We start from the raw sequence: 72,089 nt of genomic DNA on the forward strand, positions 1-72,089 counted from the left end.
TCTCGGCCTTGGTCTAAAAAAGACTTCAGGTGGTGATATGCGGACCACGAGCTTTCACCAGTCCCATAGGGTAGACGTCAACTGGTGGACGCGATGGGGTGCTGCCGCTTGGGTATTGTTGTTTTGGGTTTGTTCGTCCCGGGGCCTGCCCTCATGAGACCGAAAGTTTTTTGTTTTTTTTAGAGGCCTCTTCCATATCCTTTACTTTTTTTCGTGAGGTCTTTGCCAAAGAGCAGTGTGTCTGGCTCAGTGGCTGGGGTTTTGCACAACTCCGCGAATTTTGGATTTAGGGCAGGTCCTATAATTTCTTTATGGAGGTTATTTAATAATAATAATAATAATAATAAATTTTATTTATGGGCGCCTTTCAAGAGTCTCAAGGACACCTTACAAAAATTGAGCATGTAGAGGAAAAACATGTAAGGGGAATTAAATAAATAGTAGAGACATGACTAGTACACAAGTAGTGTACAAGTACACACTAGTACACATTTATCTCGAACTGCGTGTTGCACAACAGCGCGAGAGTTGGTTTGTGGTCATCTCCGTATTGTCCACAGAACGAGCAAATGATGTGATGGCTGACGTCAGGAGCCTGAGGAACCGCTGCAGTTTCAGCTCCTAGTTCCGAATATTTGTCCCGACGTGCCCCCAGATTTGGCTGTTGACAGCCGGCACTTTGAGAGACTCACAATTTTCTGGAGCTGTGTACAATTCTGAGGCCTCATTAACCACCTGCTCCTGTAGGGGCCTGTTGGAGAGGTGGTTAATGCTGGCCGCTAGTTTAGGCTCTAATGGCCTTCCTGCACGTGGGGTTGCCACGTAGCGGTCCACCACACCCAGCAGCTCTTCCTGGTCCTGCACCCCTTGCATACTCCCGACTTCTTCAGCCAGCGTCCCCTCTTCCTGACCAGCCCAGTCCTGGTCGCCAAAGCTGCCCTCGGGTGAGGAGGAAATGATGGCCAGTGCACAAGGCACTGTGGAGGGAGTGCCTGAACTCCCCCTGCGAGACTGCCCCTCACGCAGCGAGTCTCGCTGGAGCACCTGCTCCAGGAGCCGCTCCATGCGGCTCAGGTGGCTGTCTCTCCCCCGAACGGGTGGTGAGACGTCCCCATCCGACGAGTCGGAAACCACCGGCCGGATGCTCTTCCTGGTGGCTATACAACCAGCCCGCTGCTCAGGCGCTAGCGGGACTGGGCTCGGCCCGGTGTCGGGGATGGCGGAGCGCCGGGTAAGCAGTCCTACCGCCTGCTGCCTCCCCACAGATGGAACGCTCCTCCGTCGGAGTCGAGCGGGGGGACAGATTTCTTCGAGAGCCTTTTCTTCATGTCTGAAAAACAAATCAAAAGGCTCTCCTTGCAAAAGAAAAACCGACCTCAGAGTAACTTACCTGACGGTCCATCTTTTAAACTGCAGCGGGAGCGCCTGACTCCCGCTGCGGCCGCTGTTGCACTGCTGAACGCAATGCCGCGCATGCGTGCTGAGCGGGCTCTTCACGTAGTCACTCACGTGACTCCGAAGTAAAATGTATTATTCTTTCACTGAAATATTCTGGTAGCATCGTGAATACATTTAAAAGGCAGAGATAGATTCTTGATTAATACGGGTGTCAGAGTTTTTTTATTTGTACGGGTGACAGGGGTAATGGGGAGAAGGCAGGAGATTGGGTTTAGAGGGAGAGATAGATCAGCCATGAATGAATGGTAGAGTAGAATCGATGGGCCGAATGTCCTAATTCTACTCCTATCACTTATGTTCTTATGATTTGCACTCTGTATCTTCTCCCTTCACCTTACTCCATCTATTGTTTTTGTGTTTGACTTGATGGTATATCTGAGCTGTTTGGATAGCATGCAAAACAAAGCTTTTCACTGCACCTCGGTACACATGACAATATGAAACCTAAACCTAAAGTGTAAGTAGTAATGATGACTCTAGGTTAGTCCATCTACCACCTGTGCTGGATATGGAGTTAGTCGCTCCCCAGCCTTGAGCACTGGCATCTGTTTGGATAACTAAAGTAGGGTTAATGATGATGATAGGGCTGAAACTATGCCAAACGTTTTCTGCCCACCACTGTAGTTCTGATATTGCTTCAGTGGGTAATTTCATGATACGATCATAATGACCTGCATGTCGTTTTATTGCCTGTACCTTTGCTCTTTGTAAGTTTTGATAGTGCAAAGGTCCAAATTGTGTAGCCGGAAATGCTGCTACCATTTCCCCAATTACTCTTGCTACTTGTCGAATAGTTGGTCGCTCGTTGACCATTAAATTGTTGCATGATTGTGCCAATTCAGTTGTTTTGTCTTTTGGCAAAGTTACAGACATGTGGGCTGAGTTAATTGTGAAGCCCAAGTAGTCCATGGTTGTGGATGGCTTCAACAGATTTATCTGGATGTAAGACAAATCCCAAGGTTTCGAACAACCGTTTGGTAGCTGACACAGCTGATATGCCAATTCCATGGTCTTGCCTACTATTAAGATATCATCAAGATATGCCATGACCATATGCTTTTGTCTTGTTAATATTGCCAGGGCTGGTTTTAGTATCTTGGTGAATAACCTTGGGGCTGATGTTAAACATTGGGTAATGCTTTAAACTGCCATTGCTGCCCCATCCAGGTAAATTTCAGGTATCTGCGATGATCCTTGTGAATGGGTACTGAATAGTAAGCATCTTTGAGGTCAATGCTTGCCATGAAGTATCCTTTGGAAATCAGTTGTTTGGCAGTAACAAACGTTTCCATTTTGAAATGTACTTACTTAACAAACATATTTAGTGAAGTTAAGTCAATGATGATGCGACACCCACCATCTTTTTTAGTTTTAGTGAATATATTTGACACAAATTCCAAGGGTTAATGTTTTGTTTTTTCCCATGATACCCTTAGTGATTAGTCTCACCAGTTCAGCTTGTCCCTCTCGTTTCTCTTTAACTGAGAGGGAAAAGATCCTCTGGGGTGAATGTTGAGCTGGTGGCAATTTTTCTAGTATAAATTGTATTTTGTATCCACTAATGCTATTGAGTATATACTTGTCACTCGTGATAGACTCCCATGCTTCCTTAAACAGGTGTAATCTCCCACCCCTGTTAGTATTGCGCCCCTACTTTCTATATGCTGGTAGGAACCAGAACCACCTACAGTGGCTTGCAAAAGTATTCATACCCCTTGAAATTTTCCACATTTTGTCACGTTACAACCACAAACTTAAATGTATTTTATTGGGATTTTAGTGGTGTATAATTGTGAAGTGGAAGGAAAATGATACATGGTTTTCTAATTTTTTTACAAATAAAAAACTGAAAAGTGTGGCGTGCAAAAGTATTCAGCCCCCCTGAGTCAATACTTTGTAGAACCACCATTCGCTGCAATTACAGCTGCACGTCTTTTGGGGTATGTCTCTACCAGCTTTGCACATCTAGAGACTGACATTTTTGCCCATTTTCTTTGCAAAATAGCTCAAGCTCAGTCAGATTGGATGGAGAGCGTATGTGAACAGCAATTTTCAAGTCTTGCCAGAGATTCTCAATTGGATTTAAGTCTGGACTTTGACTGGGCCATTGTAACACATGAATATGCTTTGATCTAAACCATTCCATTGTAGCTCTGGCTGTATGTTTAGGGTCGTTGTCCTGCTGGAAGGTGAACCTCCGCCCCAGTCTCAAGTCTTTTGCAGACTCTTAACAGGTTTTCTTCCAAGATTGCCCTGTATTTGGCTCCATCCATCTTCCCATCAACTCTGACCAGCTTCCCTGTCCCTGCTGAAGAAAAGCATCCCCACAGCATGATGCTGCCACCACCATGTTTCACAGTGGGGATGGTGTGTTCAGGGTGATGTGCAGTTAGTTTTCCGCCACACATAGCGTTTTGCATTTAGGCCAAAAACTTCAATTTTGGTCTCATCTGACCAGAGCACCTTCCTCCACATGTTTGCTGTGTCCCCCACATGGCTTGTGGCAAACTGCAAACGGGACTTCTTATGGCTTTTTTTCAACAATGGCTTTCTTCTTGCCACTCTTCCATAAAGGCCCGATTTGTGGAGTGCACGACTAATAGTTGTCCTGTGGACAGATTCTCCCACCTGAGCTGTGGATCTCTGCAGCTCCTCCAGAGTTACCATGGGCCTCTTGGCTGCTTCTCTGATCAATGCTCTCATTGCCCGGCCTGTCAGTTTAGGTGGACGGCCATGTCTTGGTAGGTTTGCAGTTGTGCCATACTCTTTCCATTTTCGGATGATGGATTGAACAGTGCTCCGTGAGATGTTCAAAGCTTGGGATATTTTATTATAACCTAACCCTGCTTTAAACTTCTCCACAACTTTATCCCTGACCTGTCTGGCGTGTTCCTTGGGCTTCATGATGCTGTTTGTTCACTAATGTTCTCTAACAAACCTCTGAGGCCTTCACAGAACAGCTGTATTTATACTGAGATTAGATTACACACAAGTGGACTCTACTTAATCATTAGGTGACTTCTGAAGGCAATTGATTGCACTGGATTTAATTTAGGGGTATCAGAGTAAAGGGGGCTGAATACTTTTGCATGCCACACTTTTCAGTTTTATATTTGTAAAAAAATTTGAAAACCATGTATCATTTTCCTTCCACTTCACAATTATGCGCCACTTTGTGTTGGTCTATCACATAAAATCCCAATAAAATACATTTATGTTTGTGGTTGTAACGTGACAAAATGTGGAAAGGTTCAAGGGGTATGAATACTTTTGCAAGCCACTGTACCTCCATGGTTATGGGTGTTTCTTCTGTCTCTTCCCAGACCAGCGAGTCTTGCGCGTTGTCTGACGTGGCGGTGATGTTTGGGGGTGGCGCATTTTCCATGGGGTCCGCTCTGGGCCTTGGTCTAAAAAATACTTCAGGTGGTGATTTGCGGACCCCGAGCTTTCACCAGTCCCATAGGGTAGACGTCGACTGGTGGACGCGATGGGGTGCTGCCGCTTGGGTATTGTTGTTTTGGGTTTGCTCATCCCGGGGCCTGCCCTCATGAGACCGAAAGTTTTTGATTTTTTTTAGAGGCCTCTTCCATATCCTTTACTTTTTTTCATGAGGTCTTTGCCAAAGAGCAGTGTGTCTGGCTCAGTGGCTGGGGTTTTGCATAACTCCGCGAATTTTGGATTTAGGGCAGGTCCTATAATTTCTTTACGGAGGTTATTTATCTCGAACTGCGTGTTGCACAACAGCGCGAGAGTTGGTTTGTGGTCATCTCCGTATTGTCCACAGAACGAGCAAATGATGTGATGGCTGACGTCAGGAGCCTGAGGATCCGCTGCAGTTTCAGCTCCTAGTTCCGAATATTTATCCCGACGTGCCCCCAGATTTGGCTGTTGACAGCGGCACTTTGAGAGACTCACAATTTTCTGGAGCTGTGTACAATTCTAAGGCCTCATTAACCACCTGCTCCTTTAGGGGCCTGTTGGAGAGGTGGTTAATGCTGGCCGCTAGTTTAGGCTCTAATGGCCTTCCTGCACGTGGGGTTGCCACGTAGCGATCCACCACACCCAGCAGCTCTTCCTGGTCCTGCACCCCTTGCATACTCACGACTTCTTCAGCCAGCGTCCCCTCTTCCTGACCAGCCCAGTCCTGGTCGCCAAAGCTGCCCTCGGGTGAGGAGGAAGCGATGGCCAGTGCACAAGGCACTGTGGAGGGAGTGCCTGAACTCCCCCTGCGAGACTGCCCCTCACGCAGCGAGTCTCGCTGGAGCACCTGCTCCAGGAGCCGCTCCATGCGGCTCAGGCGGCTGTCTCTCCCCCGAACGGGTGGTGAGACGTCCCTGTCCGACGAGTCGGAAACCACCGGCCGGATGCTCTTCCTGGTGGCTATACAACCAGCCCGCTGCTCAGGCGCTAGCGGGACTGGGCTCGGCCCGGTGTCGGGGATGGCGGAGCGCTGGGTAAGCAGTCCTACCGCCTGCTGCCCCCCACAGATGGAACGCTCCTCCGTCGGAGTCGAGCGGGGGACAGATTTCTTCGAGAGCCTTTTCTTCATGTCTGAAAAACAAATCAGAAGGCTCTCCTTGCAAAAGAAAAACCGACCTCAGAGTAACTTACCTGACGGTCAATCTTTTAAACTGCAGCGGGAGCGCCTGACTCCCGCTGCGGCCGCTGTTGCACTGCTGAACGCAATGCCGCGCATGCGTGCTGAGCGGGCTCTTCACGTAGTCACTCACTTGACTCCGAAGTAAAATGTATTATTCTTTCACTGAAATATTCTGGTAGCATCGTGAATACATTTAAAAAGCAGAGATAGATAGATTCTTGATTAATACAGGTGTCAGAGTTTTTTTATTTGTACGGGTGACAGGGGTTATGGGGAGAAGGCAGGAGATTGGGTTTAGGAGGGAGAGATAGATCAGCCATGAATGAATAGTAGAGTAGAATCGATGGGCCGAATGTCCTAATTCTACTCCTATCACTTATGTTTTTATGATTTGCACTCAGTATCTTCTCCCTTCACCTTACTCCATCTATTGTTTTTGTGTTTGACTTGATGGTATATCTGAGCTGTTTGGATAGCATGCAAAACAAAGCTTTTCACTGCACCTCGGTACACATGACAATAAGAAACCTAAACCTAAAATCTGTACTGTAAATACATCTTGTCTGAAATTTCACAATTATATTTATGTTCGACATTATGCATGTAATGTTTGTCTCTTATGATGCAGAGACCAGATCGACCTCTTGAAACCACCTCCGACAAGATAGAAAATGAGCAAATGAATCAGTCTGGGCACCAGGTTGACAGAGTCATGAAAGACCTGAAACAACTGAAAAACAAAGTAAGTTTAGATAACATCATTAAAAATGGGATTTGGTGAGGTTCTTGAATAGTTTAGTTTAGTTTAGAGATACAACACGGAAACAGGCCCTTCAGCCCTGAACATTACCACTATCCTAAACACACAAGGGACAATTTTACATTTATACCAAGCCAATTAACTTACAAACCTATACGTCTTTGGAGTGTGGGAGGAAACTGGAGTTCCCGGAGAAAACCCATGCAGATCACGGGGAGAACGTACAAACTTCATACAGGCAGCATCCGTAGTCAGGATGGAACCCAGATCTCTGGCATTGTAAGGCAGCAATTCTACCGCTGCACCACCGTGCCTCTTGTGCTGCAAGTTACTTAGATCTTTTTTTCCATTTAACGTTTGACTGGAGAATAGTCCATTGCTGAAGCATGGTATAATATGCAGGTTGAACCTGAAGGAGCACCAAAGCGCAGAGGCACCTGAATGTTTACTGCATGACAGACAAAAGGATGATTATATAGACCTGTTGAAGACTAGAGAGCATGGATTTAAGGTGAGAGTGGCATAGACAAAAGATTTATTTGAGGTGATTTTATATATATATCTAATGAAGACTAGGTTTAAGGTGGGAGAGGCAAAGTATAAAGTACATGTGTGGGGCAAGTTATTGTTTAAACACAGGGTGGTGTGTACCCAGAACGTACTGCCAGGGGTGGTGGTGGAGGCAGACATGATAGTGGCATTTAAGAGGCTTTTAGATGGGGAATATGCTGGGAATGATGGGAGGAATGGATGAAGTGCAGGCAGATGAAATCAGTGACTCTTGGCATCAAGATAAACAAATGCGCAGACATATACATTGTGGGCCAAAGGGCCTGTCCCTGTGCTGTACTGGGCAAAAGATATAGAAGTGTGAAAGCGCACACCTCCAGATTCAGGGACAGTTTCATCCCAGCTGTTATCAGGCAACTGAACTATCCTACCACAACCAGAGAGCAGTCCTGAACTACTGTCTACCTCATCGGGGACCCTTCGACTATCTTTGATCGGACATTGCTGGCTTTATCTTGCACTGAACGTTATTCCCTTATCATGTATTTGTACCCTGCAAATGGCTTGATTGTAATAATTAGAGCTATGATGTTTAGGCACTAAAAAACTCTGAAATAGGCAGGCAAAAAGGCATAATAAAATCACAAAAAAGGTACGAAAAAGGCATTTATTGATTTAAAAAAGGCATAAAAAGGCATGTATTTCCACCACCAAAACATGGTTAAAAATGATAATATAAAGGAACACTACAGTAAATGACCAAAGTTGCCTGGTTGCACATAACTACCAGCATTTTTTTCAAATTATCTGGTGTTAAACTATGCCGTCTGTCAGACAGAATATGCTTCAGTTGTGAAAAACTTCTTTCTACCTCACTGAGGTCACTGGTGCATTCCAGAAACAAGCTACAGACTCTATATTCATGTTGATATCTTGTACATTACAACTACCTTTGAGAACTTTAGCTATATTTTGTATTTCTTCAAGATCTTTGTTCGCTAAAATCACTCTCTCACATTTTCCTTGTATGTCTTTGCCTACATCGCCAGGAACTTTACGAATATCGTCAGTTACTTTGTTGAAAACCTGCAAGTTATTCACTAATGTTTTGACACATTTCTCAAGGGAAGTGATAGGTTTGCAAAAATGGGAAGTGGGAAGTTTGCAAAATTGGAAGCAATAAATAGATTTTGGAGAAGACTGAACCACCGACGGTGGCGCCCCCGGTTTCGTCCCGGTGGTGGAAATTTTATTGTAATTTATCCTGTGTTAACACGTTTATAATAACATTAATATTAACTTGTTAACATAGAAAACATCATTGTAATCACAACTAAGAAAATAGCATGACCTTTTAGCAAAACGGCAAAAAAAGACCGATTTAGCCACTAGATCGTGAAAAAGGCATTATCTCAGTAAAATCATCAAAAAAGGCGTGAAAAGGCACATGGCATTTATAGCAAAATCCTGGCTCTAGTAATCATGTATTGTCTTTCCGCTGGCTGGTTAGCACGCCAGCAAAGCTTTTCACGCGACAATAATAAAAATTGCATAAATTACTCTGTTACCTCTAAAGCAAATTGTTTAAATTGTCCCCCAAAAGCTGAACACATCAGGTGAACAGTTTGCGGAAGATTTGATTGACTCGGCTAAATCAAAATGCCCGGACGAAGATCTTGAAGCTAAACAGTCGTGGGAACTTTCCAGAACAATCTATAGACATGGAGATATCTGGGAGAGCTTTGCAAAGCTACAGAAAGAACAGAATCTGAATCGGTAAGTATATTTGTTATCTGTGAGATAGTGCAAGTGTGAATGCTTAAAGACATTCATGTGAAATTAGGCCGTCTGATATTTAAACCAGTATTCCAATAATACACTTTTTTATTGAGAAATGTAAACTCCTCGGGACAAATGATCTATCGAGGGATAACCAAGGGCAATAAGGCTGGAATTAAATTGAAAGGAACTTTGAGAAGAAGCATAAAACAGAGAGTGGTACAGCACATAGACAGGCCCTTCGGCCCACTACCGCTCTGCCGGCCATGATGCTAAATTGAACTAATGCCAACTCCCTGTAAATGATGCATGTCATCCATACCTCATGTCTTGTTGTTAGAATCACAGAGTTCCACAGCATGGAAACAGGCCCCTTGGCCCCACTTGTCCAGGGCCAACCAAGTTGCGTAGCAACCTAGTCGCACATGTCTGTACCTGGCCCACATTCTTCCAAACCTTTCCGATCTATTTCTTATCTTTAGGTTCTTGATTCATAAGGCTGTCAAAGGTTGCGGGGAGAAGGCAGGAGAACGGGATTGAGAAGGAAAGATAGATCACCCATGATTAAATGGTGGAATAGACTCGATGGGCCAATTGGCCTAATTCTGCTCATATGACTTACGACTGGCACAGACAGGTTGGGCTGAAGAGATGTATCCTCACTATGTGACTTTATCCATGTACCTGCTCAAATTTCCTTTAAATGCCCAAATTGTACCAACCTCTACCACTTCCTCAAGCAGTTTGTTTCACGTACGCACAACCCACTGTGTGAAAAGGTTGCTCCTTTTAAAATCTTTTCCCTTTCATCTTAGACCTATGCCCTCTAGTTTTAGGCTCCCCTACCCCGAGACTATGGTTATTCACTTTATCTATGTCCCTCGTGATCTTCTAAATCTCTGTAGGGTCTCCCCTCAGCCTCCTGTACTGCAGTCAAAAAAGACCCAGCCTCTTCTTGTAACTCAAACTCTCCAGACCTAGTGGCATTTTGTAAATATTTTTGCAAGCTTTATACATCATTCCTCTGGCAAGGTGACCAGAACAGTGCACAACACTCCTAATGTGGTCTGACCAAATTCTTTCCTGATATTCCCTTTGTGAGATATATGGTTTGTGCTCACAATCACTACTCAGAGACTAAATCGTGGAAACAAGAAATGCTTTATTTGCGAGTCTGCAGAATCGGGTGCCTCTCCAAGTTGAGACACACCGAGCAAAGGAAAAACGTCTATTTTTATACAATTCAGTATACAGTCTTTATTGATCGGACGCCTCCCCTTCTGACCCCTTCCAATCAGGGTACCGAGGTTCACAATCTTCCAACCCTCCCCTCCGTGCGTCATCAATCATTCCCTCTCCTCCCACATCATACATCGCATGTACATTTAAATTAGGTTCTTTGTCATGAGGGGCGTAAAGTTAATATTCATTTATTTTATTAAGCATGCTCAGTAGCTGTTGCCCTAACCTACTTAATTGCCTTTGACCTAAAGAATAGCTTCTGTGTTGTCAGCTACATTCCTTACCTCATCTTGTAATTCTACAATGTTATCAACAGCTCTGAAGGTCTGACTGTTTGTTCGAATCACAAGGTTGGTGATTCCAACTACTCAGCCCATCACAAGGTCGGTGACTTCAATCACTCGGCCCCTCACAATGATGGTGGTTTAATCATCTTATCCCTCACAATGCTCCCTTTTTCTTTTGCTACGCATCCTGTATTAAACCCCATTCCTAGACTTCCTGCTGTTCCAAAGCTAATAACATTCTTTTTATCTCTCTTTCCTCTGGGTCCTCTCTCGGCCTCATTATCATTATCTTCTGGACGCCCCCTTTCTCCCCCATGGGGACTACAACTGCCTGCATTTGGCTTATACTTCTAGTTATAAGAACCCTGAGACATGGTATACAACAGGGGATAATGATCAATGCAGCTAATGCCCATAAAATCACCAGTCCCACCGCTTTCCACCAAGCTCCTCCTAAGATGTAATCCTACCATCCTGCTCCCATGATTGTGTTCCATCTCTGTACCGGGACATGTGCTATTTTTCTGATTCCTTCTGATATATCCATTACTGCTTGCCCGTTGTCATCTATATTTAGGCAGCAATTAGAGAGGTTGAATTTTCCGCATACTCCTCCCTCTTCGGCTAGTAAGTAGTCTAAGGCCAAACGGTTTTGGTATATCGCTGTTCTCATCTGTGTCTTCTGCTTCGCCAACATCTCTAGTGCAGATGCAGTCTGGTTAGTAATTACTTCCAGCACTGCCTGTAGTCTTATGATCCGATTTAACATATACACTGGGGTCCGGTAGCCCCAGGATCCGTCCTGTGCCCAAGTGGCTGGTCCATAATATGAGATGATTCTTGCAGGTGGCCACTCATCATTTTCCCATTTTCCGATGTCCATTCTTCTCTTCGTTCGGTGTAGATCGTCAAAGATGGGTGTTCCTAGCGACCGCCCCTCCTCAGTGGTCAACAAAAAAAACCCTGGTTGTACCAGTCCAATTAAACAAGTCCCACTCCATTTTTCTGGCAATAACGAGTATGCCTTGTGTCCGCATATCCATAGCAGTCCTTCAGGGGCCGGTCCACTAGAGGTAACATTGTCCCATATGTCCTGCAACACTGGGATTCCCTGGTAAGGGTTGTTCCCGGTGCAATTCCATAATCCAGTCGATTCGCTTCCATCAGTCTTCATCCAGATAGTACAGTTTCCTTCATCCTTTGCAGTGGGATACCATTGAGGTTCCTCTGGCCACCACACTCGGGATTGATTTGGCCACTGGGTGATGATGCGCTGGCAGGGGCTGCTGCCTACTAGGATGGCATCCTTTGCCCAGGGCCTGGCGATACACTCAGTTCCAACCGGGGTGTGTGTCAGGACCCATTCCTGGGGACTTCGATCTCTTCCCACCGTCAAATTCCACTTTATCAGGTCCCATACCTCAATGAGAGATCCTCTCCATGGCCAGCGTGAGCTCATCAGCGGTCCTCCACAAACCCAACAGTTAGTCACATTCAGGGTTCTGGCTATCCGGAGGGCCAAGTCCACAAACAAGTTTCTCCCCACTTCCGGGATCTCAATCTGCTGCTTTATTTCATCATACATAGTCTGGTGCAGTTGAGGCTGGGAAGGTGGGGGAGGTTTGTTGACTACTGCTTCTGCTAACTTCCCTATCACTACCTCCTTAATTTTGTCTAATGTTTCCTCCCTGGCTCGGGAAGGGATGCCTAACTGTCCTCTCTTGGTCATGCAGACCCATTTCTCCCCTTTTGGGCAGGTAATGTGCCCAAAACTTCCTACATGTCCCTTATTTTCAACTACATAATACCCCTCCTCCCGTCCTGACAAACAGCTCTAGTCCTTAGGTCGTAGCAATCATCACTTACATGGGAATGATAGGTAAATGCTCTGGTTGTTCGCCCTCCATATCTGATAGGATGGTAGCACTTATCACAGTTATTAACACTTCTTATAATGGTTACATACATAGTTAGTAATACTATAACTGCTCCTTTCATGCTTTTAGTTTCATACACTTATTTCTTACTGAAAGTTAATGCCAGGGGCTTATTCCCTGGTTTTACCGTCCACTGATCGTCTTTCTCAGGAACTGACGGCGGGTCAACGGGTCCTTTAACCCGGGTCGCATGTGTCCACCCTTTTTCTTTTGTTCGTACTGCTGTCTCCGTTGTCAGCAATGCCAGGTATGGGCCAGTCCACCAGGGCTGCAGTTTCTCCTCCTTCCAACTTTTAATCAGTACCCAGTCACCGGCCTTTATAGCGTGTATTGGAAAGTCGAGTGGTGGACTTTGTGCCAACAGTCCTTTTATTTTTAATTCTGCAAGGGAACGAGACACTGCCAGTAAATAGTTCCTCAGGAACACATCGCTGCCTTCGAAGGTCGGCGTGCCCTCTACCTTTCCAAGATAGGGCAGCCCAAACAACATTTCGTAGGGAGACACCGCAATATCTTTACGGGGTGCCGTTCGTATTCTTAATAATGCAATTGGTAAACACTTAGTCCAGGGTAGTCTGGTTTCCTCCATTAACTTAGTTATCTGTGTTTTAAGGGTTGCATTCATTCTTTCCACTCGCCCAGAACTCTGGGGGTGCCAGGGTGTATGCAATTTCCAATTTATTCCCAAGGTACTGCAAACCAACAGGTGAATCTTAGAGGCAAAATGTGTTCCTCGGTCGGAATCTATGGATTCGATGTCCCCGTATCGGGGAATGATTTGTTCTAATAATATCCGGGTTATTGCCTGAGCGGTGGCATTTATCGTGGGAAATGCTTCCACCCACCTGGTGAAATGGTCTACAACTACTAGGAGGTACTTCCACCTTTGTATTCTTGGAAGTTCTGTAAAATCTACCTGTATTCTCTGGAAGGGTCTTATAGCCAATTGTTGTCCTCCACCAGGGACAGCTCTCATTACCTTCTTGTTAACCCTCTGACATAACACACAACCGGAGACTGTCTGCTTAGCCAAAGTATAGATACCTCGGCAAGCGTAGGTCCGTAGTAGTGTGTCACACAGGGCCTGCGCTCCCCAATGTGACTGGGAGTGCAGTTGTGTCATCAAATCCCGAGTTAATCCTTTGGTTAACATTTGTTTCCCATCCGGCGTCCACCACCTCCCGTCAGTGGAACGCCGAGCCCCTAACTCATTCATTTTGTCCTCCTCCTCCTGTGAGAATACAGGTATCTTTCCTACTCCTTCCCTTAATGGTATTAAAGACAACATCCTCACTGTTCCTTCTGTCGCTACCTTTTTGGCGGCTCCGTCTGCCGCTTCATTTCCCCTTGCTTCTAATGAGTTCCCCTTTTGGTGTCCCGCCACATGGACCACCGCTATCCTTTCTGGCAAATGTAATGCTTCCAGCGCCTTCTCAATTAATTGCTCATGTGCCAACTCCTTTCCTCTTGCTGTAATCATCCCCCTTTCTTTCCATATTCTCCCAAACGTGTGCACTACTCCAAATGCATATTTGGAGTCGGTGTACACCGTTCCTTCCTTCCCCTCCAACAATTCTAACGCCCGTATTAAGGCATACAATTCACATGACTGAGCCGACCAACTACATGGCAACCTGCCCGCCTCCACTCCTTCAAATCCTTCTCCTCCTATTATGGCATACCCACTATATCTTTTTCCATTTATACAGCGGGAAGAACCGTCAAAAACCACCTTTCTCCCTCTACCAGAGGCTGCTCCTCCAAATCCTCCCTGCTCTTGGTCTGTAGTTCTATAACTTCGCTACAGTAGTGTTCTGGTCTCTGCCCTTCCTGCTCGTCATCCGCCGAGTATCAAAACTGGGAAGGGTTTAAATTCTTATCGGTCAGAATGGTCAAATCGTCTTTTTCCATAAGTATCACTTCGTACTTTAGGATCCTGGAGTCAGTCAACCACCGGTTGGACTTCTGAGTTAGTATTGTCCGGACCGTGTGGGGAGTAGATACTACCAGGTCACCTCCAAATGTCAATTTACTACTTTCTTCCACTAATATTGCTGTTGCTGCGACCGCTTGAATACATACAGGCCACCCTCGTGATACCGGATCCAAGAGTTTAGAAAGGAATGCGACTGGCTGTCGCTTCCCTCCTCACTTTTGTGTCAGTACCCCCAACGCAATTCCATTCTCCGCATTAACAAAGAGATGGAATGGTTGATCGATGGACGGGAGGGTCAGTACCGGTGCGGTGATCAGGCTATTCTTTATTTCTCCAAATCTCTGTTCGTCCTCAGAATCCCATTGTACTTTATCAGTATCCTCACACAATTTATCATACAAGAACTTGACTTGTCGGGTGTAATTGTCTATCCATAATCTACAGTATCCAATTAACCCGAGAAACGTCCTGATTTCTTTTTTGTTCCTTGGCATCAGCAGCCCGGTGATCCCAGCTATTCTTTCGGGGTTTATTCTCCTTTTCCCGTCACTAATCAGGTGTCCTAGATATTTAACCTCCTGTTTAGGAGATTGAGAGGGGATCTTATAGAAACTTACAACATTCTTAAGGGGTTGGACAGGCTAGATGCAGGAAGATTGCTCCCGATGTTGGGGAAGTCCAGGACAAGGGGTCACAGCTTAAGGATAAGGGGGAAATCCTTTAAAACCGAGATGAGAAGAACTTTTTTCACACAGAGAGTGGTGAATCTCTGGAACTCCCTGCCACAGAGGGTAGTCGAGGCCAGTAAGAAAGACTGACGGAACGTTCCGACTGGTCCAGGACCTAAGAGAATTGAATAGGGTAGTTAGGGCTCGACACCCGGTAGTCCCAAATCCTTATACCACATCACATTGGCTATATTTAAGAGGGAGTTAGATGTGGCCCTTGTGGCTAAGGGGATCAGAGGGTATGGAGAGAAGGCAGGTACGGGATATTGAGTTGGATGATCAGCCATGATCATATTGAATGGCGGTGCAGGCTCGAAGGGCCGAATGGCCTACTCCTGCACCTAATTTCTATGTTTCTATGTTCAACAAATTGTAGTTTATTTTTGGACACTCTCAATCCCTTTTCCCCTAAAATGTTTAAGAGGGTTATGGTTGCATCCCTTACTGGCTCTTCTTCTCCGCCTGAGAGTAACAAATCATCTACGTACTGCAATAATTGTGTCCCATAGGTCCTGGGAACATCCTCTAATACTTGTTCTAATATTTGCCCGAACAGGTTCAGGGATTCAGTAAATCCCTGAGGGAGCACAGTCCATCGATACTGTTGCTTCCTCGGTGTGTCTGGGTTTTCCCACTCGAATGCAAAGAGGTCTCTACTTTCCTCAGCCAGGGGGCAGCTCCAAAAGGCGTCTTTCAGATCTACCACACTGAACCACCTATGGTTAGGGGGTATACGTCCCATTATGGTATAAGGATTTGGGACTACCGGGTGTCGAGCCCTAACTACCCTATTCAATTCTCTTAGGTCCTGGACCAGTCGGAACGTTCCGTCAGTCTTTCTTACAGGGAGTATTGGCGTGTTGTAGGGGGACATACAACTCTCCAATACTCCATCCTTCAGTAAGTTTTCTATAATTGGCTGCAGCCCTTTCCTTCCTTCCATTGAAATCGGATACTGTCTTACTTGTACTACTTCACTTCCTTCTCGCAAGGCTATCCTCAGAGGTGGTATTCTTAGCCCTCCCCTATTTCCCTCTCTTGCCCACGCCTGTGAGACTATTCTTTCTTCATCTTCGGTCGTCAATTTATATAGTTGTACTATAATCTGTCCACCTATGGGAGCTGTGCCCATTCCTAATTGAATTTGAACGTCCCTTCCCATCAGATTTATTCCTGCCTGGGGCACCAGGATTAAGTCTTCCATGGCCTCTCGATTTTCAAAACTTACCATTACTCCTTCTATCTCGGGAGCTGTCATTACCTTTCCCCCTACTCCAGAGATTTTGACTTGCTTTTCCCCTAATCCCATTCCCTCCGGTATCCTGGTTACACTTGATCTTTCCGCCCCTGAGTCCACCATAAATACCGTGTCTTCTCCTTGGGGACCTACTTTAAGTTTACCAAGGGTTCCCGTGTACGTCCTACACACCCCAAGGAGGGGAACCCCTGACCTCCCTATTCCTCCATCAGTGTGTACGATTGTACTTCATGCCTTATCTTTGGACATTCTCTTTTAAAGTGTCCTTCTTTGTGACAATGATAACACCGGGATGGCCCGGTGCGCCATCCCCCTGATCCTTGTTCTTTATTTCCCGGGGGACCCCAACCTTGGTCCCTCCATTCACCCCTTTTATGGGTTCCTTTGGCCATTCAAAGTAACAATACTTTATCATGACTTTCTTACTTTTACCCTGAGTCCCCCCCTCACCCCATCCGTGCAACATCCGCCCCAATGGACTATCAGGCGGAATGTGCGGCTCTTCACCAGTTTGAGCCTTTTTCCCCGGGCCCTTACTTTGCCCGTTCCGGTTACCCATCCCTGTCAGACCTTTTCCCGTCCAACAGAACCCAATCGCCCGAGTAATATTTAATAGTCAATATTCTTACCCGAGTCCTGTGCACAGGAATTGCTCGATTGATTGATCCCTTTCACCGGATTCCCTCTTGTTTCCAGAGTCTCTTGTCCGAATATCACTCGCTCAAACTGTTGACGGCAAGCAAGGAGATCAGAGACTGCTGAAATCAGCAGGATGCACCTTCCCTTCCTTTCGTGCCTCCGTCAAGCGGCCGGAGTGGCGATCTCGGACGAGCCCCCAACTTGTGAGATATATGGTTTGTGCTCACAATCACTACTCAGAGACTAAATCGTGGAAACAAGAAATGCTTTATTTGCGAGTCTGCAGAATCGGGTGCCTCTCCAAGTTGAGACACACCGAGCAAAGGAAAAACTTCTATTTTTATACAATTCAGTATACAGTCTTTATTGATCGGACGCCTCCCCTTCTGACCCCTTCCAATCAGGGTACCGAGGTTCACAATCTTCTAACCCTCCCCTCCGTGCGTCATCAATCATTCCCTCTCCTCCCACATCATACATCGCATGTACATTTAAATTAGGTTCTTTGTCATGAGGGGTGTAAAGTTAATATTCATTTATTTTATTAAGCATGCTCAGTAGCTGTTGCCCTAACCTACTTAATTGCCTTTGACCTAAAGAATAGCTTCTGTGTTGTCAGCTACATTCCTTACCTCATCTTGTTATTCTACAATGTTATCAACAGCTCTGAAGGTCTGACTGTTTGTTCGAATCACAAGGTTGGTGATTCCAACTTCTCGGCCCATCACAAGGTCGGTGAATTCAATCACTCGGCCCCTCACAATGATGGTGGTTTAATCATCTTATCCCTCACACCTTTCCCCCATCTGTTCAAGTTAGTTTATTGTCACGTGTACCGAGGTACAGTGAAAAGCTTTTTGTTGCATGCTAACCAGTCAGCAGAAAGACAATACATGATTACAATCGATCCATTTACTGTGTATAGATACATGATAAGGGAATAACGTTTAGTGCTAGGTAAAGCCAGCAAAGCCAACGTGAGGTATAAATGAAGTCAATGGAAGGAAGGTTGGTTTGTGTGATGGCCTGGGCTGCATCCACAGCCCGATCCATTCCTTTCTGATGGTCTCTACAACTCCTTTCACTCTTTCCCAGTCCTATTGAAGAATCTTTAGCTGAAACATTAACTCTATTTCTCCTCCCACACACTGCCTTGAGGCATTATTTCCAGCACTTTGCTTCTATTTCAGTACCATTATAATCTTCCTGCCTGTGTCGGTGGTAGCCTGTATTTTCGATTTAAATGTTTTTGTCGTTTTACTAACAGATTTCCCACTGCCCACAAAAATATATATAGTTCCAACATGACATCCCAACTACTGGAGTCAATACGTCTGTAGGAAGGAACTGCAGATGCAGGTTGATACCAGAGGTAGTCACAAAATGCTGGAGTAACTCAGTGGGTCGGGCAGAATCACTGGAGAAAAGGAGCAGGTGACGTTTTGGGTGGGAACCCTTCTTCATACTGAGAGTAGAGGTGGTGAGGGAGGAGGAAAATAACATGGAGGCGAGGAAAGGCCAGAACAGAACTGGGTCTCAGTATCTCTCGTCATCCATTTTACATTTGCTGCCTTGAATCTTAAATTATTGACTGGTGTGTAGTTGGAAACTGATCTGGTGCCTCCTTTCTCACAATTTAGGAAGGAAAATGAAAGTCTTACTGAAGAGAACAAGCTGGTGGTGGCACTGAAAGAAGCTGAAACAGCATCCATCGCTGCAGAAAACCAAGTGGCAACGCTAAAAAATTCCATTGTAGAATTAATCCAGGTGAGTACAAAGTACGACTAAAGGCAAGACAAAGTGCTGGAGGAACTCAGCAGATCAGGCAGCATCCTTGGAGAACACAGATTAGGTGATGGGATTAGGTTTCGGGTCAGGACCCTCCTTCAGACTGTCGGAGAGAGGGGGAGAACGTGTTCATAGCAGGCATACCTTGGAGAGATTTTGCAGTGGAGCAGTCAGAATTTAGAAACAAAGGAACTGCAGATGCTGGTTTACAAAAAAAAGCGCACAAAGAGCTGGAGTAACTCAGCAGGTCATGCAGCAACTCTGGAGAACATGAATAGATATCCTTCTAAATCCATGTTCTCCAGAAATGCTGCCTGACCCGCTGAGTTACTCCCAGGGCCGGTGCTAGGAATTGCGGGGCCCAATTAGAAAACTGATGGCGGGGCCCCTACTCTAGAAAAGTAAAAATTTATGTATGTTTATATTTCGTGTAGTTTCGGGAATTTTAAGGCAAGCTGGTTGGTGATTAGATGCAACCCCCTTAGAGACAGCGTTTGATTGGCCGCCAAATAAATTTGTCAAATCTGTAACAAAAATCGCTGGTAGGTGCGAACTCAGTGGACTATCTGGTTGTATCTCCAAACTAATCTGGTTGTATCTCCAAACTAATCTGGTTGTATCTCCAAACTAATCTGGTTGTATCAACCAGACTATCTGGTGGTATCTCCAAACTAAACAGTATAACATGCAGGTACATTCATTTAAAATTAAATTCAGTGATTATTTACACAGTGAGAAATCATGTGAAAGCTCAATATCTGACCAATTTCTGTTTAACACGTTTGGTCTGCCGTGAGCATTTTTCGTTGCATCTCGTTGCATCTCCCCTTTTCCTAATCGGCCACAATTCAGATAATAGTCTACTTTCCTGTTTTTGCCACCAAAGTGGATAACCTCACATTTATCCACATTATACTGCATCTCCCATGCATTTGCCCACTCACCCAGCCTATCCAAGTCACCTTGCAGCCTCCTAGTTTAGAGGGGTTTAAACGGTTTAGAGATGTTTAGAGGGCTTCAGATGGGTTCAGGTGTGTTTACAATTGTTTAGAGGGGAATAGAGGGAAATAGGGGGGCTAGAGGGGGGTTAGACGTGTTCAGAGGGTCCCAGAGGGATTTAGAGACGTTATAAGCCCCCCGTGAGAAATTGTAATTCTCTGAAATTGAAGATAGACATAAAGCTGGAGTAACTCAGCAGGACAGGCAGCGCAGCGACTCTGGAGAGAAGACCCTTCTTCAGACCGAACTGAACTCGCGTCGATGAGAGTACTTGTGATTGTCTGAAGAAGGGTCTCGACCAGAAACACAACCCTCTCCCCAGAGCCGCTGCCCGTCCCGCTGAGCCACCTTCAATTTCAGAGCCAAACAAAAAACACAGAGTGCTGGAGGAACTCAGCGGGCCAGGCGGCTGCTTCACCCGCTGGGTTTCTCCAGCATTTTTGTCTACTGCAAAACGTCAATGATTCCGGGAATGCTGAGGGGACAGGGTGATAGAGAGGGAGTGGGAGAGCTAGAGAGAGACAATATGGGGAGCGGGAGAGAGAGCGCGAGAGAAAGAGGGAGGGAGGGAGTGAGCAAAAGACAGAGAGACACAACCAAAGATCCGCTATAAGATCTTTGGACACAACGTGGGTCGGTAGGTGAATGACAAACCTGCACACCAGGAAGAAGCCCCTTCTCGCGGTCCGGGGCCCTCACTCATGATGGTGAGTTAAATGAAATTCTCAACGTGTCATCGATCTACATTCCTCAGTAAATGTAATTGTGTTTTAAACAAGTATTAATGACGCCGCGTGAATTTTATTCAAAGGAACACGGCGTCATTAATACTTGTTTAAAACACTATAACATTTACTGAGGAATGCGGATAGATGCAGATTCATGACATTGCATAACAAGGTGTTAAGTACTTACCATTAAGAAGTGCTAACAGCACTAGTTAACAAATCGTTTGTGTATGATGGCCGTGCAGTGGTTGTTATACATGTTCGTTTAAAAAAAATCCGGATGGCGAATTAAAAAAAATCTTTATTTAACAAAGAGAATTCGTATTTCCGTACGAAATACTGAACATTAGTGCGGGGCCCAATTGGGAGCAATCGGTCAAATCGGCTTAACGCCGGCCCTGGTTACTCCAGAACTTTGTGTTTAAGAAGGAACAGCAAATGCTGGAAAATCGAAGGTAGACAAAAATGCTGGAGAAACTCAGCGGGTGAGGCAGCATATATGGAGCGAAGGAAATCGAGACCCTTCTTCAGACTGATGTGGGGGTGAGGGGGCGGGAAGAAGAAAGGAAGAGGCGGAGACAGTGGGCTGTAGGAGAGCTGGGAAGCGGAGGGGAAAGAAGGGGAAAGCAGGGACTACCTAAAATTGGAGAAGTTAATGTTCATACCGCTGGCGTGTAAACTACCACCCCACACCCTCACATCAGTCTGAAGAAGGATCTCAACCCAAAACGTTGCCTATTTCCTTCGCTCTATAGATGCTGCCTCACCCGCTGAGTTTCTCCAGCACTTTGTGTCTTTTCTTGTGTATGATCTATGATCGGTAAATTAGCCAGATCTTCCAGGATTTCAACGTGCACATCAAATTACTGCAGGGACGGGCTGATTTCATCTGGATATGCCTATGGAGATATGTTTAGAGATACAGCACGGAAACAGGCCCTTCGGCCCACCAAGTCCACACTAACCAGCAATCCCCGCACATTAACTACCCTACACACACACACACACACAAACACACACGGGACTTTTACATTTACACCAAGACAATCAACCTACAAACCTGCACGTCTTTGGAGTGTGGGAGGAAACCGGAGATCCCGGAGAAAACCCAAGTAGGTCACGGTGAGAACGTACAAACTCCGTACAGACAAGCACCAGTAGTCAGGATAGAACCCGGGTTTCTGGCGCTGTAAGGCAGCAACTACCGCTGCAACGCCGTGCCACCCATGTGGTGGAGAGAAATCTCAAAACTCCTCCACAAACAAAATACTGGGAAAGAAAATCACATTTTAAGCCATTTAAAGATTTAATGTCATCTATTAGCAGTGAAAGAAATACAAAATGGTTAACGAGGATAGTTAAGACATTTGATCTTGACAGGTTAGAGACAGCCCTGGCTGACTAACAAGTTTTGAAGAGTTGTGATCAATGGGAGTCAGATAATTGAACATTTGCTTTGCAGGTTCGATGTATGAGGTGAGAGTTTTAATGGGATTAATATGTTGCCAGTCAACAGTGATTAGAAGATCGAGATTCCAAGCAGCAGATCAGATTCAGATTCAATTTTAATTGTCATTGTCAGTGTACAGTACAGAGACAACGAAATGCAGTTAGCATCTCCCTGGAAGAGCGACATAGAATATGATTTCAATAAATAAATCTATTTACATGCATACAGTCATAGTGTTTTTCCTGTGGGAGGAGTTTCCGGGGGGGGGGGGGGTGATTGGCAGTCACCGAGGTACATTGTTGAGTAGTGTGACAGCCGCAGGGAAGAAGCTGTTCCTGGACCTGCTGGTCCGGCAACGGAGAGACCTGTAGCGCCTCCTGGATGGTAGGAGGGTAAACAGTCCATGGTTGGGGTGAGAGCAGTCCTTGGCGATGCTGAGCGCCCTCCGCAGACAACGCTTGCTTTGGACAGACTCAATGGAGGGGAGCGAGGAACCGGTGATGCGTTGGGCAATTTTCACCACCCGCTGCAGTGCTTTCCGGTCGGAGACAGAGCAGTTGCCATACCATACTGTGATACAGTTGGTAAGGATGCTCTCGATGGTGCAGTGGTAGAAGTTCACCAGAATCTGAGGAGACAGATGGACCTTCTTCAGTCTCCTCAGGAAGAAGAGACGCTGGTGAGCCTTCTTGACCAGAGTTGAGGTATTGTGGGTCCAAGAGAGGTCATCGGAGATGTTGACCCCCAGGAACCTGAAGCTGGAAACACGTTCCACCTCCGTCCCGTTGATTGGGATGGGGGTGTGCGTGCCGCCCCTAGACTTCCTGAAGTCTACAATGAGCTCCTTGGTCTTCTTGGAGTTAAGGGCCAGGTTGTTGTCAGCGCACCATGCTGCTAGGAGCTGGACCTCCTCCCTATAGGCCGACTCATCGTTGCTGATGAGGCCAATCACCGTTGTATCATCTGCATACTTGATGATGGTGTTAGTACCATGTACAGGTGTGCAGTCGTAGTTGAAGAGGGAGTAGAGGAGGGGGCTGAGCACACAGCCCTGTGGAACGCCGGTGTTCAGGGTGAGGGTTGAAGAGGTGTGCTTGTCTAACCTAATAGACTGGTGTCTGTTGGTTAGAAAGTCCAGTATCCAGTTGCAGAGGGGGGGGGGGGGGTCGATGCCCAGGTTACCGAGTTTGGTGATCAGTTTAGAGGGTATAATGGTGTTGAATGCTGAGCTGTAATCGATGAACAGCATTCTTGCGTAAGTGTCTCTTTGTCGAGGTGGGAGAGGGCAGAGTGAATTGCCGTTGAGATGGCATCCTCCGTAATCATTGCAATGCCATCATAGAGAGGAAGAGTAGAAACAAGGAACTGCAGGTGCTGTTTTACAAAAAAAAGACTGTGCTGGAGTAACTAAATAGGTCAGGCAGCATCAGTGGAGAACATGGATAGGTGATGTTTTTTGGATTGGGACCCTACTTCAGACTTCAGCTGTCCTTTGCTTTAAAGAACGGTCCCGACCTGAAACATCACCTATCTATGTGAGTTTGAAGAAGAACCCCAACCTGAACCATCACCTATTTAAGGTAGATAAAAATCGCTGGAGAAACTCAGCAGATGAGGCAGCATCTATGGAGCAAAGGAACCTAATTATGTTCCCCACATATGCTATGCTGCCTAACCTGCTGTTACTCTTTATGTCTTTTTTTGGAGGAAGACTATTGTAACTTTTTTTAATAATATCTAAAACAAGACAAGATAATTTCAAATTGTCACTTATTTGAGATGAAACACTGCACTAATTCAGATTATTCAGAGGTTACTTGATGCGGGCGGCACAGTGGTAGAGTTGCTGCCTTACAGCGCTTACAGCACCAGAGATCCAAGTACGATCCCGACTACGGATGCTGTCTGTATGGGGTTTGTACGTTTGTACCTTTTCCCCGTGACCACGTGGGTTTTCTCCGGGTGCTCCGGTTTAACTCCGCATTCCCAAGACGTAGTCAGACGGTGGTGAATCTTCGAGATATGTTTGACTTGCTGATTGGCCTCTATTAGTCATTGAGTGAGACAACATGGAAACAGGTCCTTCAGCCCAACTTGTCTACGCTGACAAACATGCCCCATCTATACTAGTCCCACCTGTTTGGCCTTATCCTATCCATGTATCTGTCCACATGGTTTTTTAATGTTGTTATAGTCTCAACTACCTCGTCTGGCAATTCGTTTCATCCACCCACTACTCGGTGTGTTTAAAAAAATAAAAAGTTTTATATCTTTCTCCCCTCACCTTCAATCTGTGTCCTCAGGTTCTCAATTCTTCTCACGATCTATTCTTTGTACACCTCTATAAGATCACCCCTCCTCCTCCGACGCTCTGAGGAATAGAGTCCTAGTCTGCTCAACCCCGTGCGAGCCACAGAAGCAGATCTACAAATTCACATTACAAATGCTCCACACTCATAAATCTGTATTCCTACAGCAACATTTCTAACTTTAACTATGATCTTGTTAAACTCCTCTCAGATCTGTTCTTATTTCGACTCCCGGCAGGGACCGTTTCTTCCCAGGTGTTATCAAGCAACTGAACCATCCTACCACAACCCGAGAGCAGAGCTGAACTACTATCTACCTCTTTGATGTCCCTCGGACTATCCTGAACCGGATTTGTATGTTCTCCCTGTGGCTGTGTGGGTTTTCTCCAGGCGCACTTTGCACTAAACGTTATTCCCTTATCATGTATCTATACACTGTAAATGGATTGATTGTAATCATGCGCTAGACAAAAATGTTGGAGAAACTCAGCGGGTGAGGCAGCCTCTATGGAGCGAAGGAAATAGGCAACGTTTCGGGTCGAAATTCTTCTTCAGACTGATGTGAGGGTGGGGGGGGGGGGGGGGCGGGAAGAAGAAAGAAAGGGGAGGAGCCAGTCATGTATTGTCTTTCTGCTGACTGATTAGCACGCAACAAAAAGCTTTTCACTGTACCTCGGTACACATGACAATAAACTAAACTAAACTATGGCTCAGGCCTTCGAGTCCCGACAACATCCTCATAAATCTTTTCTGCATTTACCCTATCTACTCCTCATGATCTAATACCCTCAGGCTCCTGCGCTCCAAGGAGTGGAGTATGTGTGCATCAGTATTTGTGCTGTGTGTTCTATGCAATTCCATGAAATGCGTTTGCCACGATGCATCTTTCCATCGCTGCAGATGAATCAGCTTTCAACCTCGGCATGTAACAGACTAGCCGGAGGGAAGGACTTGCTTGGGGAGAAGGTGGAGAGTTCCATCGTCGCTAATCAAAGGTTACAACAGGTCCTGGAGGATTTGAGGGCTCGAACGGTAAGAGATAAGGGCCTGTCCCACTTAGGCGACTTTTTAGGCGAATGCAGGAGACTCTGTGCTCGCCACATGTTCGCTGGTGGTCTCTGGTGAGTCTCCTTCATGGTCGCGAGGAGTTCCCGCATTCTGGGAACTAGTTCCGGCCTCAGTATGGTAGCCGCAAACTTTTCAACAATTGGTCGCCATGGAGAAAATCGATACTTTTGTAGTCGTAGGTGCAGTCTTAGTGGGGTCGCCATGCAGTTATAGGTAGTCGAGCTAGTCGTAGGTAGTTTTAGTTAATCGCCTTTGCTGACCGGGCATTTTGATTGGCTCATTGTGGGGAAAAAAACATAAGCACGAGTTTTCAGAACCAAGGAGAACCGACCGGTGATGTTAAAAGTGTCTCCACTCCTTCTGCCCCCTCCCCCCTGTTTTAAAGAACTCACCGTACACTGTGTTAGCCGTCTTAACCTTCCTGTTCATCGCGGTTTGTGTCTGTATTACCTTGGCTTTGCACCGTGTGAATTTCAGAAAGCGCTCCCACCCCCCCTCGCTTTCCCTGGCTCCCGCCTTTTCGATGTGTTTGTGTGTGTGTGTGTGTGTGTGTGTGTGTGTGTGTGTGTGTGTGTGTGCGTTCCACTCTGACACTCACCGTTCCAGTTCCCGGTTTTTCAGGCGAGTGCCGTGAACTTGTCTGCTGAAAAATCGCCTAAGTGGGACAGGCCCTATATGTTGTTGTCATAGCAACGTCTTTGTCACTAACAAAAAAGAGAATTCTAATGATCGCCTTTTGAAGTTGGAAAATATAGAGAGGCCGATTTAGAATTCAAAATAAAATGGCAACCTCGTGAGAATAGCACTTGAGATCAGAGGGAGAGGTTTTACAGTTCTTTTATATAGTCAAGCAATGAGCAAAGGCAGATCGGTGGCGCAGCACTAGCGTTGTTGCCTTACTGCGCTTATAGTGCCAGAGACCCGGGTTCAATCCTGACTACGGGCACTGTCTGTACGGAGTTTGCACGTTCTCCCTGTGACCGCGTGGGTTTTCTCCAAGACTCCAAAGACATACAGGTTTGTCGGTTAATTGGCTTGGTATAAATGTAAATTGTCCCTAGTGTGTGTGGGATAGTGTTAGTGTGTGGGGATCGCTGGTCGGTGCGGTCTGATTTCCGCGCTGTATCTCTAAACTATACTGAGGGCAAAGTATGTCATACATTAGGGAAATACTGAAAAGGACTTGAAAGGCAGGTCTTTTATTCCCTGTAATGCTCCTTTTAGGTTACTAAACATGTTCAAAATGTCTTTTGATCTATCTGTTCCACGCACACCAGCTCGATATGTTAGAGTTGTCCCACATTCAGGGGAAAAAGGAATATTTCAATGTTTGAAATATTATTTCCCACGGTCAGAATCACTGCAGACATTCAACAGTAGTATCAAATATTTGGTATCTTTACTGCTTTGGAGGTTTAGTTTAGTTTATAGATACAGCATGGAAACAGCCCCTTCTGCCCACTGGGTCCATGCCATCTATCGATCACCCGTTCACACGAGTTCTAAATTATCTCACTTTCTCATCCACGCCCTGGACACTTGCGGTATTTTACAGAGGCCACGAAACCCACAGTTCTTGGGGATATTGGAGGAAGCCGCCCTATAATGCTATGCTAGTGACTTCATTCTAATCCTACTTTCTCCTTTCAGCCACGTATGGATTGTACCAACACGCAGATGGAAGGCTTGACTCAGAAGTTGACAAGAAGTGAATCAAAAACGATCGCAAGTATTTTGCCTTCTACATTCCTAAATATCTCGCATTCATCATTCTTAAGTATTGTTTGATTGAAAGACAGCCTGGGTACAGGCCCCGCGTCCCATCGAGTCCACGCCGCCCATTGATTATCCGTTCATACTAGTTCCATGTTATCCCGTTTTCTAACCCACTCCCTACACACTGGGGGGCAATTTACAGAGGGCTGATTAACCTACAAACCCACACATCTTTGTGATGTGGGAGGAAAACAAGGAGGCAGATTATTATCTCAATGGTGTCAGATTAGGAAAAAGGGAAGTGCAACGAGATCTGGGCTTCCTTGTACACCAGTCACTGAAAGGAAACATGTAGGTACAGCAGGCAGTGAAGAAAGCTAATGGCATGTTGGCCTTCATAATGAGAGGATTTGAGTATAGGAGGAAAGAGGTCCTTCTGCAGTTTTACAGGGCCCTGCTGAGACCACATCTAGAGTATTGTGTGCAGTTTTGGTCTCCTAATTTGAGGAAGGACATCCTTGCTATTGAGGCAGTGCAGCATAGGTTCACGAGGTTAATCCCTGGGATGGCGGGACTGTCATATGAGGAAAGATTAGAAAGACTGGGCTTGTATTCACTGGAATTTAGAAGGATGAGTACGGATCTTGTAGAAACGTATAAAAAAGGACTGGACAAGCTAGATGCAGGAAAAATGTTCCCAATGTTGGGGGAGTCCAGAACTAGTGGCCACAGTCTAAGAATAAAGGGGAGGCCTTTTAAAATGGAGATGAGAAAAAACGTTTTCACCCAGAGAGTTGTGAATTTGTAGAATTCTCTGCTACAGAAGTCAGTAGGGAGGCCAATTCACTGGATTAATTTAAAAGAGCGTTAGATAGAGCTCTTGGGGCTAGCGGAATCAAGGGATATGGGGAGAAGGCAGGCACGGGTTAGTGATTGCTGATGATCAGCCATGATCGCAATGAATGACGGTTCAGGCTCAAAGGGCCAAATGGCCTCCTCCTACATCTATTTTCTATGTTTCTATGAAACCTCAGCACCCAGAGGAAACCCACACGGTGACAGAGAAAACGTGCAAACTCCATGTAGACAGAACCCAAGGCCAGGATGAAACCTGGGGATCGGGTGCTGTGGTGAAGTGATCTGAATGAATATAGAAGGGAAAAATAAACACAATGTGCTGGAGTAACTCTGTGGGTCAGGCAGCATTCCTGGAGAACATGGATAGCTAACGCTTCGGGTTGACACCCTTCAGAAGCGAGTCTGGTTCCGTTATTCCCAATTGACTTTGCAGAAGAATCACTTGTTTCTTTATCAAAAATCTTTTTACAGCATTTAAAAGATAAACTCATAGAAGCGGAGAGAAATGCTAAAGAAGCCTTAGAGGTCCGCCAGAAAGAAAAGGTAAGACTTAGGACGTTAGGAATCTTGTTGTTTAATTAGAAAACGTGAATAATTAATGTACAATAATTAGTTTTGTTTTCTTAGTTTAGAGATACAGTGCGGAAACAGGCTCTTCGGCCCACCGAGTCCGCGCCTACCAGTGATCCCCGCACACAAACATGATCCTACACACACTAGGGACAATTTTGCACATATCAAGTCAATTAACCTACAAACCTGTACGTCTTTGGAGTGTGGGAAACCGAAGACCTCGGAGAAAACCCACGCAGGTCTACTGCTGCGCCACTGTGCCCCTGTTGATGCTTTAAATAGTTAGCTGATGCTTTAACTAAATGTAACCTCTTTTCCAGGATAACTCGCTCTTTGCAAAGCAGCTTTCAAAATCTGTTGAAGAAACAATAGCACGTCTACAGAGCCAGTTTAGGAATAAAGAAGCTGAGAGTGACAGATTGTTAGCGCAAACACTTGTAAGTTGAATTGCAAAATATGACAATTCTTAACAGGATGGCCACAGAAACTTAAAATGGCACAGAACGGTATCCTCCAAAACCTTTTACAGTTACTTAGTTCAGTTTGGAGATACAGCGTAGAAACAGGCCATTCAGCTCACCGAGTCCGTATCGACCAGCGATCATCCGTGTACACTAGTTCTATCCTGCACATTAGGGACAATTTACAGAAGGCAATTAAACCACAAACCCACACGTCTTTGGGATGTGGGAGGAAACCGGAAAACACACGCAGTCATAGAGAGAACATACAAACTCCATACAGACAGCACCCGTAGTCAGTACACACGACTATAATAAACTAAACCAAAGCCATTTGTTGAAATGTCTCTTAAAAAAATTGTTATTGTATCCATGCCATGTAATCTGTGACTTTAATAATCATATTCCCTCTATTCATGTTTAGTTTAGTTTAGAGATGCAGAGTGGAAACAGGCCCTTTGGCTCACAGAGTACGTAATGACCAGCGATCCCCGCACACTAACACTATCCTCCACACGCTAGGGACAATTTACAAATTTTCCATGCCAGAGAAAACCCACGCGGTCACGGGGAGAACGTACAAACTCAGTACAGGTAGCACCCGAGGTCAGGATTGAACCTAGGTCTCTGATACTGTGAGGCAGCAGGTCTTCTAGCTGCACTGTGCCACCCTTAATCCGCCTCCCATTTTTGTCAGCTAAATTTATCAATGTAAACCCTTCTAATTACTTATATGAATATCAGTCTGAAGAAGGGTCTTGACCCGAAACGTCACCCATTCCTTCCCTCCAGAAATGCTGTCTGCCCGCTGAGTTACTCCAGCTTTTTGTGTCAATCTTCGGTTTCAACCAGCACCTGCAGTTCCTTCCTACACTAGATAGAAAGAGTTCCATGTGCTTTCTTCACCATTCTACAAGATTGTGACTGACAATTTATCTCAGCACCACTTTCCTGCCATATCGCATGGTATCAGACCCGCAGATAGCACCTAGAGTTCGAGTCTGTGTCTGTGTGAGGCAGCAACTCTACCACTGAGCCACCTGTATCAGAAGTCCCTTTCAGCACTTTCACCCGTGTATGCAGGAGGTGATCTGTGGATAGTGGGCGAATTGTCAACCTGTATTCAATGTTTCAGAGATCTGAGAGGACAGTAATTGGCCAGCAGTTGCAGATTGAGTGCCTCCAGACACGGTTGGCAACTGCGAAGGAAAAGGCCAAAGAGGACAAAACTGTTTTAAAGAAGGCAACACAAACTCAAAAAAGAAGAGCGGAGAGATTTGAAGCTACTGTAGAAAGCCTTCATTCTCAGATAAAAGACAAGGTAACTTTTAGACTTTAGACCAGACTTTAGAGATACAGCGCGGAAACACCGTGTCGGCGCCGCCCAGCGATTGCCCCGTGCACAAGCACTATACTACACACTATGGACAATTTACAGTTTTACCTAAACCATTTAACCTACAAATCTACACGTCTTTGGGAGGAAACCGGAGCACCCGGACAAAACCCACACGGCCACAGGGAGAACGTACAAACTCCGCACAGACAGCTCCTGAGGTCAGGATCAAACCCGGGGCCCGTGGCGCTGCGGGGCAGCGACTCAACCACTACGTCACTGTACCGCCCTCATGCTCATGAAATAGAAGGAGCAGAGATATTCAATGAACCTGGGCCCTCACATCCAATAGACAATAGGTGCAGGAGTAGGCCCTTCGGCCCTTCGAGCCAACACCGCCATTCAATGTGATCATGGCTGATCATCCACAATCAGTACCCCGTTCCTGCCTTCTCCCCATATCCCCTGACTCCGTTATCTTTAAGAGCCCTATCTAGCTCTCTCTTGAAAGTATCCAGAGAACCAGCCACCACCGCCATCTGAGGCAGAGAATTCCACAGACTCACAACTCTCTGTGAGAAAAAGTGCTTCCTCGTCTCCGTTCTAAATAGCTTACCCCTTATTGTTAAACTGTGGCCCCTGGTTCTGGACTCCCCCAACATCGGAAACATGTTTCCTGCCTCTATCGTGTCCAAACCCTTAATAATCTTATATATTTCAATAAGATATCCTCTCATCCTTCTAAACTCCAGAGTATACAAGCCCAGCCGCTCATTCCCTCAGCATATGACAGTCCCGCCATCCCGGGAATTAACCTTATAAACCTACGTTGCACTCCCTCAATAGCAAGAACATCCTTCCTCAAATTAGGTGACCATAACTGCACACAATACTCCAGGTGTGGTCTCACTAGGGCTCTGTACAACTGCAGAAGAACCTCTTTGCTCCTATACTCAATTCCTCTTGTAATAATGGCCAGCATGCCATTCGCTTTCCTCACTGCCTGCTGTACCTGCATGCTTACTTTCATTAACTGATGAGTGATGAACAAGGACCTCCAGATCCCGTTGTACTTCCCCTTTTCCCAACTTGACACCATTTAGATAATAATCTGCCTTCCTGTTTTTGCTACCAAAGTGGATAACCTCACATTTATCCACATTAAACTGCATCTGCCATGTATCTGCCCACTCACCCAACCTGTCCAAGTCACCCTGCATCCTCATCCCTCAGGAGTATTCTAATGGTGGCCAGTAGTTCAAGGACTTATCCACTGAGTCTAAACCATACGGATAAAAAGGAGCTCCAATTCTGTTGAATTTGATCATGTCATCAAGTGTTGTTGCTGGATGTGGATGGGTAAACCGGAGTGCCCCCACATTGTAACCTGGGCTCCCGATCCCTGCCATTGCCACAGTGTCACCCCAAGGATGCTGCACCCAGCTGGATTGCCATTTTCTTGCCTAGAATCTACATCCCGGACACCTCGCGTGCACTTCAACCTCCTCAGTCCAGAGGAGGTTTATGAGAACGATCCCAGGAATGAGTGGGTTAACATATGATAAGCGTTTGAAGGCGCTGGGCCTGTACTCACTCGCTGGAGTATAGAAGGATGTCGGGGAGACCTCATTGAAACGTACCGAATAGTGAAAGGCCTGGATAGAGTGGATGCGGAGAGGATGTTTCCACCAGTGGGAGAGTCTAGGACTAGAGGTCATAGCCTCAGAATAAAAGGACAGTCCTTTAGGAAGGAGATGAGGAGGAATGTCTTGTATATGTGGTGAATCTGTGGAATTCATTGCCACAGGCTGTGGAGGCGGTCAATGGATATTTTTAATACAGCTGGATTCTTAATTAATAATAATAATAATAAATACTTTATTGATCCCCTCAGGGAAATTCAGATGTCCAGAAGCCCCCAACCAACAAACCCACAGATTCAAAACGAACGCAGACAAAAAATACATAGAATACAATGTGGACACTACCTGAGAGCAATAAATACTTAAAAAGACCAATAATTAACAATTAAAAATTATAAATTGCAAAATGCATCCCCCTACAGCCTAGCGGTCCGAATTATAAAATCTAATGGCTGCAGGGGTGAAGGACCTCCTGAACCGCTCCATTCTACAGGGCAGGGAGAGGAGCCGGTTGTTGTTCCGAGTGCTCTTTTGACTCTCCAGAATTACATGGAGGGGATGCCCGGGGTTTTTCAGGATGACCTGCACCTTGTGCCTCATACGCCTCTCAAGCACATCCATCCCAGAGTCTACTCTCCCCTCCAGCACTGAGCTAGCTCGTTTAACCAGTTTGACCAGCTTCTTGTTGTTTTTTGCACTAATGCTGTTGCCCCAGCAGACAACAGCGTAGAAAATAACACTTGCAACCACAGTGTTGTAAAACATGTGCAGCATTTCATTACACACATTGAAGGATTTGAGCCTTCTGAGGAAAAAGAGACCAGTCCAGTTTGTTATCAAGGTGCACTCCAAGGTATTTATATGTCTGCACCACCTCAATGTCAGCCCCTGCAGCGTTGACCGGCTGAAGGGGGAGTTTGGACCTGCCAAAGTTAACCACCATCTCTTTAGTCTTAGTTGTGTTCAGGATGAGACAGTTCTCTTCACTCCAGGCACAAAAGGAACTGGTCAAGTTCCTGTATTCCTCCTCCTGCCCGTTCCTTACACATGCCACAATCGCTGTATCATCTGAATATTTCTGTACGTGGCATGTGTCAGACTTATAGTTAAAGTCTATAGTTAATTAGCATGGGTTTCAGGGGGTCATCGGGAGAAGGAAGGAGAATGGTGTTAAGAGTGAAAGATAGATTAGCCATGATTGAATGCAGAGTAGGCTTGATGCGCCTAATTCTGCTCCTAGAACTAATGAACTTCAACACTTGAACCACTTTCAATTCCTAGACCCCCATTGCCTCATCCCTACTGTGGGCGCCAGTCCCTTTCCATCTCCATTCCCCACCAAGAAGCTCTCACGACCGTTGGGTCCTTGGGGGAAAAAAGATTCCAACATCTGCAGATCATTGTGTTGATATTTTACTTTTCGTAATCCTACTTGGGAATACGATGACTACAGGGATCAGACCTGGGACCTCACATCTCAGTTTGTTCTCAAAATGACCCTTAGTGCTCTCCTTGATGTGCCTCTTCTCTCTTTAGGAACTGAAGTTATTCGAGGCACATAGGACCATTGATACCTGGAGCAAACAGTACAGTGCTGCAGTTGACAGCAAGGCCCAATTAGAAACTAAAATTATCTCACTCTCCAGGTAAGTAGAGCTGACTTAAGGTTTGCCATGTGTTTGTAAATCTTAGTTCTTGTGTGTGACTTTTCAGTGACTTTTTGATTCAATGATACTTTATTGCCACCTGCACCTGGGTACAGCGAAATGCTTTAATTTGCATACAACCCGGTAAAATCATACATAGAAACATAGAAAATAGGTGCAGGAGTAGGCCATTCGGCCCTTCGAGCCTGCACCGCCATTCAATATGATCATGGCTGATCATCCAACTCAGTATCCTGTACCTGCCTTCTCTCCATACTCCCTGATCCCTTTAGCCACAAGGGCCACATCTAACTCCCTCTTAAATATAGCCAATGAACTGGCCTCAATGAACATACAACGGACCTCACCTAGATGGTACACAAGAGTCGCTCATGTTTCTGGTGCTGTCAAAGTTGTATAAAGTTCATTGAGAAGACCCAACTTCTGCTCACAACGGTGAACCAGGCCTGCCGTCGCACGTGGCAGCAAGTGCCCCCCCTCCCCCCCCCCCCCCGGGTCCCCCTACATCTTGGTGGCCCCAGCACCAGGTTCGCCTACGTTCCAGGCCACCTTCCTCGCTCTTGGCGGTGTGGGTCCACCAATTTTGATCTCCGATATCGATGATTAGGCCTACCTGGAGAAGGTGGCTGACCTGGCACTCTGGTGCCTCCTCTTGAATGTCACTAAATCTAAGGAACAGATTGTGGACTTTCGAAAGGCACAATAACCTAGGACGTACACGCCACTGGGGATAAATGGGACTTCGGTGGATAGGGTGAGCAGCTTTAAATACCTGGGAGTCCAAATCACAGAGGATCTGACATGGACAACACACACTGCCACACTGGTGAGTAAGGCCTTTACCACCTCAGGCAACTGAGGAAATTCAGAGTCTCTCTGAGGATCCTTCAATCCTTCTACCCTGTTGCTGTAGAAAACATCTTGTCCGGTAACATCTCAATCTGGTTTGGCAACAGCTCTGCCCAGGACTGGAAGGCTCTGCAGAGAATAGTTTGTTCGGCCGAACTACACTCCCCCATGCCCCTGCAGGACCTATACACCAAGAGGTGCAGATCCAGAGCCAGCAAGATCATGAAGGCCCCCTACCACCCCAGCAACGGACTGTTCGAGCTGCTGCGGTCAGGCAAGCGCCTCCGCTGTCACGCTGCGAAAACAGAGGATGAGAAGGAGTTTCTTCCCACAGGCCATCTGATCTCTGTAAACTGATCTCACCGGGGCATAATTACTGCTGTATCTTGTAAATGTAAAAAATGTAAATACTGGTTCTATTCTGTTCTGGTATTTTGTACAATCTTGCAGGCATTGCCACTTTCATTTCACTGTACATCTTGTATGTGTATGTGACAAATAAAGTTGACTTGACTTTCCATATGCAGCTATTTGTTATCCGACTTACTGTTAGTTTTTAGTTTAGAGACAGAGCGCGGAAACAGACCCTGTGTGTGCTACTTGTGTTTAATTTAGTGTGCGCTTGGTGAAAGCTTCCATCTTTAAAGCTGTGTCCCTTCAGTTTATTGCACCTTCCTCTGTGAACAGGAGGGTGGATGCCGTAAAGGAGCAGCTTACGAAAGGCACAGAAAGAGCCAAATTGACAAGCCACAACCTTCTGGACAAAATGCATGCCACCAGTTTGGAAACGGCCAGTCTCCAAATGGAAAATGCACAACTAAAGGTTCAGTAGAACAATTAAACACGAAAGTCTTTTGGAATTGAGAGGCATTTAATTTTATTGTTTAGTTTGAGCACCTTGGAACATTTTTCGACATGGAAGGTGATATATTAGGAAAAAAACATAGTATAGTACAGCACAGGAACAGGCCCTTTGGCCCACAATGTCTGTACCGAGCATGAGGCCAAGATAAACTAACCTCATCTGCGGGCAAATCGTCCATAACTCTCCATTCCCTGGATCATTCCTGGGTCAATATAGAAACCTCCGACATGCCACGATCATATCTCATATATTTGATGCTTCTGCACAAGTTGATTATATGTTTGTGAGATAGCCCCCTGTGGGTAATAATGCCTTTGACAAATGGTGCCATGGATTTAGAAACATAGAAAATAGGTGCAGGAGTAGGCCTTTCGGCCTTTCGAGCCAGCACCGCCATTCAATGTGATCATGGCTGATCATCCAGAATCAGTACCCCGTTCCTGCTTTCCCCTCATATCCCTTGATTCCGTTAACCCTAAGAGCTATATCCAACTTTCTCTTGAAAACATCCAGTGAATTGGCCTCCATTGCCTTCAGTGGCAGAGAATTCCACAGATTCACAACTCTTTGGGTGAAAAAGTTTGACATTGATCACCTTTCTTCAAAATCTCCACAATCCCCATAAAAGCTCTTTTATTTACTTCATTTCCTCCATACTATTTCTCAAATTTCTCAATAACATGGCAGGAGGCCATTCAGCCTCTCAATCCTATGTCGGCTCTTAGACCATTCCCATCAGTCCCATAACAACACTTACCTAGTAGCCTATTGCGGTTAATAAATATAATTAAGAAACTATTAACTAATAACCCCTCTCTCGTCCCTATGACCCCTCCACCCCAGTGTGCACCCATATCTCCCACGAGGAAAGAAGTAGAGGTATATGGGTCTCATGCGGGTACATGGGATTGGCATCATAAACACCATGAATAAGATGGGCTGAAGGAGCTCTTTTCTGTGATATGAGATTCTCTAACTTTTAGCTTCCCTTACCCCTGGGATAAATACTTTTAGTTACATTTAAAGATACAGTTCGGCCCACCGATCACCGACCACTCACTAACACTATCCTTCACGCACAATGGGTAATTTACAATTTTACCGAAGCCAATTAGCCTTTGGAGTGCGGGAGGAAACCGGAGCACCCGGAGGAAACTCACGCAGTCACGTGGAGAACGTGCAAACTCCGTGCAGACAGCACCCGTGGTCAGGATCGAACCCGGGTCTGTGGCGCTGTAAGGCAGCAACTCTACCGCTGCGCCACCGTGCCGCCCCTTATTATGTCCGATAATCTTCTAGAGTTTATTTCGTCTTCAGTTGAGACCTTTACAGTTTTAGTAGATGGTTTTCATTGGCATTTAATGTCAATTTGTAGGAATTGGGCTCTTGTTTCCTGGTGATATTCAGAAAGCCGAGGTCGTCAATTCTTCATCTCTGGCTTTGTTTCCCACATTATTTTAAATTGTATTACTTTAATCCACTCTAGAGGAGCCACTGATTTACTGTTCTCTTAGCCAGAACATTTTACACTGCAGAGACCTGCATGTGGCTTTCTCCCCCGCAATGAAATGATCCTCAACATGAAGTCAGGAATATGTGTCAGAGGTGGCACAGTGGCGCAGCAGTAGAGTTAACATAGAAACATAGTTTTCAAGAAGGAACTGCAGATGCTGGAAGATCGAAGGTACACAAAAATGCTGGAGAAACATTTGAAACTGAAGAAAGGTTTCGGCCTGAAACGTCACCTATTTCCTTCGCTCCATAGATGCTGCTGCACCCGCTGAGTTTCTCCAGCATTTTTGTGTACCATAGAAACATAGTTGCTGCCTTACAGTGCCTGCAGCGCCTGAAATCCGGGTTCAATCCCAACAACTGGTGCTTGTTTGTACGGAGTTTTACGATCTCCCCGTGACCGTTTGGGTTTCCTCCCAGATCTTCGGTGTCCTCCCACACTCCAAAGACAGGTTTGAAGGTTAATTCTCAAGTTCACAAGTTATAGGAGTAGAATGAGACCATTCGGCTCATCGAGTCCACTCCGCCATTCAATCATGACTGATCTCAGCCTCCTAATCTCATTTTCCTGCCTTCTCCCCTTAACCCTCGACACCCGTTGCCTAGGTATAATTGTAAATTGTCCCTAGTGTGTGTGGGATAGTGTTAGTGCGCGGGGATCGCTGGTCGGTGCGGACTCGGTGGGCCAAAGGGCCTGTTTCCGGATTGCATTTCTAAACTAAACCAAAAAGGTAGACACAAAGTTCTGGAGTAGCTCAGCGGGTCAGGCTGCATCTCTGGAAAAAAATTGATAGGTAACATTTCGGGTCAGGACCGTTGTTCTTATTTGAATAGAGGTCTCCACTATATTTTTAATTCAGTCACTAGCCTGTCACATTGGCTGTGAGAATACAGAAACCCGAAAATGATGTGATGATGTTGTCATTCACAGGCCTCGCTAACAGCTTTGGAAGAGAGAGCAGTAATATCAGCAACAGAACTGATGCAGCTCCAAGCCAAAGCCAAAGCCAAACAACTGGAGGAGGCTGTTGTGCAATACGAAACTCGGGTATTAAACATTTATCCAGCCAAACCCAGCTGTTTATGAGGCAGCTGGAATGAGGAAATTTCTTAAAGCTCAGAAGCTAAACATTGTAAAGTCATCATAAAATGCAGGAGTAACTCAACAGGACAGGCAGCATCTCTGTAGAGAAGGAATGGGTGACGTTTCGTGCCAAGACCCTTCTTCAGACTTCAATCTGCACTGCAGACTGAAGTGACTCCTTGCATGTATAGGAAAGAACAGAAGATGCTGGTTTACGCCGAGGATAGGCACAACATTTTGGAGTAACTCAGCGGGACGGGCAGCATCTTGGGAGAGAAGGAATTGGGTGACGTTTTGGGTCCAGGGAGAAGGGTCTTGAACCAAAATGTCACCCTTTCTTTCTATCCAGAGATGATGCCCGTCCCACTGAGTTACTCCAGTATTTTGTGTCTATCCTCTGTGTAAACCAGCATCTACAGTTCCTTCCTACACCTTGCAAAGTTGTCATGGATCCAGTTGAAAGTTGCCTAGCTCGACCAACAAAAGAAAATCAGGAAACTCTTGAGTCCATGAGAAAATACCTGAATTTTGATATTCAGTTTAACTTCTTGCAAGTGTTAAACTATATCCAAATGTAAACGGCTTGGTCTGATTGGTCAGTTGTACTTTGAACTTGGGTCATATCAAGAATGGCGGAGAAAGGAACTGCAGGTGCTGGTTTTAAAAAAAGGGCACAAATTGCTGGAGTAACCCAGCGGGACTGACAGCATCTCTGGAAAGCGGGGATAGGTTCCAGGGATGAGTCCCAATCCAAAACGTTCCATATCTATCTCCTCCAAAGATGCTGCCTGACCTGCTGAGTTACTCCAGCACTTTGTCTCAGAATGTGAATCATGTTCTCCATTATTTATTCTCGTAGTTATTATTATTTATTCGATTAATTATTTATTCTAGTAGTTTTGTTCTTCCAGGAGCAGTGTATTAAATATAGAATATGGTTTGAAACTTGCATTTGTCAATCAGTAGTGTTGTGGAGACCTACAGAAGGTTATTGGACATAAGTATATATGTCACGATAGTTATATTTGTCACGACCAACATTAGATCCTGTTCTTACAGACATCAGCTGATGAATTGAAGGCTGATCTTGAAAAGGCTGCAGTAGAAAGCAGGCGGATAAGAGATATGGGAGATACAGTAAAAGTAAGTCATCAACTGCATCTTGCATTTAAATGTGTCATTTTCCTTTAATATTCAGATTCAAAGGAGGTTCTTGGGTCCTCTCTTACACTTTACTGGGCCAGTGGACACAGGAAATGTCTCAAATGCTCTTCATGAATGACTCAAACATCTATTCCAGAACACTGTGTGGTGTTGAGGCTTTATAAGGTGCTAGGAGGGAGAGATGGACCAGCATTGGTTGAATGGCTGTAGACTGGATGGGCCGAACGGCCCAATTCTACTACTATCACTTATGAACTTATCAACATTTGAGATACTGTGAGCAGTTTTGGGCCCTATATCTGTGGAAGGATGTGCTGGCGTTGGAGAGGGTCCAGAGGAAGTTTACGGGGATGATTGGGTTAATGTATGCGGAATGTTTGAGGGCTCTGGGCCTGTAGTCACTGGAGTTTAGAAGGATGAGGGGGATCTCATTGAAACCTACCGAATAATGAAAGGCTTAGATAGAGTGGATTATGAGAGGATGTTTCCAGCAGTGGGAGAGGTTAGGACAAGAGTGGCAAAGCCTCAGAATAAAAGGGCATAGCTTTAGGATGGAGATGAGGAGGGATTTCTTTAGACAAAGGGTGGTGAATCTGTGGAATTCATTGCAACAGATAGCTGCGGAGGCCGAGATAATGGCTATTTTTAAAGCAGAGACATAGGCTTGTGAGTAGTAAGGGTGTCAAAGGTCTTGTTGAAGGAAGGGGCAGGAGAATGGGGTTGAGAGGGAAATATAGATTGGCCATCATCAAATGGCCAAAGGGCACTCGATGGGCTGAATGGCCTAATTCTGCCCCTGAGTCTTTTGACCTTAGTGCATCAGTAAACAATTTTTATGATTGCACTTTAATTTCTTAAAAATTTGGGAATATTTGTTATTCTCCAGAATTTGTTCTCTGAACGGGTGAAGGGAGTGAATTTGACAGAAACTTTCGAAAATAAATTGAATGGCGATGTTAACAAGACAAGCATTAGTTAGCAGGCTGAGGGAACCAGGCAGTGGGTGCGATTGAAGTGGCTCATTTAAAAAGCTGATTACATGTACTAGCCTTGATCCTGCACTGTGGATGCCTTGATTGTAATCATGTATAATCATTTTTTGGTGACTGAATAGCAGATAACAAAAAAGCTCTTCATCAGAAACATGTTCCCGATGTTGGGGGAGTCCAGAACCAGGGGCCACAGTTTAAGAATAAGGGGTAAGCCATTTAGAACGGAGATGAGGAAACACTTTTTCTCACAGAGAGGTTGACAAATGGTGCCATGGATTTAGAAACATAGAAAATAGGAGCAGGAGTAGGCCTTTCGGCCTTTCGAGCCAGCACCGCCATTCAATATGATCATGGCTGATCATCCAGAATCAGTACCCCGTTCCTGCTTTCCCCTCATATCCCTTGATTCTGTTAACCCTAAGAGCTATATCCAACTTTCTCTTGAAAACATCCAGTGAATTGGCCTCCATTGCCTTCAGTGGCAGAGAATTCTACAGATTCACAACTCTCTGGGTGAAAAAGTTTGATATTGATCACCTTTCTTCAAAATCTCCACAATCCCCATAAAAGCTCTTTTATTTACTTCATTTCCTCCATACTATTTCTCAAATTTCTCAATAACATGGCAGGAGGCCATTCAGCCTTTCAATCCTATGTCGACTCTTAGACCATTCCCATCAGTCCCATAACAACACTTACCTAGTAGCTTATTGAGGTTAATAAATATAATTAAGAAACTATTAACTAATAACCCCTCTCTCGTTCCTATGCCCCCTCCACCCCAGTGTGCACCCATATCTCCCACGAGGAAAGAAGTAGAGGTATATGGGTCTCATGCGGGTACATGGGATTGGCATCATAAACACCATGAATAAGATGGGCTGAAGGAGCTATTTTCTGTGATATGAGATTCTCTAACTTTTAGCTTCCCTTACCCCTGGGATAAATACTTTTAGTTACATTTAAAGATACAGTTCGGCCCACCGATCACCGACCACTCACTAACACTATCCTTCACGCACAATGGGCAATTTACAATTTTACCGAAGCCAATTAGCCTTTGGAGTGTGGGAGGAAACCGGAGCACCCGGAGGAAACTCACGCAGTCACGTGGAGAACGTGCAAACTCCGTGCAGACAGCACCCGTGGTCAGGATCGAACCCGGGTCTGTGGCGCTGTAAGGCAGCAACTCTACCGCTGCGCCACCGTGCCGCACCTTATTATGTCCGATAAACTTCTATAGTTTCTTTCGTCTTCAGTTGAGACCTTTACAGTTTTAGTAGATGGTTTTCGTTCTTTAATGTCAATTTGTAGGAATTCGGCTCTTGTTTCCTGGTGATATTCAGAAAGCCGAGGTCGTCAATTCTTCATCCATGGCTTTGTTTCCCACATTATTTTAAATTGCATTACTTTTGTCCATTCCAGAGGAGCCACTGATTTACTGTTCTCTTAGCCAGAACATTTTACACTGCAGAGACCTGTATGTGGCTTTCTCCCCCGCAAATAAATGATCCTCAACATGAAGTCAGGAATATGTGTCAGAGGCGGCACAGTGGCGCAGCAGTAGAGTTGCTGCCTTACAGCGCCTGCAGCGCCTGAAATCCGGGTTTGATCCCAACAACTGGTGCTTGTTTATACGGAGTTTTACCATCTCCCCGTGACCGCTAAGGTTTTCTCCGAGATCTTCGGTTTCCTCCCACACTCCAAAGACAGGTTTGAAGGTTAATTCTCAAGTTCACAAGTTATAGGAGTAGAATGAGGCCATTCGGCTCATTGAGTCCACTCCGCCATTCAATCATGATTGATCTCTGCCTCCTAATCTCATTTTCCTGTCATCTCCCCATAACCCTCGACACCCGTTGCCTAGGTATAAATGTAAATTGTCCCTAGTGTGTGTGGGATAGTGTTAGTGCGCGGGGATCGCTGGTCGGTGCGGACTCGGTGGGCCAAAGGGCCTGTTTCCGGATTGCATTTCTAAACTAAACCAAAAAGGTAGACACAAAGTTCTGGAGTAGCTCAGCGGGTCAGGCTGCATCTCTGGAAAAAATTGATAGGTAACATTTCGGGTCAGGACCGTTCTTCTTATTTGAATAGAGGTCTCCACTATAATTTTAATTCAGTCACTAGCCTGTCACAGTGGCTGTGAGAATACAGAAACCCGAAAATGATGTGATGATGTTGTCATTCACAGGCCTCGCTAACAGCTTTGGAAGAGAGAGCAGTAATAACAGCAACAGAACTGATGCAGCTCCAAGCCAAAGCCAAAGCCAAACAACTGGAGGAGGCTGTTGTGCAATACGAAACTCGGGTATTAAACATTTATCCAGCCAAACCCAGCTGTTTATGAGGCAGCTGGAATGAGGAAATTTCTTAAAGCTCAGAAGCTAAACATTGTAAAGTCATCATAAAATGCTGGAGTAACTCAGCAGGACAGGCAGCATCTCTGTAGAGAAGGAATGGGTGACGTTTCGTGCCAAGACCCTTCTTCAGACTTCAATCTGCACTGCAGGCTGAAGTGACTCCTTGCATGTATAGGAAAGAACAGTAGATGCTGGTTTACGCCGTGGATAGGCACAACATTTTGTAGTAACTCAGCGGGACAGGCAGCATGTTGGGAGAAAAGGAATTGGGTGACGTTTTGGGTCCAGGGAGAAGGGTCTCAAACCGAAATGTCACCCTTTCTTTCTACCCAGAGATGATGCCCGTCCCACTGAGTTACTCAAGTATTTTGTGTCTATCCTCCGCGTAAACCAGCATCTACAGTTCATTCCTACACCTTGCAAAGTTGTCATGGATCCAGTTGAAAGTTGCCTAGCTCGACCAACAAAAGAAAATCAGGAAACTCTTGAGTGCATGAGAAAATACCTGAATTTTGATATTCAGTTTAACTTCTTGCAAGTGTTAAACTATATCCAAATGTAAACGGCTTGGTCTGATTGGTCAGTTGTACTTTGAACTTGGGTAGTATCAAGAATGGCGGAGAAAGGAACTGCGGGTGCTGGTTTTAAAAAAAGGGCACAAATTGCTGGAGTAACCCAGCGGGACTGACAGCATCTCTGGAAAGCGGGGATAGGTTCCAGGGATGAGTCCGAAGAAGAGTCCCAATCCTAAACGTTCCATATCTATCTCCTCCAAAGATGCTGCCTGACCTGCTGAGTTACTCCAGCACTTTGTCTCAGAATGTGAATCATGTTCTCCATTATTTATTCTCGTAGTTATTATTATTTATTCGATTAATTATTTATTCTGGTAGTTTTGTTCTTCCAGGAGCAGTGTATTAAATATAGAATATGGTTTGAAACTTGCATTTGTCAATCAGTAGTGTTGTGGAGACCTACAGAAGGTTGAAGGTTATTGGACATAAGTATATATGTCACGATAGTTATATTTGTCACGACCAACATTAGATCCTGTTCTTACAGACATCAGCCGATGAATTGAAGGCTGATCTTGAAAAGGCTACAGTAGAAAGCAGGCGGATAAGAGATATGGGAGATAGAGTAAAGGTAAGTCATCAACTGCATCTTGCATTTAAAGGTGTCATTTTCTCTCCCATTCCCACCCCTCTTCCCCTGCACCCTCCCATCTCCATCCCTCCCATTCCACCCCTCTCTCCCATTCCTCTCTCCCTCCCATTCCTACCCCTCTCCCTACCCCTCCCATTCCCACCCCCTACCCACCTCTCTCACTCCATCCCTCCCCTCCTTGGGTCAGTCGCTGCCTTGAGGCAGACAGACAAGCCCCGGCCCCTCTACACAGCCCCGCCCGGGCTCAGCTCCGCCCCGTGTCGCGGGCTCTCTCTCCATCAGCCGCGGCGCCAGGCAACAGGCGGCCGCTGGCAAACACCCGTCTCCCGGGACGCGGCTTCGAGCCCGCCAGGCAAGGGCAGAGGCACGGGGGGAAGGTAGGGTGCCGGGGGAGAGAGAGAGGGTGTAGGGGAGAGAGGGAGGGAGGGTGCAGAGGGAGGGAGGGTACAGGGGGGGTGAGGGTGCAGAGGGAGGTTGCAGCTAGGTATGTGGAATTCAGGAGGTGCAGGTTGGAGGAGGGGATGGGAGAAAGGAATGATGAGTGAGGTGGAGGGGGTGAGGAGAGGTTGAGGGGGGGGGGGTGAGCAGGTGGAGGTGGGCGTAAAGTAAAAGGGAGACTGGTGCAAGAGGGAGGAGGATGAAGGGAAGGGGAATTGGGGAGCTACTGGAGAGGAGGAATGGAGCGACGGGGAAGTGGGAGGGAGGATGAAGGGATGACAAGGGTGGGGTAATGTAGAGGGGTGGGAGGGTTGAAGGGGAGGAGGGAAGGGGGATTGAAGGGGGGGTGGAGGGAGAAGGTGGGAGGAGGGAGAGAGATGTGATGCAAGAGGGAGTGAAAGAGAGAGGATGTGGGAGGAGGGAATAAGGAGAAGAGGTTGTTGAATGGGGAAACGGAGGGGAGGAGGTGGGAGGAAGTGGATGAACAGGTGGATGATCTTGGAGAAACCCCACGCAGGTTACGCGGAGAAAGTACAAACTCCGTACAGACAGACGAGGGCATTCGATCCAATTTGAGATACCAGCTACCAAAACAGATGTGTACAGCAATTCATTCTTCCCCCGCACAATTAAAGCATGGAATAGTCTTCACCCTACCATAGTTGCTCAACCAGACGCAACTAAATTTAAGGTAGCTCTTCTTCACCAAGAATCCTTTTTTGCTTAATTCCACCCTCCACCACCAGTTTAAATTCCATTTGGAATATTTTGGAGGACCAAGAACCAAGAACCCCATGTCAGGACCGCACCCAGGTCTTGTAAGGCAATAGTTCCCCCCCCCCCCCCCCCCAGCGTTAATGTGTGGTGCGATGCGGACTCGGTGGGCCGTAGTCCTGTTTCCATGCTGTATCTCTAAAAAATAAATTAAACAAAACTAAAAACCATAGATTTAAAAAAAATGAAATTTATGTTCTCTTTTGAATTTTCTGTAGAATGAAGTCAAGATCATCTTTACCGGCAGTCAAAATTTATCTGAGTGAAGCTACTCCCGTTTGTGTTTATATTCAAAAACCTAAATTGCTGCCCTCTATTGTGGAAGTAAGTGAACGTTTTGTCAATTTCTTAAATAATTGTTGGAAATAATTCTTGGCTAAAGAACCAAAGGGGATGATGTAACTTTTGAATTCCCGGCATTTTGTGATTATTTGAAATGTAATGTATATGAGTAGTCAGTTGAACAGTAAGTGCAAAAAATCTTAAGTTTGCAGACAGCTGTTCAAACAAGGTTATCATTCGTCAACAACAAGGGATGTCAGGACTGTCTTATGAAGAAAGACTGGATAGACTTGGTTTATACTCTCTAGAATTTAGGAGATTGAGAATGGATCTTATAGAAACGTACAAAATTCTTAAGGGTTGGACAGGCTAGATGCAGGAAGATTGTTCCCGATGTGAGGAAAGAGTTAACAGACATGGTTGATTTAGACTAGGGATAGAAATAAAACTTAGAAAGAAATAAGGTGTCAGCAGAAGCCAGACTGCTAGTAGAATAGAAAGTAACGATATACAGAACAGAGAGAAATTCTAGATAAAAAGTAGCAATAGAAATACTTCAGCAGGAGTTTTGAAAAAAGTAAGTGAAAGGGGAGAGGGACACGAAGTCACGCTCAACTACGCATGCTTGATGAGATTCCATGAATATGTACACACACCCACTATGACAAGATGCCTAATTTAAATGCACATGCGATGCATGATAGGGGAGGTGCCTTTGATGTTGGGTGGGCGTTCCACGACATTCTCGTGGGAATCTGGGTTTTATGTTATGATTGGAAGAAGCTCAATGGGGAGAGATGAGAATGTGATAATAATGAAAAGAAATGTATAAAGATAGAAGACATCCCGATCCTCGGGGTGCCTCTAGGGGACATCAGTGGAGAGGCACCTATTCTGCAGAATATGAAATTAATAAAAACACTTCTTTGTCTGAATTTGTCTCAAGAGCATTTGTGATTTTTGAATCTCACAACTTGGGGGCTCGTTTCCGAGATCAAATACTCTGGACAGCTGACGGGAGTAGACGGACGAAGGGAAGGTGCACCCTGCTGAGTTCAGCGGTCTCAGACTCCTTGCTTGCCATCAGCTGTTTAAGCAGTAGTATCCGGACCAAACAGAGACTCGGCAAAGAAGTGAAAGTAGTTGGAGATCGCGAAAAATAAATCGAGTGATTCTGTGTAGAGACCCCGGTAAGAAACTTTTACTATTATAGTATTACCTGGGCAATTTGATAAGAGATCGGAGAGGAATTCCGATCGAGAGAATGGGAAATGTAAATGAAAAACCTAAAAGGGAGGGGAAAGGCCGTAAGCCAAATCCCCGCATTCTGCCCAATAGTCCGTTGGGGCGAATGCTGAACCGCTGGGGGACAGGAAATACCCAGGGGTTGGAGAAGACAACAATGATAAGGTATTGTTATTTTGAATGGCCAAAACACCCGATAAAAGGAGCTTCGGTCTGGTGGCCAGAGGATGGGTCAGATGAGGATTGGGTACAGCAGGCATTGAATGTATATGTGAAAAATAAACCCAATCCAATGATAGAAGAAACCATGTATGCCGCGGTATGGGAAACAGGATGTAATTTGTTGAAATTAAAAGAAGAGGTTGAACAGTCAAATCCCTCTGCCCCCTCATGGAATTTACTGGAGAACCTAGCTCCTCCCTATGTACATCAATTACCCGAAGTAGCGCCGTCAATTCAACCCCCGCCCCCACTCATGGCGACGGGAGTGGAAGATGTGACACCAGGGTCCGCTCTGGTGGTAAAGAGAAAGGACAGGGTAAAACAAGAATTTAATGATGATGTTACTGACAGTGATAACACCGACAGTGACCTACCGGACCCCAGGAGTGAGAAAGAAAAAGGAATAAAGGGACAGGAGGCGGTCGAGGTAGATGAATTAAATCCCCCGTCACCAGGAGAGGGAGTCAGAAGGTCAGACAGAGTAAAAAGAAGATCGGTAAAAATTAGAGCCCTAAGAGAGGTGCCCATGGGAGGACCCCAAGGGGGAATGGGGTTTGTTAATGTCCCCTTAACTAGTACTGAAGTGAGGAATTTCAAGAAATAAATGAAAAGCCTCCTAGGGGATCCTTTAGGTCTGGCAGAGCAGTTAGATCAATTCCTTGGGCCAAACACTTATACATGGGAGGAGTTGATGGCCATTATGGGGAATCTCTTCACATCAGAGGAGAGGCAAATGATTAGAGCAGCAGCAATGAAAAAGTGGGAACAGGAGAACCCTCCAGGGCAGCAGAATGCGGCGGCAGCAGATAAATTCCCAATACAAGAGCCAGATTGGGACAAGGGAACAGAAGCACGGGACCGGACCTTTTCTTTGTCGGGTCTCCGTTGTCGTTGGGGCTGCAACGAGGAGCGGCCTCCAACAGGAAGACCGGGGGCTGTGGTGCCGACTACTCACCTCACCGTCGCGGAGCTGGCTGAGTCCAGAGCGGGTGGAGCTGTGGTGGACGCTGCTGCGGCCCGACCTCCGGAGATTCGGTGGCTGCAACTGCGGGTTTGGCGGACGGCGGCACCGGGAGCCCGCGGGTCCCTGGAGGGAGACCGCTTTTCAGGGCTCCCGCAACGGCGACTTCTCCCGCCCGAGTTGCGGGGTTGAAGAGCACCTGGAGCGGGGCCTTACATCATCGCCCCGCGCGGCTTGGAATGGCCGCGGGACTCTGCGAGCGCACGACGGGGGCTCTAACACCAAGAACCCGGTGTGCGACCTTGCATCACCCGGCGTGGCTTTAATGGCCGTGGGACAGTCGCCATCGCCAGCCGGGGGCTTCGACTTTGACTCTGACATCAGGGGGGAGAGTGCAGTGGAGAGATAAGTTTTTTTGGCCTTCCATCACAGCAATGTGATGGATGTTTATGTAAATTATGTTGTGTCTTGGGTCTATTTGTTTGTAATGTATGGCTGCAGAAACGACATTTCGTTTGGACCTCAAGGGGTCCAAATGACAATAAATTGAATTGTATTGTATTGTATTGTATAAGCAGGACGAAGGAATATGAAAGACCTGCGTGATATAATTATAAAAGGGATAAGAGAGGCAGTACCCAAAGGACAGAATTTCGAACGAACATTTGAGAATGGACAGCAGAAAGATGAGTGTTCCTTCAAAGACTCAGGAAGAACATGCAACAGTATTCCGGAATAGACCCGGACTCAGGGGCAGGACAACAATTGCTTAGGGCCAATTTCGTGACCAAATCCTGGCCTGATGTAAGGAAGAAATTAGAAAAGATGGATGACTGGAATGAGAAACCACTACCTCAGTTGCTTACAGAGGCCCAGAAAGTGTACGTGCGGAGAGATGAGATAAAACAGAAGGGGAAGGCACTGATTATGATGCAGGCTGTAAAGCGAGTGGTAGATGTTAAGGAACAGGTAGGTACAGGTAGGAGAGGGGATTACTCCCGAGGTAGAGATAGGAAATGATATGGCAGAAGAGAGGGAGAAGGATATGGCAGAAGAGAGAGAGAAGGATACGGTAGAAGAGAGAGAGAAGAATACGGCAGAAGAGAGAGAGAAGGATACGGCAGAAGAGAGGGAGAAGGATACGACAGGGGTCGGGACGAGACAAATACGGAACCACATTGGAGGGTGGGACCTATAAGATGTTATTATTGTAACAGAGAAGGACACTTCAAACAGGAATGCCCTGAGCTTATAGCGGAGTTCCGCACGTACAGAATGATGGAAAATGAATAGGGGGGTCAGGGGTTCCCGTCCCTGGGGTTAGGGGGCTACAGAAGGGAACCTCTGGTAAATTTAAAGCTAGGACCCCAGGGAGAGAATATGGTGTTTATGGTAGATTCAGGAGCGGAGCGATCAAGTGTAATCAAAGTACCTGCAGGTATGGAGGCAGGACAAGGGAGAATAAAAATTACCGGGGTTGGGGGAACTGTGATGGTAGCTCCCGAGATAGGAGGAGTAAAAGTAAGGTATGAACACCGGGAGGCAGTAGAGGACCTGATCTTAGTCCCTCAGGCTGGTGTAAATTTAATGGGCAGGGATTTACAAATACAATTGGGAATAGGTACAGCACCGATAGAAGGAAGAATAGTGGTTCAGCTGTATGCTCTAAGAGAGGTGGATGAGCAAAGAATTAATGATCAAGTATGGGCCAAGGAAGGAAACAGAGGAGGTTTGCAAATACCCCCTCTTCAAATAGCATTAAAAGATGGTGCAGACATAGTACGAGTATGACAGTACCCCATTTCGACCGAGGGACGAAGAGGCTTACAACCAATCATTGAGAATTTATTAGAGGACGGGTTATTGGAACCATGTATGTCCCCCTACAATACTCCGATCTTACCAGTCAGAAAGACCGATGGGACATTTAGACTCGTACAGGACTTGAGGGAACTGAACAAGGTGGTCCAAGCCCGACATCCGGTAGTGCCTAACCCTTACACCATCATGGGACGGATACCCCCAAGCCACAAATGGTTTAGTGTGGTAGATTTAAAGGATGCCTTCTGGAGCTGTCCGCTGGCAACAGAGAGTAGAGACTTATTCGCTTTTGAGTGGGAAAACCTAAAAACCGGGCGAAAGCAACAATTCCGGTGGGCGGTGCTCCCTCAAGGTTTTACAGAATCACCAAATTTATTCGGCCAAATTTTAGAGCAGGTATTGGAGGATTTCCCAAGACACGGGGAAACGCAACTATTACAGTATGTGGATGACCTCCTTTTGTCGGGAGAGAGAGAAGAGGAAGTAAGGGACGCCACAATAAGCCTGTTAAACTTCTTGGGAAGGAAGGGGTTAAGAGTGTCCTGTAACAAGCTTCAATTTGTGAAACAAGAGGTAAAATATCTGGGACATCTGATAAGTGGAGGAAAGAGACGAATCAACCCTGAAAGGATAGCTGGGATCACGGGAGTACCAATACCAAAGAATAAGAAAGAGAGCCGAAAATTCCTGGGATTGATAGGATATTGTCGACTGTGGATAGATGATTACTCCAGACAAGTGAAATTCCTGTATGATAAATTGGGAGAAGAAAAAGACAAAGTTCAGTGGACCCCAGAACAGGAGTTGGAATTTGGGAAATGAAAGAACAGTTTGATTACTGCTCCCGTGTTGGCTCTGCCCTCAGTAGAACGACCTTTCCACCTGTTTGTAAATTCAGACAAGGGGGTGGCACTAGGGGTACTCACCCAGAAAAGAGGGGGAAATCGACAGCCAGTGGCCTTCCTCTCGAAAATATTAGATCCAGTCTCCAGGGGATGGCCGGGATGCATACAAGCGGTAGCAGCTACCGCAATATTGGTGGAAGAGAGTAGGAAATTAACCTTTGGAGGCACTCTGGTTGTTTCTACACCACACACAGTAAGAACCATACTCACTCAGAAATCCAACAGATGGTTAACAGACTCTAGACTTTTGAAGTATGAGGCCATTCTGATGGAAAAAGACGATTTGATGATAATTACGGATAAGAACCTTAACCCGTCCCAATTCCTGTATCCAGCGGAGAAACAGGGTGACAAGGAAGAGGGCCCAGTACACTGCTGTAGTGAAATAATAGATTTACAGACAAAAAGTAGAGAAGACTTAGAAGAGCAACCTCTGGCTGAGGGCAGCCGGTGGTTTATAGATGGATCCTCCAGGTGCATAGGTGGAAAAAGACATAGTGGGTACGGTATAGTAAACGGGGAAACGATGGAGGAAATTGAAAGCGGCAGGCTGCCTGGTAGTTGGTCAGCTCAATCTTGTGAATTATATGCATTAATGAGAGCTTTAGAATTATTGGAGGGGAAGGAAGGAACAGTATATACCGATTCAAAATACGCTTTTGGAGTAGTACACACCTTTGGGAAGATCTGGAAAGAGCGAGGAATGATAACAACTCGAGGTAAAGAACTAGCGCATGAGCAATTGGTAGGACAGACACTGGAAGCCTTGCAAAAACCAGAACGAATAGCCATAGCATATGTGGCAGGGCATCAGAAGGGTAACACCCTGGAGGCCAGAGGAAATAGGGCAGTGGATGGGGTTGCAAAAAGAGCAGCCACAGAACAGATGGTAGAAATGAAGTCACTAATACCTTTAAGGGAACCAGAGGAAAAGATACCTATCTTTAGTGAGAAAGAACAGGAAAACATGAAAGAAATGGGGGCTCAGCGTACTTCAAATGGGAAATGGTGGACACCAAATGGAAAGCAGCTATTGAACAAAGAAATAATGAGGGAGTTATTAGGGAGATTACATGGACAAAGCCATTGGGGAACACAAGCCCTCTGTGACACCCTCCTCAGAACCTACGCTTGCTGTGGGATGTTTACCATGGCCAAACAAGTCATAAGGGACTGTGTAATAAGTCAGCGAATAAATAAGAAAATCATGAGAGCAGTCCCAGGAGGAGGACAACCATTAGCAGTTAGGCCCTTCCAAAGAATACAGATAGATTTTACCGAGCTGCCCCGGGTACGAACATGGAATTACCTGTTAGTGGTAGTGGACCATTTCACCAGATGGGTAGAGGCATTCCCCACGGCATCTGCCACCTCACAGGCGGTAGCCAAGATATTATTAGAACAAATTATACCCAGATATGGGATTGTGGAAACAATAGACTCAGATAGAGGGACCCATTTTGCCTCCAAAACACATGAAATGATATGTGAAGCACTGGGAATAGAATGGAAATTGCATACACCATGGCATCCCCAGAGCTCAGGAAAGGTGGAAAGAATGAATGGCACCTTAAAGACCCAAATCACCAAGTTGATAGAGGAAACGGGACTCCCCTGGACTAAGTGCCTCCCGATAGCCCTGTTGAGAATCCGAACGGCACCTCGAAAAGACATAGGGATATCACCATATGAAATGTTATTCGGGCTCCCATACTTAGGGAAGATAGAAGGAGTCCCAACAATACAAGGGAACGATGTGTTCCTGAGGAACTATTTACTGGCAGTGTCCCAATCTCTTGCAGAACTAAAAATTAAAGGATTGCTGGCCCAGAGCCCACCACTGGACTTTCCGATTCACTCAGTCAAGGCTGGAGACTGGGTATTAATAAAAACGTGGAAAGAAGAAAAGCTGCAACCTACGTGGACTGGACCCTACCTGGTGTTACTAATCACGGAGACAGCAGTACGAACAAAAGAGAAAGGGTGGACACACGCAAGTCGAGTTAAGGGTCCTGTGGAGGCCCCACCAGACGATATTAGCCCGTGGACTGTGCGCAAAGGAGAAGAACCATTTACTTTAATATTTACCAAGAACCCGCAAGAAAAATGAAGATATCGTGTTGGTGGGTCGTGTGTTGGGTGGTTACCCAACTTGTAAGTAATGTAACATGCATAAAAATCACAATACCACAGAATAGAAGGTCCACCACCATCCCATTTGATGTATGTAAAGGAAAATGGTGGTGCGGCTATAGAATGTATGTATGCACCCATCCCTGTAAAGATTGGCACGCGGTGTTTACTTCATCAAAATATAAAGAATATAATAGAAAATCAAAATATACTAAATGTCCATGGATTACAAAGGGATTACAAAATGCTTGTAAAAAAAAAAAAATGCCCTATACAGAGATTTTATAAGAGAGAGAACTAAAGATACAGAAAATAAATATAAAAAGTATAAAAATAAATTAACTTTCATCATAAGAGAAAGCAAGAAAGATTATTATAAAAAGAAATTAGATGACAATAAAGACAATATAAAAAGAATATGGAGCATACTTAATAGCATGATCAGAAATGGTCCGGGGAGAACAAATTACCCGAAGTATTTTATTGATAAGGATAAGGAAAATTACAATATGGAAGATATAGCTAATAGCTTTAATATTTTTTTTGTAAATATTGGACCAGACCTGGCTAAACAAATCCCCGATTCAGGGACATCTGGAGAAACTCCTGAGAATTTAGTGGAGAGAAATCCCTGCTCTATGTTTCTTACGGCAGTAGAAGAAAAAGAACTGTTGGATATTGTCAAAACATGTAAAAATAAAAAGTCTACCGATTTCAACGACATTGACATGTCGCTAGTTAAGATGGTCATTGAGGGGATCTCCAAACCTTTAACATTCATCTGTAATTTATCCTTCCAAACCAGTACTTTTCCAATTCAAATGAAAATAGCAAAAATAATACCAATATACAAAACTGGGAACAAGCATCATTTTACAAACTATAGACCTGTTTCCTTACTCCCACAATTTTCCAAAATATTAGAAAAAATGTTTAATAATAGATTAGACAAATTTGTAGAAAAGAATAAATTAATCACAGAAAGTCAATATGGATTCAGAACAAATAGATCAACATCACTTGCAATACTAGAATTAATTGAAGACATCACAAACGCCATTGATAAGAAATTATATGCAGCTGGGATATTCATTGACATAAAAAAAGCATTTGATACAATTAATCATGATATTTTATTAAAAAAATTGGAGAGGTATGGAATTAGAGGAATAGTACTGGACTGGATTAAAAGCTACTTAAGTAACAGGCAACAGTTTGTAAATCTGGGTAGTCATAATTCTACATGCTTGGACATTGTGTGTGGTGTACCACAGGGGTCAGTGCTGGGCCCAAAATTATTTATCATGTACATAAATGATATTTGTAATGTGTCCAATGTCTTGAGGCTGGTTTTGTTTGCAGATGATACAAATATTTTTTGTTCTGGGGAAAATTTTAAACAGCTATTGGATAAAATAATAAAAGAAATGGGTAAATTGAAAATATGGTTTGATAGGAATAAAATTTCATTAAATCTGAGTAAAACTAAAATAATGTTATTTGGTAATTGTAGAATAAATACACTAGTAAGTATAAAGATAAATGGGGTGGAAGTTGAAAGAGTGCATGAAAATAAATTTCTTGGGGTTATAATTGACGATAAAATAAGCTGGAAATCACATATTAAACATGTAAAATTAAAATTGTCAAAAAGTATCTCTGTATTATACAAAGCCAAGCAAGCTCTGGATTACAAATCACTCCGTATTCTTTATTGTTCATTAATTTTACCCTACTTAAATTATTGTGCAGAAGTCTGGGGTAATAACTATAAAAATTCGATACACTCATTAACCATGATGCAAAAAAGAGCAATTCGTATTATCCATAATGCTAAGTATCTGGGTCATACGAATCCATTATTTTTAGAGTCAAAATTATTAAAATTAGAAGATTTGGTTACATTCAAAACAGCTCAGATAATGTTTAGGGCCAAAAATAAAAATTTACCTGGAAACATTCAAAAATTATTTAACGAGCGTGTGGGGGGTTACAATTTAAGAGGAATATTTAACTTTAAGAAACAAAAAGTCTGTACGACTAGAAAAACCTTTTGTATTTCGGTTTGTGGAGTAGGAGTGTGGAATAAATTGAACGGGGAATTGAAGCAATGCACAAACATGAATCATTTTAAAATGATATATAAAAAAATAATTCTCAAGGGGTACAGGGATGGAGGGGATGGTTGAAAAGTGGGGGTTGATGTTTATCTATTGCTTTACTATTGTTTACTTATGTTTGGGTACTTCAGATATGAAGTTTGTATGTACATAATAGTTGTATGTATATATATGTCTGTAGGTATTATGGGAAATTGCCTAGGGTAGTATTATTATTAGTAATGAATTGATTTTTAAATATGGTAGAAGTGTTGGGGAAAAGGGGTGAGATTTAATAAGTTATTCTTCTTCTCACTCCTTTTCGAGCTTGTACAGACACAGAGTTGGACATTGGAACTTTGATTTTGTTCTTCTCATTGCTTTGTAAATATTGATTGTAATGTCCAATTGTTTGATAATTTCGATTTTGTTAATATTAATGTCTTTAATGTCTTTACTTGTTCGGAATAAATAAATAAATAAATAAATAAATAAAATATGGGTGGCATCGGACCACCTATCAAACTGATAGGTGGAGAGTATATCAAAACACGAACGAGAAATTGCCAGGACGCGTATATGTGAGCATACAGAGTGTCCAAATACAGGAAAGTGGTAGGTATGGGATATGTGCAGATAAAACAGGGAAGGACACATGTCTGAAGTATGAGATAGAAGTAAAGCAAGATGGGAAGATGGTAATATACGAGGATAGGGGAGAGGTGTTCAAGATAGATGACAGTCAGAATAGGGATCCCGGGGCAACACCAGCACCACCAGTAGTCAGCAATGTCACCAGGGAAGATGAGTCTAAGGATCTGAAGATAATGATAGTAGCAGGAGAAACAGGATTAAGGCAGTTATATAAGAAAGGAATACCAACAGGGGGAAAAGGAGCCAACACCTGGCTTGCCTGGATGATGTACACAGCCAGAAGTATGCAACAAACCTATTGTTATGCCTGCGCTGGAGCTAGGCCTCAGCTGGTCCCAGTACCATTTCCCCTGAATTGGGATAGAACACCTAGGGCTATGACATGTATACTACAGCTATTCACGAATCCCCTCTTACCAAAGAATGTGATATGCCAGAGTTATCATTACCTATTTCCGGCCAGCAACAACAATATGAAGGGCCGAAGGGAAGACCCTCGACCTCCTCCATTTACCATTCCTTTTGGGGAGGAGGGGTTTGAGTGCTATACAAGAAATAACCCAGAGGGACAGGACATGGGGGAGGTGCTCAACTGCAATAAGACGTATAATATAACGGCTGAGGAACAGGGGCCACTGTTCAATAGCTCCTGGCTAAAAAAGCAGATAGTCAGTAGAGCCGATGTCTGGTGGTGGTGCGGGGAGAATACCCTGTGGCCCCGGTTACCAGGGTCATGGACGGGAACCTGTACCCTCATACAACTGATGATGCCCTTCACCATAGCAGTAGAATATGCTGTAGAACTCGATAAAGGAAGCCGACGACAAAAGAGAAAGGTGAGAGGATCATTCGACACACACATCTATATAGATGCGATAGGGGTGCCAAGAGGGGTACCCGATGAATTTAAAGTCAGAAATCAGATAGCTGCGGGCTTTGAGTCCATACTCTTCTGGTGGTCCACAATTAATAAAAATGTGGACTGGATCAACTACTTATACTACAATCAACAACGCTTTATAAATTACACTCGAGATGCAGTTGAAGGATTAGCGGAACAACTGACAGCTACCAGCCAAATGGCCTGGCAAAATCGCATGGCCTTGGACATGCTACTAGCTGAGAAGGGAGGGGTGTGTGTAATGTTTGGCGAACAATGTTGCACATACATCCCCAACAACACTGCGGATGGGTCAGTATCAAGAGCCCTAGCAGGTCTCACCTCTCTGTCTATCGAATTGGCTGAGAACTCTGGAGTAGACACCTCCTGGACCGGGTTTCTAGATTCCTGGTTTGGGAAATGGAAACACATCTTTACATCAGCCCTAACATCAGTAATAGTCATGGCAGGGTTATTGTGTTTGTTCGGATGTTGTATCATTCCCTGCGTACGGGGATTGGCTCAGCGATTGATAGAAACAGCCCTGACGAAGAACAGTGCTGCCACCATAATGGCCTTCAGAACACAGTATGACCAACGAGAGGAGGATAGGGAGGTGAAGAATCTTCTGCTAGCATTAGAAAAGGAGGAGATAGTGTAAATCAAGGGTGCGTAGCAAAAAAGAAAAGGATGGATTGTGAGGAAAGAGTTAACAGACATGGTTGATTTAGACTAGGGATAGAAATAAAACTTAGAAAGAAATAAGGTGTCAGCAGAAGCCAGACTGCTAGTAGAATAGAAAGTAACGATATACAGAACATAGAGAAATTCTAGATAAAAAGTAGCAATAGAAATACTTCAGCAGGAGTTTTGAAAAAAGTAAGTGAAAGGGGAGAGGGACACGAAGTCACGCTCGACTACGCATGCTTGATGAGATTCCATGAATATGTACACACACCTACTATGACAAGATGCCTAATTTAAATGCACATGCGATGCATGATAGGGGAGGTGCCTTTGACGTTGGGTGGGCGTTCCACGACGTTCTCGTGGGAATCTGGGTTTTATGTTATGATTGGAAGAAGCTCAATGGGGAGAGATGAGAATGTGATAATAATGAAAAGAAATGTATAAAGATAGAAGACATCCCGATCCTCGGGGTGCCTCTAGGGGACATCAGTGGAGAGGCACCTATTCTGCAGAATATGAAATTAATAAAAACACTTCTTTGTCTGAATTTGTCTCAAGAGCATTTGTGATTTTTGAATCTCACACCGATGTTGGGGAAGTCCAGGACAAGGCGTCACAGCTTAAGGATAAGGGGGAAATCCTTTAAAACCGAGATGAGAAAAACCTTTTTCACACAGAGAGTGGTGAATCTCTGGAACTCTCTGCCACAGAGGGTAGTTGAGGCCAGTTCATTGGCTATATTTAAGAGGGAGTTAGATGTGGCCCTTGTGGCTAAAGGGATCAGAGGGTATGGAGAGAAGGCAGGTACGGGATACTGAGTTGGATGATCAGCCATGATCATATTAAATGGCGGTGCAGGCTCGAAGGGCCGAATGGCCTACTCCTGCACCTAATTTCTATGTTTCTATGTTTCTAACGGCGTTTGCAGGGGGGGGGGGGGGTGAGAAGAGGGGAGGGAGGGGAGAGGAGGAGGAGGAAACTGGATAGATTTGGGAGGGAAAGGAGAGCGGGGTAGGGGGTGAGAGATGGGGAGAGAGATGTGGGGGAGGGGGGATGGGGAAGATGGGGAGGAGGGAGGGAGAGGGGGAGAGAGGGGAAAGTGGGGAGGGAGAGTGGAGGGTAAGGGGGAGAGAAGTGGAAGAGTGGGGAGGGAGGGAGGGGTAGGGGGAGTGATGTACCTGCCTTCTCTCCATACCCCCTGATCCCTTTAGCCAACGCAGCCGTACCCTACCCGTAGCCCCCACTGGGGGGGGGGGGGCGGCATCACACACACTAACCACCCCCACACACAGAGTTGGAAAAGTGTATAAAGACCGTGCCCTACCTGTAGCCCCCAGGGGAGACGTGGTCGTCGAAGTCGGGTCCCGGCCGTCTTAAAATAGCGTATCTTGAAGTCGTCGAAGTCGGGTCCATCTCGGCAACGCGGTGGGGGGTGGCGGGGCGGCATCACACACACGAAGCATCCACACACACAGAGCCTTAAAAGTGTAATGCCCCAACGCAGCCGTTGCCTACCCGTAGCCCCCACGGGAGACGTGGTCCTCGAAGTAGAGCCGTTCCCGAAAGGCCGTTTTTAAATGGCGTCGCTTGAGGTTGTGATGTGGGCGCCAGCAGCCGTTATGGTCGCTGGCCAGCAGGAGGCGACAAAATGAGTGAGTGGGGGGGTGGGGGTGGGAGAAGGTTTTAATGAAAAAAATGGACATAAACATAACAAAACGTAATGAGGAGTGGATAGCTGGAAGGGAAAGTGAAATGTCTACCGAAATGGCTGCTTGTATGAGTGAGAAGCCAGTTTTTTTTTTGAAAAACTGGGGGGTGGGGGGGAGAAGGAATTGATTAAAAACGTGTACTTAAACACGACGAAATGTAATGAGGAGCGGATACTTTTGTGAGATTCAAAATCAATCACAAACTCTTCAGAGACAAACTCTTCATAGGCACAAAGTCAATGGTTCCTTCCCTTCACGCACAGTCCATGGGCTGATATTGTTCGGTGTGGCCTCCACAGGACCCTTAAATCGGCTTGCGTGTGTCCACCCTTTTTCTTTTTGTTCGTACTGCTGTCTCGCTCATTCCACACAGCTACCACTCTCTGAGTAAAGAAGTTCCCCCTCAACTTTCAACTCTGCCTTTCCCATCTAATTTAAAAAAACCTACCTCATCCTAGCCTTTCTTGACATCCTTCCTTAAATCCCTTCCTCTCTCTTGGGGACCCCAGTCCTGTTAGGGCTTATCATCTCCAGATTAATTTCACTCCTGATAGGACTTTTCGAGGAAATGTTCCCCAAGACATGTATTATTGGCATGTAATTCTCTGGCCCCGCTTGGTTCGGTCATAGGACTCACTTGTGTCAGTTCATCACTTATTTCAGTCTTTTCAACCAGGGGCTTTGTTCATTGACATTGACCGCAGAGACCAACTGTTTACTGATTCTGCTTGACTTTAAGAAGAATGGCTTCCACCACAATAGTTCATAATATAATGTTCATCAACTGGTTGCCTTCTATTTCTTGTTCATTTTCAACTCTCCACCTTTTCATTCCCCTATGTTCCTTGGGGTTCACCTTAAGTGGGTAACATTTGCTGGGGGGCCTGCATACCCTCGGTCATGACGGCATCCAACCAGAAGATGGCGCTGTGGCCGGTAGTCAGGCTGCAGTGACGGCATCCAACCAGAAGATGGCGCTGTAGCCGGTAGTCAGGCTGCAGTAACAGCAGCTGACCTAACGGTGGCGATGTTGCCGGTAAGTTTGTGAGCGGCGGCCATGATTGTAGTCTATTGCTGGTCATTGTAACAATTTACATAGTGGTTCCCACCACTTCACCAATGGTGCCTTCAAATCTTCCATGGCCAACAATCGTCCCACGTTCTTCTCCTCCAAAGCCCTAATCCATTTTTTTTTCTTTTTTTTTCTTTTTAATTTTAGCCCTCCCAGTTCATGGGTGCTCCAAGGGATAATCTGTCGTCTCTTACTTCTGTTTCTCTGTCTGTCTGTCTCTCTCTCTCTCTTTCTGTCTGTGTCTCTCTCTCTCTCTCTCTCTCTCTCTCTCTCTCTCTCTCTCTCTCTCTCTCTCTCTCTCTTTCTCGACGCTGAATAGATTCAGGACGACATGGCCCCTGCTTGGCCAGCCTTCACAAATGGGGCAGCAGCCCAACCCCACGTGTGCTTGTGGCACTCCCTTACAACACATCATTGAAGCATGCCTTCAACAAAGACTCAAAGGAGTACTTGTCACCCTTCATACAGCAGATCAAGAGGCAACTGCTTTGCTAAAGGACTTTGCATTCGCTAAATAAATAAAATCTCTCTCTCTCTGTCTGGCTGTCTCTGTGTCTGTCTCTCTCTCTCTCTCTCTCTCTGTATCTGGCTCTCTCTGTGTCTCTATGTCTGTCTCTCTCTCTCTCTCTCTGTCTGTGTTTCTCAACTTGTATGTCTACCATAAAACAACATAAAAGCTGGTCATGTTTCATCAATTAACTTATTTCCAGTTAACTTTACTGACAAGAAATCTAAAAGAACAAGAAACGATTTTTACAACTTCTCTTTTTCAGGTTACCAGGATACAAAGAGTTAATTTTTGCAGCTTGTTCGCAATCCCCCACGGCCCAAACACAGTGGGAATTCCCATCTCCGCCACGGGGCGTCTGTGTTCAATTTTACAACTTGCTCATTTCAACCGTTTGTTCCAAACCGGTTTTCAAACAGATCACTTTGTTTCATTCTTACTTCAAATAGATTATTCAATTTATATTTTCTCCCTGCCTGCACTGTTGTCCCCGGCCTTTGCCGTCTTCTATCACATCCCCCTTTCGCGGCCTCTGCCGTCTTCTTATCTGCTACTTTCGGGTTAACTCCCTTATCATCCTGTCTCAGGAATTTTCCTGTCTCTCAGGAATTGATCTAACTGTTCTCGTCAGACCTAATGAATCTTCAAGGAGGCAAACTCCCTTCCCCCTCAGGGTCCTCTCCTAGGTACCTCCCTCGGGTCTAATTTCTACCGAACTTCTTATCTTCCCCTTCTGCCCTTTGACTCCCCGTCTTGTTGGCCGGGTGATCTTCGTCCACCCCGGCCCCTGTCTTCTCTTTCCCTTGGGTATTTTGGCCCCCTCCGGCTCTGCATTTTCCGTGGACATCTCCTGCCCATATGCAGCTCTGCATTTTCCGTGGACATCTCCTGCCCATATGCAGCTCTGCATTTTCCGTGGACATCTCCTGCCCATATGCAGCTCTGCATTTTCCGTGGACATCTCCTGCCCATATGCAGCTCTGCATTTTCCGTGGACATCTCCTGCCCATATGCAGCTCTGCATTTTCCCCAACTGACTATACCTTATCATTGTTGGCTTCTCCAAACCCTGGGTATTTCCTGCCCTCCAGGGTCCAGCATTTGCCCCAATTGGGCAGAATGCGGGGATTTGGCCCACAGCCTTTTCCCCTCCCTTCTGGGTTTGCCTTGCAGCCCCCTGAATCCTTCAGGGCGTTAACCACAAGGTCTTTACAATCGCCCAGGAAGTACTTTATTAGTCATTGTTCCTACCTGGGTCTGTGCACAGAAATTGCTCGATTGACTTTTCGCGATTTCCAACCACTCCCACACTATCACTTGTTTCTCGTGTCTCTCTGTGTGGTCCTGGATACTACTGCTCAAACAGCTTGCGGCAAGCAAGGAGTCTGAGACTGCTGAACTCAGCAGGGTGCACCTTCCCTTCGTCCGTCTACTCCCGTCAGCTGGCTGGAGTAATTGATCCCGGACGAGCCCCCATCTGTGAGATTCAAAATCAATCACAAACTCTTCAGAGACAAAATCAAAGAAACAAGTTTTCCTTTATTACATTTCTGCGCAGAAAAAGGTGTCCCTCCTCTATCATCCTCTAGAGACACACAAAAATGGAGGTTGTATCTATCTTTTATACCTTTCTTCACTATGGTCACTTCCTCATGTCTCCCCATCGAGCTTCGTCCAATCATAACATAAAGCCCACATTCCCACGAGAACTTCCAGAAACGTCTCGGAACATCTCCTGACGTCAAAGGCTTCTGCTGGAGTTTTTATCTGTTACTTCTTTATCTAGAAGTTCCCTCTGTCCTGTATATTGTTACTTTCTTCGACCAGCAGTCTGGCTTCTGCTGACACCTTATTTCTTTATAAGTTATAATTTTCAAAGTTCTAGTATAAATCAACCATCCCTATTAACCCTTCTCTCACACTTTGAAAAAAAAGTGAAATCTCTACCGAAATGGAAAAGATGTCGGCGATTCTGCTTTCCCCCTTATCCTTAAACTTTGACCCCTTGTTCTGGTCTTCCCCAACATCCGGAACAATCTTTCTGCATCTAGCCTGTACAACCCCTTAAGAATTTTATACATTTCTATAAGAAACCCCCTTAATCTTCTAAAATCTAGCGAGTACATGGCGAGTCTATCCAGTTTTTCTTCATATGAAAGTTCTGACATCCCAGGAATCAGTCTGGTGAACCTGCTCTGTACTCCCTCTCTATGGCAACGATGTCTTTGAGCATTGGGCATTGTGACATCACACGATGGAACGTTCACCATTGGCTGGGGCTCCTGCATAGGCATATGTAAATGAATCCATTCCGATTGGACATATGTGAACATTGGGCATTGTGACATCACACGATGGAACGTTCAGCAGGGGCTGGGGCTGGTGAAGCTTCTGTGGGTGAGAAGCCAGTTTAGTTTTGAAATATTGGGGGGGGGGGGGGGGGTTAAGGATTTGATTAAAAACGTGTACTTAAACACGACGAAATGTAATGAGGTGCGGATACTTAGAAAGAAAAGTGAAATCTCTACCGAAATGGAAAAGACGTAGGCGATTCTGCGTCTGGTTTCGGAGTTGCAGGGAATCAAAGGAAGAAATGCGGCCGGAAGCCGTACATGTAAATGGATCCATTCCGATTGGACGTCTGCGAGCGTCGGGCATCGCGATTGGACGTCTGCGAGCATCGGGCATTGTGACATCGCACGGCGGGAACGAATCGAAAGGCAGGAAGGGATCCGGACGCCAGCCGGACGGATGGGGCGAGAGTTTTATATATATTCTAAGTCCTGTAAACGGTAAATTAATTAATGTGTTTGGCGGTAGTGGGAGACTAAGGTTGAACAGGCTAGTGTAGAAATCAGGAACTGCAGATGCTGGTTTAAAAAAAGAAAACACACAAAGTGCTGGAAGAACTCAGCGGGCCAGGCAGCATCTCTGGAGAAAATGGATAGGTGATGTTTTGAGTCGGGAACCTTCTTGAGTCGAAAGAAGTAATTGGACTGATACTTGAATCTGTACAGCATGAAAGTCTTGAGGCAAGTTGTGGTACACTGGGTTAGTGTTGATAGCACGCATGGACGTAGTAGGTCGAGGGATCTATTTCTGTGCTAAATTATTATATAATCCATGGTACTGTCCAATATATGTTTCATGTTAAACTTTGATTTATCGTAAGAAGGAACTACAAGTCTTGTCGTACTTAAATGGTCACTATAGGTGTTAAGTTACACTGGTCAAGAAAGGTTTAGCTGTCGATGACCTCATAAGGTCATAAGTTGTAGGGGGGGGAGAGGTGGAGGGGTTGAGGGGGGGGGGGGTGAGGAGAGGTTGAGGGGGGGGGGGGGTAAAGTAAAAGGGAGACTGGTGCAAGAGGGAGGAGGGTGAAGGGAAGGGGGATTGGGGAGCTACTGGAGAGGAGGAATGGAGCGACGGGGAAGTGGGAGGGAGGACGAAGGGACAACAAGGGTGGGGTAATGTAGAGGGGAGGGAGGGTTGAAGGGGAGGAGGGAAGGGGGGGTGGAGGGAGGGAGATGTGATGCAAGAGGGAGTGAAATAGAGAGGATGTGGGAGGAGGGAATAAGGAGAAGAGGTTGTTGAATGGGGAAACGGAGGGGAGCAGTTGGGAAGAAGGGGATGAATAGGTTGAAGTCTCAGAGACCTGATACAACAATGAGCTGACCTGCATAGCAGTGTATCTGGTCACAATCCATTTCCAAGTACAAGTGTAATTTTCTGCATTTTATTTTTGCTGAACAAACTCCGCCTAATCTAAAACTAACCAAAATCCTAAACGTCGACCGTCTATTTCCCTCCACTGGTGGTGCCTATCCTGCTGAATTCCTCCAGCTCATTGCTCGTTGCTGTGGCCTGTATCCGTGTGCACGTTGAGGTTATAGCCACATCCTTAGAGTGGGCCGAGAGACCAACATCAAACCAAGAATTAAATCAGTGTGTGTTGGGCTCAGCAGGTCAGTGTGTGGAAGGAGAAAGTTCAATATTTAACCTGATGACCTTTCATCAGATGCGAACGATAAAAGGTCCAGAGCTGCTACCTCACAGCGCCAGAGAGCTGGGTTTGATGTGCGGAGTTTGCTGTCTGTGTGGTGTTTGCACTTTCTCCCTGCGACCGCGTGGGTTTCCTCCCACGTCTCAAAGACGTGAGGTTTTGGAGGTTAATCGGCCTCTGGAAAGAAATTACCTTTGAGTGCAGGGAGTGGACAAGAAAGTGGGATACCGAAGATTCAGTATGAACGGGTGACATGATCGGCATGAACATGATGGGCCAAAGGGCCTCTTTGCATGCTGTATCTCAAAAGTAAACTCAATTAAGAAGGGATAAAAAGGATTTGAAATGGTGTGACAAAACAAAGAAGAGCACAAAATAGACACCGCAGATCAGTCAGCATCTGGAAGGAAATGGGCAGGTCAAAGCCTTCCTCTAGATGGAAGGAGTAGAGGGAATGTCGTCAGTGTAAATGGGTGGGGGTGCTTAAATTCTATTTAAGAATAAGGAGTAAGCCATTTAGAACCATTTAGAGTGGTGAGTCTGTGGAATTCTCTGCCTCAGAGGGCGGTGAAGGCAAGTTCTCTGGATGCTTTCAAGAAAGTGCTAGATAGGGCTCTTAAAAATAGCGGAGTCAGAGGATATGGGGAGAAGGCAGGAACAGGGCACTGATTGGGGATGATCAGCCATGATCACATTGAATGGCGTTGCTGGCTCGAAGGGCCAAATGGCCTACTCGTGCACCTATTGTCTATTGTCTATTGTTAATCAGTGTAGTAATTGCTTGCTAGATTCCCTGAAAGATGAACTACGTCACTTCAAGAAATTTGGAGAGGGAACTAAAATGGTGAGTGAGATTACCTTGGGTGGAAGGGTCAAAAGTTTAATTTCTGGGACAGAAATACTGATAGATTTGGAAAGTTGACAGTGGCAGCGAGAAAGCTTCACCTAACTTGGAGGAAAAAATAAACTGCTGGAAGAACATCAGATCGCTTCGCCGAACACCTCCGCTCGGTTCGCAATAACCAACCTGATCTCCCGGTGGCTCAGCACTTCAACTCCTCCTCCCATTCCGAATCTGACCGTTCTGTCCTCGGCCTCCTCCATGGCCAGAGTGAGGACCACCGCAAATTGGAGGAGCAGCACCTCATATTTTGTTTGGGCATTGTGCACCCTGCGGTGTGAACATTGATTTCTCTAATTTCAGGTAGTCCTTACTGTCTCCTCCTCTTCTCAGCTCTCCCTCAGCCCACTGGTTCCACCTCTTCCTTTCTTCTTCCCCCCCCCCCCCCCCCCCCCCCCCCACCCCCACACACACACAAACACTATCCTACACACTAACACTGCCCTACACCCACCAGGGAAAATTTACATTTATACCAAGCCAATTAACGTACAAACCTGTACGTGCTTGGAGTGTGGGAGGAAACCGAAGATCTTGGAGAAAACCCACGCAGGTCACGCGGAGAAAGTACAAACTCCGTACAGACAGACAAGGGCATTCGATTCAATTTGAGATACCAGCTACCAAAACAGATGTGTACAGCAATTCATTCTTCCCCTGCACAATTAAAGCATGGAATAGTCTTCACCCTACCATAGTTGTTCAACCAGACGCAACTAAATTTAAGGTAGCGCTTCTTCTCCAAGGATCCTTTTTTGCTTAATTCCACCCTCCACCACCTCCACTTTAAATTCCATTTGGAATATTTTGGAGGACCAAGAACCAAGAACCCCATGTCAGGACCGCGCCCAGGTCTTGTAAGGCAATAGTTCCCCCCCAGCGTTAATGTGTGGTGTGATGCAGACTCGGTGGGCCGTAGTCCTGTTTCCATGCTGTATCTCTAAAAAATAAATTAAACAAAACTAAAAACCATAGATTTAAAAAAAATGAAATTTATGTTCTCTTTTGAATTTTCTGTAGAATGAAGTCAAGATCATCTTTACCGGCAGTCAAAATTTATCTGAGTGAAGCTACTCCCGTTTATGTTTATATTCAAAAACCTAAATTGCTGCCCTCTATTGTGGAAGTAAGTGAACGTTTTGTCAATTTCTTAAATAATTGTTGGAAATAATTCTTGACTAAAGAACCAAAGGGGATGATGTAACTTTTGAATTCCCGGCATTTTGTGATTATTTGAAACATAATGTATATGAGTAGCCAGTTGAACAGTAAGTGCAAAAAATCTTAAATTTGCAGACAGCTGGTCAAACAAGGTTATCATTCGTCAACTAAAAAGTCCTGTAAACGGTAAATGAATTAAAGTGTTTGGCGGTAGTGGGAGACCAAGGTTGAACAGGCTAGTGTAGAAACAAGGAACTGCAGATGCTGGTTTACAAAAAGAAAACACACAAAGTGCTGGAAGAACTCAGCGGGTCAGGCAGCATCTCTGGAGAACATGGATAGGTGATGTTTTGAGTCGGGGCCCTTCTTGAGTTGAAAGAAGTAATTGGACTGATACTTGAATCTGTACGGCATGAAAGTCTTGAGGCAAGTAGTGGTACACTGGGTTAGTGTTGATAGCAATGCATGGACGTAGTAGGTCGAGGGATCTATTTCCGTGCTAAATTATTATATAATTTATGGTACTGTCCAATATATGTTTCATGTTAAACTTTGATTTATCGTAAGAAGGAACTACAAGTCTTGTCGTACTTAAATGGTCACTATAGGTGTTAAGTTACACTGGTCAAGAAAGGTTTAGATGTCGATGACCTCATAAGGTCATAAGTTGTAGGGTCATAAGTAATAGGAGCAGAATTAGGCCATTTGGCACATCAAGTTTACTCCGAATTCAAGTGCAGTTTCCAACCACTTCAAGCAGGGTGCAAGGCCACCGAATTCAAGTGCAGTTTCATACCACTTCAAGCTGGGTCCATGGCCACCAAATTCAAGTGCAGTTTCATACCACTTTCAGCAGGGTGCAAGGCCACCAAATTCAGTGCAGTTTCATACCACTTCAAGCAGGGTCGAAGGCCACCAAATTCAAATGCAGCTTCATACCACTTTCAGCAGGGTGCAAGGCCACCAAATTCAGTGCAGTTTCATACCACTTCAAGCAGGGTCAAAGGCCACCAAATTCAAATGCAGCTTCATACCATTTCATGCAGGGTGAAACCACCATAAAACCACACAAAACACCAAACTCACAGTTCAGTAGACATTCAGTGTGTTCAGTTGATTCACAGCTCAGACAGAGTCATGACCTCTCCCTCCCCCATCATGCAGAGACTGAGCCACACCCACACTTCCAGGTTTTATAACCCCTTCCCCTCCCACCGGAAAAGGTGTGGCTTTCAGGGCGTGATTGAGAGAGATTCTCAACATTTTTTAAACACTAATAACACTTTTATTTTTCATTGATGGGAAGAATTCTCTGCACCTGCTCAGCGGAGGGGGGACTGAGTAAGATGGCCAAAAATCACAGCCGTAAGTGGTAGCGTTTTATCTAAAATCAATATACAGTGCAAACAGGAAGTAAGTGCATTTGCAGTAGTGCCTTTTAACTGCAAGCCAAAGCACCCAAGCCGCCATTTGCAGTAAGTAGTGCCTTTCAACTTCAAGACAAAGCACCCAAGCACCATTTGCAGTAAGTAGTGCCTTTCAACTTCAAGCCAAAACACCCAAGCCACCATTTGCAGTAAGTAGTGCCTTTCAACTTGAATTGAATTGAATCCTTTATTTGTCATTCAGACCTTTCGGTCTGAACGAAATGTCGTTGCCTGCAGCCATACATGTAAAAATAAACAACAAAACACACAATAAACACAAATTAACATCCACCACAGTGAGTTCACCAAGCACCTCCTCACTGTGATGGAGGCAAAAGTCTTAGGGTTGCTGTCTCTTCCCTCCTCTTCTCCCTCTGCGCTGAGGCGTTACCCCACCGGGTGATGGTAAGTCAGCCCCGCGGTTCAAGCTCCGCGGCCCGGGGGTGGTCGAAGCTGCCGCCCTCCAGTCTAGCGGACGCAGCTGCTGCCACGGGAGCTCCGGAAAACAGGCTTCAACCTGTGACCCAGCGAGCTCCCGACGATGTCATCCACTGGACCGCGGCCAAGCCCCAGATTCAGGTCGCCGCCGCCAGAATGCCGCCTCAGCCGCCGGAGCACCGTCTCCGCCCCGCACCGGGCCACCCCCACGGGAGCGCCTTCCAACCAGGAGCCGAGCCGCCCACACGGGAGCACCTTCCAGCCGGGAGCAGGGGCGCCCTCACAGGAGAGTCTCAGCCCCGCACCATCCGCCCTCACCGGACCGCCGAGTCATGCCGCTGCCCGAACGCCGCCGCTGCTCGAAGACGGCCAGCCTCGCGTTGGTAAGTCCTGGCTGGTTCTACCTCCAGATCCTCGAGGTCGGTCGCAGGTTGGAGGTCGCCAGCTCCGCCATTAGGCTGCAGCTCAGACGGGGGAAGAGAAGGAGGATACGACAAGAACGTCGCATTCCCCTGAAGGGAGAGACGGAAAGCCCTGTTTCCCCCCCCCACACATAACAAAACCCTAATAACCAAAAGTTTAACTGAACAAAAAAAACAACACAAAAAAGTAAAAACATACAGACTGCAGGCGAGCCGCAACCGTTTCACAGCGCCGCCACTTCCAGAACTTCATGCCAGAATTTGCAGTAAATAGTGCCTTTCAACTTAAAGCCAAAGCACCCAAGCCACCATTTGCAGTAAGTAGTGTGTTTCAACTTCAAGCCGAAGCACCCAAGCCACCATTTGCAGTAAGTAGTGCCTATCAACTTCAAGCCAAAGCACCCGCCACCATTTGCAGTAAGTAGTTCCTTTCAACTTCAAGCCAAAGCACCCAAGCCACCATTTGCAGTAAGTAGTGCCTTTCAACTTCAAGCCAAAGCACCCAAGCCACCATTTGTAGTAAGTAGTGCCTTTCAACTTCAAGCCCAAGCACCCAAGCCACAATTTGCAGTAAGTAGTGCCTTTCAACTTCAAGCCAAAGCACCCAAGCCACCATTTGCAGTAAGTAGTGCCTATCAACTTAAATGCCAAAGCACCCAAGCCACCATTTGCAGTAAGTAGTGTGTTTCAACTTCAAGTCGAAGCACCCAAGCCACCATTTGCAGTAAGTACAGCGTAGTACCTTTCAACTTCAAGCCAAAGCACCCAAGCCACCATTTGCAATAAGTAGTGCCTTTCAACCTCATGCCACCATTTGCAGTAAATAGTGCCTTTCAACTTCAAGCCAAAGCACCCAAGCCACCATTTGCAGTAAGTAGTGCCTTTCAAACATGCCACCATTTTCAGTAATTAGTGCCTTTCAAGCTCAAGCCAAAGCACCCAAGCCAAAGCACCCAAGCCACCATTTGCAGTAAGTAGTGCCTTTCAATTTCAAGCAAAGCACCCAAGGCACCATTTGCAGTAAGTAGTGCCTTTCAACCTCAAACCAAAACACCCAAGCCACCATTTGCAGTTAGTGCCTTTCAACTTCAAGCCTAAGCACCCAAGCCTAAGCACCCATGCCACCATTTGCAGTAAGTAGTGCCTTTCAACTTCAAGCAAAAGCACCCAAGCCACCATTTGCATTAAGTAGTGCCTTTCAACTGCATGCCACCATTTTCAGTAATTAGTGCTTTTCCAACTTCCAGCCAAAGCACCCAAGCCACCATTTGCCGTAAGTAGTGCCTTTCAACTTCAAGCCAAAGCACCCAAGCTGCCATTTGCAGTAAGTAGTGCCTTTCAACCTCAAGCCAAATCACCCAAGCCACCATTTGCAGTAAGTAGTGCCTTTCAACTTCAAGCCTAAGCACCCAAGCCACCATTTGCAGTAAGTAGTGCCTATCAACTTCAAGCCAAAGCACCCGCCACCATTTGCAGTAAATAGTGCCTTTCAATTTCAAGCAAAGCACCCAAGCCACCATTTGCAGTAAGTAGTGCCTTTCAACCTCAAGCCAAAGCACCCAAGCCTCCATTTGCAGTAAGTAGTGCCTTTTAACTTCAAGCCTAAGCACCCAAGCCACCATTTGCAGTAAGTAGTGCCTATCAACCTCAAGCCAAAGCACCCGCCACCATTTGCAGTAAGTAGTGCCTTTCAATTTCAAGCAAAGCACCCAAGCCACCATTTGCAGTAAGTAGTGCCTTTCAACCGCAAGCCAAAGTACCCGCCACCATTTGCAGTAAGTACTGCCTTTCAACTTCAAGCCAAAGCACCCAATCCACCATTTGCAGTAAGTAGTGCCTTTCAACTTCATCCAAAGCACCCCAACGACCATTTGAAGGCAGTGCCTTTTTACTTCAAACAAACCATATTTTCATTTTCAAACCACATTATGGGTACTCACAGTAGTGTAGACATTTGTTCAGTGTTATTCAGAGCTCAGAGAGACGTGAACCTTGGCTTCATCCATCTTGCAGAGACTGAGTGAGGCACACCACTTCCTGGTTTTATAGTCCCTCCCCCTCCCTCCAGCAGGTGCAGCAGAGAGAATGGTGATTTTTTAAATCTTCAAGCCAAAGCTTTCAAGCCAAAGCTTCCAAGCCACCATTTGCAGAAAGTAGTGCCTTTCAACTTTAAACCAAAGCTCCCAAGCTACCTTTTGCAGTAAATAGTGCATTTAAACCTCTAGCCAAATCACCCAAGCCATCATTTGCAGTAAGTAGTGCCTTTCAACTTCAAGCAAAGCACCCAAGCCAAGCACCCAAGCCACCATTTGCAGTAGGTAGTGCCTTTCAACCTCAAGCCAAAGCACCCAAGCCTCCATTTGCAGTAAGTCGTGCCTTTCAACTTCACGCAAAGCACCCAAGCCACCATTTGCCGTAAGTAGTGCCTTTCAACTTCAAGCCAAAGCATCCAAGCCACCATTTGCAGTAAGTAGTGCCTTTCAACTTCAAGCCAAAGCACCCAAGCCACCATTTGCAGTAAGTAGTGCCTTTCAACTTCAAGCCAAAGCACCCAAGCCACCATTTGCAATAAGTAGTACCTTTCAACTTCAAGCCAAAGCACCCAAGCCACCATTTGCAGTAAGTAGTGCCTTTCAACTTCAAGCCAAATCACCCGTCACCATTTGCAGTAAGTAGTGCCTTTCAACTTCAAGCCAAAGCACCCAAGCCACCATTTGCAGGAAGTAGTGCCTTTCAACCTCATGCCACCATTTGCAGTAAGTAGTGCCTTTCAACTTCAAGCAAAAGCACCCAAGCCACCATTTGCATTAAGTAGTGCCTTTCAACTGCATGCCACCATTTTCAGTAATTAGTGCTTTTCAACTTCCAGCCAAAGCACCCAAGCCACCATTTGCCGTAAGTAGTGCCTTTCAACTTCAAGCCAAAGCACCCAAGCTGCCATTTGCAGTAAGTAGTGCCTTTCAACCTCAAGCCAAAGCACCCAAGCCACCATTTGCAGTAATTAGTGCCTTTCAACTTCAAGCCTAAGCACCCAAGCCACCATTTGCAGTAAGTAGTGCCTATCAACTTCAAGCCAAAGCACCCGCCACCATTTGCAGTAAATAGTGCCTTTCAATTTCAAGCAAAGCACCCAAGCCACCATTTGCAGTAAGTAGTGCCTTTCAACCTCAAGCCAAAGCACCCAAGCCTCCATTTGCAGTAAGTAGTGCCTTTTAACTTCAAGCCTAAGCACCCAAGCCACCATTTGCAGTAAGTAGTGCCTATCAACTTCAAGCCAAAGCACCCGCCACCATTTGCAGTAAGTAGTGCCTTTCAATTTCAAGCAAAGCACCCAAGCCACCATTTGCAGTAAGTAGTGCCTTTCAACCGCAAGCCAAAGTACGCGCCACCATTTGCAGTAAGTAGTGCCTTTCAACTTCAAGCCAAAGCACCCAAGCCACCATTTGCAATAAGTAGTACCTTTCAACTTCAAGCCAAAGCACCCAAGCCACCATTTGCAGTAAGTAGTGCCTTTCAACTTCAAGCCAAATCACCCGTCACCATTTGCAGTAAGTAGTGCCTTTCAACTTCAAGCCAAAGCACCCAAGCCACCATTTGCAGGAAGTAGTGCCTTTCAACCTC

General features: G+C 45.6%; 1 protein-coding gene and 1 long non-coding RNA gene across 2 annotated transcripts; both read left to right on the plus strand.

Moving 5' to 3' along the window:
* Positions 1 to 1,216: 1,216 nt before the first annotated feature.
* On the plus strand, positions 1,217 to 38,043 carry LOC116977411 (outer dense fiber protein 2-like). The gene is made up of 12 exons (XM_033027840.1): positions 1,217 to 1,231; positions 6,687 to 6,800; positions 8,932 to 9,104; positions 18,775 to 18,901; positions 25,309 to 25,440; positions 27,127 to 27,201; positions 28,522 to 28,593; positions 28,944 to 29,060; positions 30,220 to 30,405; positions 33,600 to 33,709; positions 35,267 to 35,402; positions 37,888 to 38,043. The coding sequence occupies exons 1-12, from the start codon at positions 1,217 to 1,219 to the stop codon at positions 38,041 to 38,043; spliced, it is 1,413 nt and encodes a 470-aa protein (XP_032883731.1).
* Positions 38,044 to 39,117: 1,074 nt separating this feature from the next.
* On the plus strand, positions 39,118 to 43,697 carry LOC116978151. Its single transcript, XR_004413393.1, has 3 exons — positions 39,118 to 39,183; positions 42,388 to 42,504; positions 43,619 to 43,697. It is a non-coding gene; the product is annotated as an uncharacterized LOC116978151 (long non-coding RNA).
* Positions 43,698 to 72,089: the final 28,392 nt, after the last annotated feature.

Source organism: Amblyraja radiata, chromosome 10, assembly GCF_010909765.2.
Source record: "Amblyraja radiata isolate CabotCenter1 chromosome 10, sAmbRad1.1.pri, whole genome shotgun sequence".
NCBI classification, from domain to species: domain Eukaryota; kingdom Metazoa; phylum Chordata; class Chondrichthyes; order Rajiformes; family Rajidae; genus Amblyraja; species Amblyraja radiata.

What these genes read in the sequence shown, in the direction of transcription:
- LOC116977411 (XM_033027840.1), top strand. An exon ending in AGGTCCGCCAGAAAGAAAAG is followed by an intron (nt 28,594 to 28,943) that starts GTAAGACTTAGG and finishes CCTCTTTTCCAG; the next exon opens with GATAACTCGCTCTTTGCAAA. An exon ending in TGGAAAATGCACAACTAAAG is followed by an intron (nt 35,403 to 37,887) that starts GTTCAGTAGAAC and finishes TGTCATTCACAG; the next exon opens with GCCTCGCTAACAGCTTTGGA.